The sequence below is a fragment of the Varroa destructor genome, unplaced genomic scaffold (genome assembly GCF_002443255.2).
Source record: "Varroa destructor unplaced genomic scaffold, Vdes_3.0 BEIS01000004.1, whole genome shotgun sequence".
NCBI lineage: Eukaryota > Metazoa > Arthropoda > Arachnida > Mesostigmata > Varroidae > Varroa > Varroa destructor.
The window spans coordinates 46,229,892-46,301,980 of NW_019211457.1; the positions used below are offsets into that span (position 1 = coordinate 46,229,892).

Genomic DNA, 72,089 nt, shown 5'->3' on the forward strand with positions numbered 1-72,089 from the left:
ACAGCGTTATTGACATCAAAATACAAACTAAAAAAGGCTGATACCCGCATAGCACTTGGTAAAGCCAAGCCCAAAATCAATTTTCTGTCTATTACGTAAGCGTTGCAAAATGAAAATAAGACAGGCGAGCGATAACTGAGAAGAGTACAGCCACTGGGAGCCAGATTCGGGATCGCGTTCTGTAGCTCACCCAACGACATTTTGCCACCGATCGTCTGTCATTTGCCAAAAAGGTACAATGGGCAGACGTTTGTTTTGCAGATTGTTAAACTGCGATGACCTCGGTACAGGCGCGATTAGAATAGGTGATCCCGATTTCTCGACCGTGTTGACCACTGTAGTAATGATGATGACTATTCTATCTCTTGTTATAGTAACTTGTTCTGTTCTTTCTGACTATTGCTGTTGTTACTATACCCGCTTCTATGATAAGAATTAACGAGTTGGTCGCATAGAACCCAAATTTTTACTTAAAAAACTAGAAAATTTTCCTTTTTCATAGTCGTATGCTCGGATACACGGTTCGTCATGCCAGCACACATAGTTTTTGACTCGTTCGACGGCACGAATCTATTATCAATAAAAATTTCATACTCAAATAGACGAGCTACAATGATGGCACACCGTAGCCGATGACTGTGGGGTTGTCAGGGGACGAATGCCTCCGCCTCTGAGCCAACGAATCAGAGCACCTAAACTCTTACAGCCTCATTTCTTTCCGTGTTTCAATTCAAAGGCGAGATAGACAAAACACGATCTGCTTTGTCCGGGCAGGACATCTAGGCGCTGTGCCTATATTTATCCTCGCTAGTTTGTCTTGGTGTCCATAGAGTAGATCTAGACTTTATTTCGGTCTCTGAGCACACATGTGTTTATAACACGCTCTTCGACCGCTACCTTTCAGATTATTGAATCCAAAAGGAACGCACGCTACGACAGTTAGGCGTTCTCAAGCACCGCATTAAGTTGCTCAACATAAACATCTGACGGTATTAGTTAATGTTCTGGGGGGCTACTGAATAGAAGCTGTCCGGTAGTTCGACATAGGTTTATATCGGTTCTGAAAAAATGAACTGAAGCCCGGTCTATCTTGCGATTCGCTCATTGAAAGTCGAACACTTATTGGTCCTTCGCCAAGATGAAGAAAGCAGCGCGTGTACCGATCGTCCAAAAGGCGACTGACATAGTGGCCTTCTGAACGAGAAAAAGCAAAATTATTTTATCTGCACCAAAATGAGAAATGATGCTGTTTATAAATGATGATCAGTTGCTATGTATATCGGCATAGAAAAAATTTAAGTGTCACTTTCAATGGTGATCTCAAGTGCAGAACTCAGAATAGAAGAGAAATGAATGTAAAAGCAGCAGTGTTAGATTCTGAGCTTTCTTCCTACAAAACCGTAAGCCTTGTTGAAGCCGTTATGATGCGTTAATTATTTTTTAATGTTTCTATTGTTCACAAGTATGGTGCTCATCCTATCATCAGGATAGATTACATAAGGATTATAATGGTAAGATTACTTACCATAAGGTACAGGGGCGTACCAGGGGTACTTACCATAAGAAAGGAGCAGTATACGAATATGGTGCGCACTCGTGAGTCGTCTATTAAGCTACAAAGCATTGTATTTTTCTATAGCTAACTGGCCTGCGAATATCCCGCAAACTGCATAAAAACGATTCTTTTAGCAGTTTCTTTGAAATTAAGAAATGTAGATAGATAAATAAAAGTATATCCATTAGTGCTTCAAAGGCAGATGCCCCTAACACTGTTAAAAATTTACTCCTATACCGGATAATGAAAACAGTCCACGAATTATATTATAGTCATTATATTGTAACAATTTCGCCAACTCGTTGAATAAACGAAGCTCTTCCCATCATACCTATATATATATATGTATAGCTGACTGGGTATCTTTTAAGACGGTCAGTGCATACAAGCAGCAACGCTATCCCACTTTAACTACCATGAATTATAAAAGCGCTGTCTCGCAAGGTCACTACGGTAAACGGCCGGCTAGATGTGACAAGATATTTAATCGCTGAAGACCCATGGTTAGGGTCTCGTAAAAAAACACTAGCCGCTGTATATAGGCTTTGCCAGATCATTTCGCGTTTCGCTATTTGCCTATTCTTCCAATATCGACGGTTAACGCGCGCTTTGGCCCCCTTTCAATTTAAATATCGCGTCGTTGTAGATTTACGCTACAAGTGCCTATTCGTTACTTTCAAGCAGCCCGGAACTAACCATTCCAGAATGGGTTCTCTTAGAGCCGTTTTCAACGCGATAACCAAATGGCCACGACTTCTTCTGTTGTTCTTTTCTTTCTTCTGTGTTTCTTCCTAGTTTAAATTTGTCTGATTGATGTGGTTTTTCGAACATATTTACAACCTTTTATTCAGTGACTGTACGGTGAGTGCACACGAAATTTATCTCACCGAATCGACCTAACTGAAACATGCATCTATCGAAAATATTAAGCTGAGAGACAGGCATCATGCTGTTCTTTCGGTGACTGTGCCATTACGTAGCATTATGCGCTGTCCTACATGTCGAATTATGTGCTTAAGCCGCCAGATGGCCCGTACATATAAATCGTTGGACGCTATGGAAATCCTTCCAATAACGTTCCCACTAGGATCTAAGGGCCATTTGTAGCCTTTATGGTAGGGCCAAGGGTTGCCGCTGACAATTGAACGATAAATGATAAACGTACCAGTCTAGTGAAAGTAAGTATAATTCGAGACTCTGTCCCTCAGCTATTCCATTTGCCAGTACGACAGTTCCGTTGGCCACGTGTGCTGGTGCCCAGTAATAACAAAACTGCGTAATAGAATATAACAAAAGAATAAACACACCCAATGTGGGAGCAAAGTTGCGTTCTTGAGAGATAATTAACGCTGATTGATTTTATAACTTGCAGTTGATTTGCAGTTGACCAACTCAGCGTGGAACCGGGAATCGTGAAGCTCTCTGTGTTATTAAGAGTTGACATAATGTAACAATGCAACACGCTATAATGGAGAGTGAAGATCGCATTTATAGTGAAAGCAGATTAAAATAAAGGATACCTAAGAGAGTTTTGGTAGCAAACTTTAGCTAAGGAGTTTGCTAATTTTTATCTAATTTTTTTTTACCTTTGTTCGATTTTCTTTAATATTAAACAGTATAAGAACTAACACTTTTTATCTTACTATCAAGTATTATATATTATGACACCTGTTGAATGTAGTATATCATACTCCATTTATACGATGACCGTAGTAATAAATATTCCTAATTCAATATGATGCTTGTAATAACTATATTTTGTCTTATGTATATATATATATATATATATATAAATATACATATTTTTTGTGTACTACGAACAATCTACTTAACGGGGGGAATGAAGAACTATATAATAATATATTTTGTTTATCATTAAATATGCATACATGGTTAATACATTTATTTTGAGACGTTTTTTTCTTAATTTTTATGTCTTGTACCAAGACATACACACACGCCTACGCAGTCAGATTGAATAAGGTACCTTCTAGCATGAGGAACGCGCTCACGTGACTCGGTGTTACGGCAAAATTGTTTTTTCGAGCTCTACACGTTGTTGAAACAAGCGGAACGGTACCACACTCGCCGTTCGCGTGTAACGGGCCCTGCTTATGAGCAGACCAAATTACGTGTTATTACCTTCGTTACAAAACACTGCATAGCTATTGAACGTGAAAGATTCCCTATTAACTAATTGAACGATATTATATTCCTGGTATAATCTATCGGAATATCTCATATATTTTTCTACACAATTTACATGGTAAGTGCAACTTCTGGAAAGTGTGAGATCTAATACACACTGTCTCCAAAGTGAGACACCTACTTCTTTGCTATCGATTTTGTTATGTGTGCCCGCTCTTTATCTTAAGTTTATAGTGTTCTGAACCTTCTCCATAGGACGGTTCGACCGGTTAGATCGTACGAGAACCGTTTATGCAAATCGTTCAGAATAGATGCTAGACATCTATGCCGTGGGAATGGACCGATAATGGCGGAGTCCACAGCAAGCCAGCAGGAGATGCATTGAGATAGATGTTTTTGAGATCTTTACCCTTTACCGCAGAGTACAAACTTGGACGACAGATCTTTCAAAACCCTTCGCCCTTAAGCAGCTAGCGGTACCTTGTCGATCAAGAAAGTCTGTTTGGCGTTAGCCTATGAACCAATATTAATCAACCCAGTGAATCACTTTCCCTGTCGACTTCTATATGAAGTGACTATTCTAAACGGTTAGCCTGCGCCCACCCAGCAGGCCTTCGTCTTGAGCTTGAGCAAATGCATGGCAAGACGTCTATGGGGCTAGCAGAACGATGGCTAGAAGAAGCAGCTGCAAAAAGATGGTGGTGACGACGACGACAAAGAAAAAGCCAGAACCTGACCCTGTCTGACTAACTGGCTGCTATATCATTTAGCTAAAGGCGGTTGCTGCTATTGCGTTTAAGCCTCAATGGCGGTCAAAGTATTTGTGCAGCACTGCACCCTCGGTATCTGGTGGTTTCAACGATTACCGCTTTCTCTTGACTCTACCGCCGGCAAAACTCGCTGTTCTCGACAGTTTGACTCGTACGTGTTCCCTAACTGATAAGTCAGTAGAACCACTTTGAGTGTGATATAGCGGAAGTAGTGACCATCGTAGATGTCACCGTCATCATAGCGATCGTGGCGTGCTGACTTTACCGTTTCGTGTCTACGGCTTCTAGTCATCGCGCCAATTCTGGTGCGGCCGCAGCCATGCTACTGGTGCCGCGTCTATTTCAAGCGTCTGTAGCCCAGCAATAGAAACGGACGTAGAGTGGCACAGACCGCTCAGCTTTCGGTTTCTTTGTTTTATGCGGACACAACCCTTATTGCACACCTAATGCAGATAGGCGAATTGCAAGGCCAAAAAGTCCGACAGGCCCGCCGTTCGCTCTTGTCAGCTTGTGACTCTAACCAGCCGAGACAAGCAGCAGCGCAGATCAGAGGAGTCCAACAAAACAAACTAGGGGTAGTAAACGTAGTGGCAAGAGAAGTGAAAGCAGTGCTTGCTGTATATAGGGATCGCGTCAAGCTAAACGACTAGAAGGGATACTGCCCGCAGGAAACAAAGGGCCTATGCCATTGTCAATGTCATAGGCATGCATGCATCGGTAGCTTCGTGGCGAAGCGCGAAGAAATCTGCAGACGCTAGTTTTGCAATAGGGGAGAGCAGCATCAAGCCACGTGTATGACTGATCTAATTGAATGACTCGTGGACGTTCGAGGTTAATGTTGCAATATCTTGGGTTCGTGGCTGACGGCTCTCGTAAAAACAGATACATACACCATAGACACCAAATGTGTCAACGACATTCCCAGAAATATATGACAGTAAAGGTCGAAAAACGTCTACAATTTTGTGCAGTGTTTAAGATTTCTCTAGATCATTTGAAAATGTCCAGTCTCTCATGTATTATATAATCAGGATACGGAAAACGCTCTGCGACACTGGGTGACTTTGTTGCAGGATCCATTACTTGAAGGACGTAATGAAAAAAATAGTACTTAGTGTGCTTTGGTTCATCTTAGCACGAGCTGTTTCCAGCAACGAACACGCCCGACCGAAATCGATCCCTTAAAGCTTACCTAGTGAAGCAAATACTTTCATTTCTTTCTTGAGCAGCTTATCAATGCACAACATCTCTGATAGCTTTTCGCTCGATGGTGAAGCCCATTGGTTGTAGTGGCCACTGAGCCAAATGCGGAATTTACATTAGCCCCATTACAGACCCAAGCGGGACTTTCTGTCCGCCTTATTTGCCCTCACCAAGCAGACGACGCCCAGATTATTACACCCAGCATTGACTAGGCTTTGCATTGGAGTGCGTCTGTATGTCGCTCGCTAAATCTCATCGGCTAACGTGTAGAAACAGACGGAACTGAGGAGGCTACGAGGAGCTACGACCTTGGCTGAAACATCAATGAGATCATCCTGAATCATACTGAGACACTCGCGTCACTTGAAGATCGGAATGGTATTGAGAAAATGAATGGAATAGACAACACTAGTCAACGGAGCAGTTCGCACAATCAGTTCCCGGCCTATTAAATTTAAGGACACAGAATGATTTTGGTCTAGGTTCAAAACTGGGTGTAAATGATTAAAAACTAATCATTGACTTAGTACTTACTGATTTCTTATACTTTCGTCCCATGTTAAGATAGGTCAGTCGTGTAAAGCATTGATTAACGGCGTAGGTATGAGGTGTAAAATATGCTTACAGAATAAAAATAGTAAGAACGAAAGTATAGGAAGGAAATTAGTGAGTACTAAATGGATGATTAGTCTCTGGCTACTACGTTAAATTGCAGTGTATATGGTTTCCATGCTGTTTAAGTATTTTTCAGGGTAAGAAAACTGCCAAGCAAAGTCCACCGCTACTTTTGATGCTTTAGACGAATTATAGGAGACGCATATGGGGGACATGCATAGGACTGAAGAATCACTGGCCTGGGTGGCATCTAACATGACACTTGAGTTTACACATGGAGATAAAAACGAATATGCGTGTGGGTTGAAGTAACGCTTGGAGCTTGGTTGGCGGGAACTTGAAGAAGAACTCGAGCTGAGTACGGACGGAGTATGATAAGAAGATATTGATGTATGACGTACACGCAAAAACTTCAAATATCTCTCCAGCTGAGCCCCTGGAGACCCCAGAACAGTTAATATCGGACTGGAGGCATTCCGCAAGGCCTTCAAAAGCCTCTGGCTCAAAAAACCAGAGGTCATTGTTTCGGGTCCCGCCGGTAACATAAACAACTACGAAAGCTGTAGGAATAACGTAGGCTTTCAAACTTTTCGCAAAGGCGAACAGGGAAGGAACCGAAGAAAATAAGTAGAAGTATCGTCTACGGGGCAGGACCAACCATAACGATCTTTCTTACGAAGTCTCGCTGCTGAGCGTAATGAGACTGGTAGGGACTGTGTAGCGATATGTGCCCGCGTTTCGTCTGTGCTATCTTTCACCCAGTAACCCATAAGCGTCTATCGATTAGGCTCTTTACCATTGCAGTAACGAGTCAAGAAGTATACGCTATTGCCAATGTTGGCACGTGCAATATTTTCAGGAGAGCCTTACGTTATTAAGGGTAAAAGAGGCAGTGAGGAATACGGAACGGCTTCTGTGTGTGATCACTCTTCCATACTGCTATAATTAGCATATTTATATTGGGCTGTATGGTTGGATACCGCGTCTGAAAACTAGGTAAGGCCACAACCTGCTTCTTCTGGTATCGCCGTTGTGGCAAATCGTATTATACGATTTTTGCCTATGCAGCAACCCTGAAATCTATTTTTCAAGAACGCTTTTATTAAATCCAATCCTGATTCGCTCTGCCTAGACTATCGCAGCATATTGGAACAGCCAATCTACAGATGGATGCTTTGTAAAGTATATAAGGATGTTCCTGCTCACTTAATTCGATTTAAGACTTCATTCAACATCGGACGATCTAGTTCCTATCCATTATATATATTTAATCATCTGTGGAGAAAGGACGTAATCTGGACATCACAAGAAGCACAAAGATACTTCCAGTTCAAGAGAGTCTGCAATGTTAGCTCTTTATTTTGTGTCTAACTAAACAGGAATGATGATAACGTTCAACTTTCTGCGGATTCAGTTGGTCGTTCAGGCCATGATGCGTCCGCTGCAAATGCCGTTGCTGAGATCACCCGCCGTTAGGCCTCTATCGATTTGGAGAACCAGATGTATGCGCCTCGAAGGCTTCGTTCGCTAAATATTTACGCCATCAGATGGGTTGTCTCAAGATGAAAAATCTAACTGCCCATCGAACCGTAGGCCACGGTTGTCATCATACTAATTGTCGTTCTTACAATCAGTAGATGTTTAAAACGAGTCGTCACTTTAAGAGTCAATTCGTACCCACTGAAATATATCGTACGTCTCCGGCAGACAGGTTTTTACTTTTAGACCAGTTAATCTGGTTTACCTTGCTTCAGGCTTAGCAGTATTCATATTTTCATGACAAAAATTAGGCAATTTTTAAACATTAATATTAGAAACGAAGTTGTCATGGCCACTTTGCTTCACGCCGCGGTTTCCCCAGCACAATTAACAAAATGGTAATAAAGACATTTAATTGACTGATAGCAATTTTTTTGAAGTCCATTGAGCTTTATAAGTACCATCGTAAATTTGAGTTATTAACAGATTTTTAATTTCTTCTAGTTAGATTTCAATAACTTTGTAGGAACTGATAGGCCATATCCCATAGTTTGAATTACCTGAAAATGATATTAGTTTTAGAGTTACTATGTGTTAGGCTAGTTTGTCGAGGCTTTATTATATCCGCTTTACTCTATGATATGGCATTACTATTATTATGACGTCAGACTATATCTATGGCTACCTGAAATGTTAAGGCCCCTCTTCGTTCCTCATTCTTATTATATGTATGGGTATTTGCTCATGATAGCAAAGTACCTAGTATAATTCTATATGCATGGACCATTTGTTGGTAACGTAAATGGAGCGCAATCGCAAGTCCTCAGACATCAGCTAATATTTGCAATCGTGTCACAGAATACTAATATTCAACGGTGTGTATGGAGCTGACAGAAGACGGAACTTTGGGTCATTATCTAGGGCATAATAGGTATTCGAATACGTTATAAAGCACAATTTTTTTCGACACGGTAACAAAAGTATGCCAAATTACTTAGAAAGGGACTACTTCTATACTCAGTCATAATAACTATCGTTTGCTCCTGTAGAATAGATCGGATAAAATCGATGCTACTTTCGATAAGCGGTTCGGTACCAACGAGAAACCCTTTGCCAGGCACCAGTAAACACTGAAGAAAACTAGCATGTTATAAGTACAGACCAATAGCGCCCCTTATTGACTGGCTTGCCCTGCCTCGGTGGTCGAAGCGGCGTAGTTCCTATTTAGTTGAAATGGTTCACGGAAAAGTACATCATTATCTCGACAATATAACTGCTGTGAACCTAAATGATACTGCCTTAAAACATCCTATTCTTATATACGTGGTTTTGGTCTGCAAACTGTTCTGGCAGAGGATCGTAAAGAGCAAACTCACATCTCAGCTACTTCGAAGAAAACGTTAAAACTCCGTAAGTAGCTCAAATATTTCAACGTCAATGGTCATTAACGACTTCCTTTTAATTTTTTTTTTCTACTTCGATTGTTGTACCTCGTATAGACTGTTGAAACGATATTTCAAATCGAAGGTTTCCATACAGGTGGTCCTCCTCCGTTGTTATAATTTATTAGAGCATTTCAATCCAGGAGACATTCATGGTTGATGTTATACGGAACCCATATAGTCTTCATTACTTTTCCACGGCGAATGAAACGGTATCTAGATTTTAATCTCCCTGTAACTGACATTACGGTTAGAGATAATAGGAATATCAAAATGTGGACTAATAGGATACATCGATGTCTCATGTACTAAATTTCTATCAGTATTTCCTAAGTTGCTCAAACATAGTAAAATAAGCACTGATTCCTAACGCACTTCAAGTGTAAACCTCTCGAGTCTCCTAGAAGAATGCATCCTATATCAGCTTCTGATCGATTCAGAAACACATATACAAATATAACTTCTATTAACCTAGGGGTTGAATATTCAGCGAAGGACATGAAGCTTTCAGCAGCACGCTATCGTCTAGGACTCTTTCAGGTAAATACTTCTATCGGGTATCTAGAAAATCGCAATCATCTAACGTGAAATTATGCCTGACAGCATCTGCAAAAGCCGCTCCCAGTTTTATCTTTAGAAAACGCTGTCAGACTTAAATCCAATGACACTCTAGTTGTTTTTGACTTCAGGCTTAATTTATTGACAAGGACCTGATAACAGATTGTTTGCCTTGTGGGACTTTTTATCCAGCATCTTAAGGAAAATCATCCTCAGAGGAGGTTTGAACTAGAAGCCACTGACTACCCCTTACGACTAATCAACTTTTGCATGCACTTTTCGGTATTGCTTTCATTCTGAACATCCAAACCTTCGATTCTGTCATCGTGACGTTGAAAAGGTAGCCTGTTTACTTAAAAAATAGGTCAAGTGTTTTAGGTTCGAAACGGGGCATAGCACAACTCGTTTTATGCTGGGACTAAAGTTTAGCGGAAATGAACTCCAAACCTGATCCCGTGAGTATGACCAGCCATGTAACTACGTCGACATTGACGCAGTAATGGTAACTGTACCGGGGGGTATAAAATAGTCCAGTAAAGACGACGGTTTTTAATTGATTGACCGAAATGCCATCATATATACATATAATACGCTTAGACCGCGTCGTTGCCTTATCCAGTTCAGATGTCTGCTTTTTTTTGTAAACAAAAGCCATAACCTGCATGACAAGGTATTGCGTTAATTGCAGATATATATTTTAGGGCTAATTAGAGGTCACTAAACGATACCAGTCGTGTCTGTAATTTCTGAAACAACTGAAAGTGAAGGAAAGCGATATACCAAGTGTTCTATTAACGTAAGATGTTCTTGGGTAGCATGTACTCAATGGGCGATTGGATAATAGTTTTCTCACTTCTATTCAACTTCTATTGCCTCTATTACTTTTTCTATGGTTCATCATTCATAGTTCCGTTCTTCTAGGACCTAAGTGCATGTACATCTTTGTGATGTGTACCATTTCTATGTTTACATATATGATATCCCCGGAGGTTTGAAATCGCCATCTTCCCCTCTGCTACCCTCGTTGACTATCAATAAATAAACTTCTCTACGAAATTCTCTCTCAGTCTAATAGAAAAATATTTGCAACTATGCCTTCTTCTGTGTTTTTTTTTTTTTTTTCTTAAATGCTGCTAGACTTATTCCATGCACAAAGAGTCTAGACAGGTTGTTTTCGTACGCAATCACGGTACATTTGATTGGTAATGTAACAAAAGAAGAAAAAAAAGGCAAGCTTGTACTTGAAAGTTCAGCTCCTTTGTTCAGTGTCAGTAGAGAATTGTCTTCTCAAATATACTTTTTCACAGGTAGGCAAAAACCTTGGATGTATGAGGAAAATTAAGGAGTTTGAGTTATCGGAGTACTCAAAGGCAGGAGCTGTTCTAATATTTTAATGCTTAACTCAAGTCTTTTGTATTGAACTTTGACTTGTAACATTTCCAGTCCCTTAGACCTGAACTTTGGAGCTACCGAGCAATCTTTGTTGTGCTGGAAATGTAAATTATCCTGTAGGTCACTGAATACACCATAAGAGCATGAGCGGACGGTTGGCTATTGAATGCTTATAGAAAGAATACAAAATGTCTCCGTTTACTTTTACGAACGTTTCATTTGATGACCGAACAACCGCGATAGAACTCGATGACTGAATGCAGCGTAAGGGCTATTCTCTATATTATTCGTGGAACCCCCACAAACGATACTCAGACGTGGGAATCTTCTAATCAGTCTGTAGCCAGGAGAGGTTCCGTTAACGAAGAACAAAATGGATAAATATTCAGAAATCAGGTAATAATACTAACGAACTGTGTTAGTCGAAACGATAACAGATTCCAATTCGATATATGTAGTAACATAAACGGAAGTCCAATGGATCAGTAAAGGGATATTTTTACCCCAAGGTTCGTTTACCCCCAAGGTTTGTCTACTGGATTGATAGCACCCCACCATACGAATACATTAACAACATAAACAGAATTTATAACTACAGTAGCCAAACCTGTATTCAGTTATGTTTCTAACTTTCCACTTATTCTTTGCAACCGTATATAATACCTATTGAACTAAAATCTGGCAGTGTACTTGCAACAAGTTAATAAATAGAAGCTTAAATAATAATTCGTTTATTCGACATAAACCAAGTAGACTTATTACCTTGTACTGTCGCAGGTGGCGCAATGTTCACGTTTTTTGTATTATTGTATATCACCCCCTCCCCCCCACTAAACAAATGGTATGAGTAATTTGTAGTAATTAATAACATTTTTTACCCTCCATATAACAAAACGCCTATACATCGAAATAAATGTTTCAGTTTAGCAATTAACTATAGCTACTTACATTAAATCATCTGAGCTAGATATCTATACTCACTTGCCTTCGCACGAGCTCCTCAAGTGCATCTGTACAGCTCCGTGTACTGCTCGCCTTAAACTAAACGTGATCTTTTTTTTGAGGATGGAAATTTTGTCTTTTTACGCTTTTCTCCTGCAGCTTCAAACAGTTATAATAACAACAGCAAGAACGCTGATTACGTTCAGCAGCTCTGTATGGAGTATAACCACCTGTTAAGATCCATTTTCCATGCGTCTTGAGGTACCGGGCTCGTGCTGTTCCATCCGTCGCTCGCCGCAATTGCTGTTACGGCAGTCATAATCACCATTTCCGTGCTCGCGTTTTTAGGTATTCCTTTTTTTTAATGGAAACTAGAACGCGAACATACGGGCAAGCATGGCCTCCCTGCGGCCGATGGCGGCGCTGCTACTACCGTTAATTAGTGTAATGATGAAGTTTTATTTTTGTTGTCGACGACGACGATGGTGATGATACTTTTGGTGCAATAGAAAAAGTACGCCAGTTTCCAGCTGTGTTTTAGTGTTCCTTTCACGTGTGGAAATATATAGGGTTTTTTTGGTTTGTGACGCGCGTACACACAAAAGACGATGCCGCCCGCTAACGTGGCGCGTATTAACTGGACGGAAGCTGGTCTATCGTTGCAAGTTATTTCGGGGTTCGCTGAATAGCGGTTGGAGCAAGCTAGGTCCAATTCTGTGAATATCGTTGCTGTCTCCTCCGGTCTGATCCTGTTGGCCGAGAATGTGGGCGCAGACTTGGGATTAATAGCTTCTACCAATAGGTGTTGCTCCCCCTGCTTGTTCTGAGGGTTGCTGCATATGGGCGCCTCTTGTGCGTCAGCCGCGCCTACAGCCAACGGACTGCACGACACATACACTGTAATACTTGCTGTAATCTTTGCGCCTTCCTACATGTACCAAGTGAACGTAGATACTGAAGACAGGGTCACAACAACAATAACCGAAAGAAGCGTGTCGCATTTGGGCGCAGCTGCGGACGGACGAGCAGCGCAAAGCATGAAAAAGAAAAGAAATATAAATTAGTAATGTATATTAAGTCATTGTTCGCTTCTTTACTGCATCAATAATGATCTTCTAAGAGGATAACATGTCCCATCAATTATGTACCACAATCTATTCGCAACTATCATACGTACGTTTAGGCGAAGCCGACTACAATGAGGCGGGTTCTTTCTTGGTACGTTAGGTAGCTTTTATACGTCATAGTGTCGGTATGTATGCAATGTGCACGTACAGAAGAAAAGGCTTTCCCACAGAAGCGCGGAAAGACTGCTGACAACAACGGCTAAAAAGCGTCACAGTTGCTGGTCGTGCCAAGCTTGATGCGGCGTTCAGTTATTCACGAATTGCTGACGAGCCCGTCACGCTCACGTGTCTGAGAAGCGTATTCGTGAAGCGTTCTTCACCTATAAACTCTGTCTTCACTGAAAACGATGCGCTCTTCTAAACAATGGACTCATTAGTGGGTCGGCGTCGAAGTTTCTAAATAGAATCAAAGAACCTTAGTATGGAATCGCCGACCCACGAGATTATTCTGCAACTACTGGGACGTTCACCACAGCGCACGCCGAGAACGTTGTCATGCGCTAGTTAATTTCCTGTTCCAGAACTCGTTGCAGTAAAATGGGAGAGACCAATAGGTTCCAGGCGCTCCCTACGAAGCGCACTCACCATGTCAAACAAATGGATATTCTATACAATCGCAGTGAGCGCAGGAAAATTTCATTATAGCTAAATGACTTTGCTCATAGAACCGCGTTTGTTTTGGCCCGGGGCGGCGCAATCATATGACCAGTAATAACGGCCGTACTTTTCATACATTATAAACGTATAGGTAAATAGATGGTAGTCGGTTGCGGTTCACAGCGGCTCTATCAGTACACCGACTTTCCTTTCAGGTTGACTTCTTTACATGATTAATGTACAGGTCAGGTTGAGCCGCCAGCTGTCAGGCTGTGACCTAAAGTGTTACCAAAAAACAGTAACCACCTCAATCGCCCAATGGAAATTGATAGTCGGTAGGTTAACTCAGTCAGCTAATAGCGGTGACCAGTCGAGCCAGATCTCATCACGTTACGCCTCCTTTGATATCCTTTTTCTTGCAAACACTGACCCTGCGACCACCGCGTTGAACTCATTCGCCTAACATTGGCCGAACTCGCCAGCTTCGTATTCTATAAACAACGATACAGAACCGGCCGACGTTTCTTCGTGGTTCCCAAGCGTGTAGTGTTAGGGTGTACGCATTCTCTAAGCGGCGTCTCGACAAAAGCTGTGCCCAGGCCATGTAACTCACGCTAACCTCGTGACCCCCCTGAAGACGGCACGGACGAATACGGCAGACCAAACAGACTAATCTGCCATCATTTCACCCACTTGCTGGCGTCCACGAGGCCGTAGCCCATAGGTCAACTGTGGCGTTAATTGTGGTCAGTGAACCTGCCTTAACTCGAAAGCGATTCTAATGGACATCACTATCAGGCTGGCTGGCTGGCTGGCTGGCTGGCTGGCCGAACCTAGGCGACCGAACACGTCAACCAGCACTGTAATAGACGGTTTTACTGTATAATTTTACTTTCTATATTGTGAATACGATGTTTGTGTCTTTATCGGTGGCGGCTATTATTGCGACTAATTCTAGGCCCCAGTATATACCTTGGGCGGGTCGTGCTGGCGGGACGTATCCGGTTGAAATATTCTTTTCACTTCGTTCCTTTGAAGTAGTTTTGCTTGGGCAGCAGGGTGAAAATTTAGTCGAAGAGACGGCCCAACTAGAATTGGCTCTAGGTGGCATAACGATAAGTGCAACACCCGAAGACAAGACTGTTATGATTAGTACTTCCAGGCACAGCAGTTATCATCACCGTTACACATTTAGCACTCTTTGTTAAGCATCGTGCGTTTGCGCTTCAATACAATGCCGTTACTGCCACGTTTTCGTACGATGCCCTACGGAGATACAACCTCAAATAGAAAGATCCGCACGATATGCGAGCACAGAAACCCTTTTAGATAGACGAAGCCAATATACCCTAGCAACTGGCTAGCTTGGAGAACTCTGCCCGCCTAACCCGATGAATACCTGATCAAAGGGATAGCGGTATGCTAGGTTTTCCCGTAGAACCAGTAGAGGTAGCAGCGAGGCTGAAAAACAGAATTGTCAGAACGCATTGTACGTGCCTTGCATCTCTTGGTTCTCGCTGATAGAAACTGGTTGCAAGACGATGCTCGGAGGCAGATCACTGTAACCGTGCCACAATATATTCAACGATAAGAAAAAGAAAGGCCAGCAAACCTTACTTCATTGGCCATTTAAATGACACTAGGCTTATAGGTGGACTATATTTTTCTATGCGTTCTCTATACATCGTTCCAAGGTAAGACGTTGTTCGTGTCGATAGGTAGCTGTGTATGACATTTTATAATCACTGTTGTATAATTTAATCTGGCCATATAACTTGCAGAACAGCCCACTAGTGGCACACAGACCCACGTATAAAGTTACGCTTTCATTTTAGACGGCATAGGCTTTTCCCTACATAATGTAAATAATCGTCGTTTAGATTAAAGCAACGTTTGCTTTGATAACACCATTTGTAATGGCCGTATGGTATATATGTACCATAGTTACTAAGTTCAAGCTTTTCCTACTTTGTGTAGTGTTTTAAATGGTTATATTAGCAGAAATACCCTTTGTTCGCTTGAACCATCTATCTGGATGAGTACTTTTACCTCAGCCTTTAAGCCTTTCAACGGGTGGTACAGCGTGCCTGATTTCGCAGGAAGCCTTCAAAGACGGATGGGAAATGTGCTAGGGCTACCTGCGTTAATATGCGCCTTCACAATTACTTATTCAGTGCTTAAGAACTATACAAAAGGGTAGAGTTCAAAAGCATTTGCCGTATTAACGTCAATATCTGCACGTGGGATTACAGATGAAATTGTGTGACAAGGAATACAATGCGATAACCTCAGAAAGTAAACAGTAGCTACTTTACAGTTTTACTCCGAAAGGAGCGATTTGTTGCATGACGTAAGCCATGATGAGATTTATAGACAGTGACGTTTACGCAACTCCTCAGCGACGTCACAATTGAAATGCGGATTCTGACGTTGCGATACAGATAGCAACGTAAATTCGAACGCATGCTTCTATTCCGTAGGAAGCCGGACATTGTTCTTACGTTCCCGGGCAAATGATCCTCAATATTGGCCTAGAATATAGGCGAATACAAGAGAAATTAAGGCTTCTTTCGAAGCCTAGGAATGAATTAATTTATCACCTATTTCCTCGCTGAGACCTCGCAAAGAGTTTTGTTCGAAATTTTTAGATCTTGTGTTTTTGGGTTATTTTGGCATAATTATCTCATTGATTTCTTAGTTCAGACATATCTCCTGGATCTACTCACTTTCGTCGCTCCTATTATGAACGCAAAGATAATAGCTATTATCACCGATGGCAATTTTGTGTAAAAATCTGCCACTGAAACTGCGTGTGAGAGGCTATGGGAGGCCGTGCTTCTTTGCCCTCTTCATTCAGTTTATGGGAAGGTTCATGATTTTTGAGTAAACCTGGTAAATTCGTGTTGTTCCCAGGAGGCCTTCCGTGAATGGTTCTCAGTCAGTTATGGGTCAGATGGCCCAACGGAATGGGATGCATTTTCCAGTTCCAAGTTGGGCTCTGCAAATCAGTTTCGAGCGGTCGTCTTAGGCATGAAGTTCTCGTCGTACGTGATGTGAATATCTCGTGCTGCTTGCGTGTTCTCTGCAATGTATTTTTCTTACATGTAAAACCTTCATCTTTGGCATGTGAATCTGACATGTAAGGCCATTTACTGCACAATGAGATTATATCGGATCATTATAAAGGAGAGAAAGTCTTCCCGAATGGTAAACAAATGATGAACGACGTAAAAGATCATAAAAGCCAACGGCTACTAGCCAGTATTATGAGGTTATATATTTGAATCGTTCAAATAACTCGCTGTCGCTGTCAAAGGTACTATGTTGCCCGTGTACGAGTGCTCAATAGCACTCTGTGCTTAAGGAGCCCATTTAAATAACACTGTCTGAGAGCGTTGAGACGAGTACTATACAGAAAGGCCCGAAATTGTTCCTCGTTGTTGTAGAGACATGAATGAAGCAATGTACACGTCATCCTTAGTACTATTATATAATTCGTAATACTGTTAATCTGTAGCACATATTCGCATATTGTTGTATATATATATATAGTTAATTTCTTCTAATAACCGCTTACAGAAAAACGCGTCAATTTTTGCGAATAGAGCGTAAAAATTTTGCAAAAAGAAAAACACTCGGGACTTCGCGACTGACATCACTGTAGGGCTGTGCTACCTCTGGCCGCGGAAACATGTGGTGATAATCGCGTCTTGTTTATTCCGCTGGCGCGACTGATTTCGTATGGCCAGTATATGGCCACACGGCTGAAACAAAGTAAGGACCCACTCTGAAGCCACGTGTAGCTCACGGCAAACTTCGTGCGGTTTGTTTTATCCATTATACTTATTTGTGGGAGCAGTCAGAATGGGGTGATAAAGTAGAATAGTCGCTGATGAAAGCGACTACGGCGGAACCCACTTGCCAAAGCAGGGGCTTGAATTTAAAAAAATCGTTCTGAGCTTTCACAACAGCGGTAAATCACACCGCATAACAGATGTTAACTCCAGTCGGTGCATGCAGTGACAGCAGCAGCAGTGATGACAGTAGCTGCGATCATGGATAACAGCAGAAATTTCAATCGGGGGTAATGTAGCGGCTCAACAACACGACTGGGTCATCCACGATGAACTGACACCTAGGTAGCCAGGCCATCGACAGCCTTAGGACATCGTCAATTAGTCACTGGCTTTGCTAGTCAGAGTAGTCGGAGATCAGACGGGAGTCACGATCGAAACGAGCAACGCTAAAAACATAATGAATCATTTGTGTATAAATTTACGGTGTTACTGAACAGTCGCCTTTTCTGTCGACTCTGCATAACGGCACGCCACGGGAAGCTGTGGCACAGCTTGTTCAATTAGAGCATAGCTTTGTACGGCGAGTTCGACGCGTAGCGTTGGTTCGTGAACGCGACAGGTTACGATGGCGATCTGTGTTGAAAAATGAGGAGCAACGACTGCAGCTGTGATATAACGATGAAGAATAGCACCGCATCCATAATGATGTCGAGCGTTGACAATTGCTGAGAGACAAAGACATCGGCGATGTTAGTTCCTATTCAGCAGGAACGTTTGTGCCCCGCACTGCCGTACGTGTCGCACGTCGGTATACGCTGGAACGGAACCGGGAACGGACTACAAGCATTAAATACCATGTTATTTAGGTGGGAGACAAAAAAACGGATGCTCCATCAAGGATAATGGCGTAATTTAGTTAGAAATAAGAATAACCTACTTCGATCCCATACCGGCTATTAACTCACTGCAACCGATCAATTGCTTCTAGAACGAAGCTGTCATGAAACGACAATGACAATATACAGGTTCACGCAAGCGTCTCTTCAGTTATGTCGCCTCTTTTAGCTGTCGGGCAAAACAGGTTACGGCAACAAACAGTATCTGAACCGGTTTTGCGTCAGTCGAAAGAAGAGGTCGTCACAATCCTTACATTCAGTTCCTCTTCCCTCAGCTTGTTCAGTATTTTTTTCGTCGCTTGTAGTCCAAAGCGGAGTCGCAGTTTCAAACAGGAACACGTGGCGGCGGTTCTGACCTGTATGACCTCGAGCATGGGTCGAATTTCGCTGGCGATTTTTCCCAGCTATTATAGTTGGTCCGCGTTTCTGGTCCCTCGGGCCAAAACGGAGAACCCGGTATACATTTATGGGATTGGCGGTTTCCTCTTCATATGGCTACACACAAATAAACGCTATGTAGCATGTGACTGTATTAACTTTCATTTGCTTTATTGGTGTCGAGTATTCGAGACGGGTATCGACCGATCGCCGTTGTATCAGTCTGGCGAACGGCTCAACTAGCAAGAAGCTTCGTTTTTGTTGACAATTGTACGCACGACAAGATTTCCATCGCTTGATCCGCTGCAGTTGCATTTTTCCCAATCTGACGAAGAGTCTTTCTGATTAGTCTCTGCGTATACAGTTCAGTCACGCGTTCACTTTAAATAATAGTAATGCACCTTTGGAAAGTAATTATAAATTTAGTACATATTATAGGCAGACGCGCGCCGATGTTTGTCTCTATTTTTAAAGTTTCCTGTAAAAGGAACATTTAGCAAAACACTTAACGAAACTGGTCCGATCAGGCTGTTAATAAAACGATCGACTAATAGAGAAGCGTATAAATAACAAAATTATATAGAATAATAAGAAAAACAGTAAAGCCATTTTTTAAAAACAATAAAGCTATTGAAAAAAAAGGAAGATCAAATAGATCCAGGCTGATAAGATGGAAAGAAACTGGGCTTGGTCATGAGGTCTAGTGATGCTTTCTCGACACCAACTTCTGTATTAATCGGTTTTGAAGAAACCCTTAAGAACCTATTTAGACATTAATCAACAAAAGTAAGCTCAGGTTATGTCCGCGTCGATTTGTCCAACAGTGTCTACAATGACTGGAACATATACGTGGTCTATAGTCAAAATAGAAAATTCGAACGCTAAAAATATTCCCGTTTCTAAGTTAGTACATAGTAATAATAGTCTAAGTTAATTACATATTTAGTTTTGTATCTTAACTATCTCAATATTCTTAATGAGCATGAAGAACGTACGTAGTCATCGCTCTCTCGCAGCGAAGTACAATACCGGCAATATGACAAGATACAGACGGTTCGAAATATTTGGATATGTTAAACAAATAGAAAAGAAGTTTTGGAAGTCTGCCATTGACAGCATAAGCTGTCACAATTACGTGCGAAGTATGAAAATCCCAACTGAAATATATACGGAGATGAAAGTTTGCTTCAAACTTTTGCCTCGGTGTAGAAGCCAATGACCAAAACAAACCTGATATAAAGTGGCCACGTTGGGTGATGCTCTACAGAAATGTGTACATAGTTCACTGCAATCAATAACCCGCTGTGACCTTTCACAGCTTTACCTATGTGTGCAATTAAGCGAAAAACATTTCAAATCTATACACAAACAATCTCTAGAACTGGGCGTATATAAGGCAAAAAAAAAAAAGCAATTTCCCCCTATTCAAAACGCTCATATAAATATTGTCCATCAAACGATCCATCGACGAGGCGGTGGGTACGTGCGACTTCGTGGACGCACAGCGTTTTCTTTCCTCAAGAACAGTCGTATCGATTAAACACTTTAGTTCGTGACATTCCCTATGTAACTAATCTGGTATAGGCAAATCGAGCCTCACTTAGATGGGTGTTTTCCATTCTGACTGGGAACGGTCTAGTGCACATCATACTGATCTCAGGAGAAGAGCGCGCAGCAGACTTCGTTCCCTCGTTCAGATAAATTATAGACATTAGTTTAGATCTGTGAAGCTTCGTGCGCAATAATCATCTATCCAAAACATTACTTCAGGTAGAAAATTGTTGGAAAGGAAACAAGTTACGAGCATATGCGAGCAAGTTCGAATGTAGAAAGTCTTAACGCTCCCGTAAATTCTATACAGGCGAGCATTGGCGCGACGTCCAAACTATTGTCTCATCAATAGAGATCTTACCTGTACCTAATCATTTTTCATAAGGAGACTGCTCGTATCAATATTCCAATAAAAGCAATTGTTGCAGGTTGCATCACAGATCATGAAGGCGTATTTTTCGCAGACATATGGTCGTATTCATTCGTAACGTATTTCATTCGTGCGCGACGTAGCGGAGCTCAATCGTACAACATGTGCTAGGGCGTATCCGATATTTTGAGCCTGTAAGTTGCTGGACCAACCTAATGTTCCTCTTTCCATTTCCTACACTGGTAGGTCGTGGAACGGCTAATGCAGCAGCCTTCGAAGTTGCCAGTATAGTCGCCAGCAGCGTCCATTACGAACACAGTGAGATATGGCAACGGAGACATGTTACCGTAAAACATCATAGCACCTGCTGGCATTTCCGAGGCCGGTGCCACTTGATAGGCCGCCTGGTTTCAGTTTTGCGTTTTGCCGATACTGTACAAATGATTAGCTGCCGGTGAGCGAGCGCATGGTGAAAATTTTGACACACAGATGAGCGGCCTTTCCGCGGTTGCTACTATGATTGCTAGAAGTGTCTTCAATTTTTTTTCTAGGACCATGAGGACTAGTATACCTTTATGATGAATAAAAAAAAATCCATCCGTCTCACTATCATTCATTCTCTGGCTGTTCAATCTGATTCATTGTGTCCGGCTACCGTCGTGTGATTCTCTAGCATCTCGAACAATCACCGTAAATACAACTGGGGATAAAATTTAGCCGATTTAGCCTTTTTTCATCGAAGTTTTATATGACTATACCGGGTTAAACTACTTGTCGGTTTCGTACCCATCGTTCTAGGCGGGACTTCCACGGTCTTTTCTCTGACGTAAAATAATGACGACAATTATGTTTTTTTCTAGTAGGATAGATATTCATGTTACAAAACATCTGATGCTTGTCAAGGCGTGTCTGCCTCAAGGCCTTATCGCAGAAGTTTAATTAACCTGGGTTTAAAGAAGATTATCATGTGAGAATCTGTCGCATCGCCAATAACATGGATGTAGTTGGTATTATTTCACGCTGTGTCTCGTGTGCACATTTTTTGAGGCCTTAACATTAAGATAATTCTTAGAAAAAAAAACGTAGACTGAACTATCTAGCTTTTTGAGGTTAAAGAACTTTAATTTTATCGCTAGATATTCCGTCTGACACCTAACAACCCAATAGCTGTCCGTGAGAAAAATATTAAGCTAGTAGTAAACACTCGAACGTTAAATTGGGTCGTCATCGGTAAATGCCGGTCGTGATCGGTAAATCTGAATACTGCCTATAAGTCTTCAGTAATTTTTATATATGGTGATAATTGTGATCAGGAATTGTTAGCTCCGTTGTCATACAGCAAAGCCCGGTCTTGAATTTTAAAAAGATCTTCTCATCTAAAACCAATATATAATTTTATGGAAAAACGAGTTCTCTATGTGTAGTTACAGAAATCAACAAACAGCCGTAATTGCTGAAGAAAAAAAAACAATATTGACAACGGTTTAGGGCTTGCAATGTATACAATGATCGCTGTTAACTTTGAGTGCATCATTGGCTTTTTCCTAAACATACTTTATGGAATAATAACAATCAGTCGGAATAATACATATTTATACCTTATCTATTATTTCAGCTGTAAAACCGTTTTCTGGATTTAGATATTTGCTTAAATATCTTATATATATATATATATATAAATAAAAACACTTTACAATCATCTTATGAACGTGGTCACCCCGTAGAATCGTTAATGCTGAACAACACAGAAGGCTTCAGGAAGCCCTAAAAAACTAGTCATTTGTTCGGTAACGATTTCTATAAACATTGGGCCGATAATTCACACAGGATTTCTGACCACCTATATTTAGAACTTGTTATTATATAAACGGTCTCCAACAATGTTTAATAAAGGAAGCGACTGCGGTACGGCTAATTTTGTTAAAACCACTAATTACATTTAGTTAAATAGGTAAATGTGTATTTTTTTTTTTCATTTTGTTACGTTATTGTCTCGAAAGCTAAGGATGCTGTTGTATTGGAGTCAGGCAAATGTAGCCCAAGGCCGGATTCATTCCCTTGTAACATTAGTAAATGGCTTTTCTCAATTGCTTCAAGTTCTTTAGACGCTATTTAGTTCGTGTATAGAGCCACTACTTTGTATCCGTTGATCAGAGGATTATCTTCAAACAAGATCTGAGAAAATACCGACTTTTTCACTAAACCATCATAATTAAGGTGGATATTTTCTAGAGACCATCTGCAAAGAGCTGTTGAAATCTATATAGGTGATAGATAGTTGAGAAAATCTGAGGACAACTGCTTTCGGTCACATTGCATTTTATCAGTAATAAAGTTCACAGTTCTCGTGCGGTAGCTTGGAAAACTAAAGTTCTAGTTGAGTTATTAAGGACGCGCCAGTGATGTACATTACATAACTGATGAACGTGACATATATGTCTAAATAATATATTTTCGATTTAGGCCAAAACATAATTCTACCGCTATAAGCTGGCGTCCTAATTGGTCAATGGATTAGTAAAATTTAGCTCATTAAAAAACGAGGCTACTTAGGCTACACTCGTTCGTCATTATATATCAGGCCATCCATCGTGCCGTAATCTAGACTGCAAACTGGACGAAACTGCTCCCGTCACATCATGCCATTCATTCTTGGCTGTCAGTCAAACATTTCACGATACACGCACCTCTCAGACACTAACGCTTCGGATAATATTTGAACTTACTTAAGATAATATTGACACGGATTTAAGTAGAACGGCAGGTAAAAATTTAGTCGCTGACTGAAGTTCCAAAACAATAAAGGGGCAAACACCTATGAGATACAAAAAAAAAACGTGAAACCACAGCTTCAGCCAGTTCTTGGGTTGCGTGTCGTCTCTATTCGTTCAAGGGTCCACATACAATCAATGCGCACTAATTGCTCGCTCTTCGTATAGGATCTTGTTCCCAGTTTTCGTCAGCTGACGAGTACGTGCACCTGGGTAGTCGAATAAGCAAACGTACGACATTACACACACAAAGTGCGCTGTTCCTTTAATTCTTCATGTATAGAGACGGACAGCGTGCAGGCCAATACATGATCTAAACGTACGTTTCAACGTGTGAAGCACGGCCAACAACGGGGACACAGATTCTGGTGGTATGGTAATAACAAATGTAACGTAAGCATTAGCTTTCCAATCGTTCAGTAGAAGGCCAACGAAGGCTTTGCTAGTAGATCATGTCGTTCAATACTGATGCCAAATTGCACGTGGACTTGCCGCTGTGCGCAAGCAGCTAACGTTCGGGGGTGTTGCGTAGCGTTCGCTAGCGGTATGTTGGCAGGCGATAAATGAAACGGAGAGATGTAGCCAACAAAATGAAATCAGCAGAAAGCGAAACAAGTAGCAGTAAGCTATGTTTGTTTATTGGCAAGACATCAAGATGATGGCATGGTTGATCCTGGAATTGTTCAAAAGAAGTAGGCCATGACAAAGCAAAAAGTAACGAACAAACACTTTTTTCTCTATTGTCTAACTGTTGAGGCGTATATGGTGCTAGAGCCGGGGTAGCACGCAGGCCTGAGTATCATGAGCGTTTAAGGCTCACAGTTGGAGTTGTAGGAACTGATCTATATAGTTTGCTAATGCTAAAAGAGCGCCAAAACTAACTCGTTATTGGTTTTGTGCATAGACGAATTGATAAACATTGGTTTATTAAGCGTTAGACGATCTGTATATAGCTGTAGTAATTTAGTACGAAGAAGCACCAACTGTACTATACTACAAGTGGCCATTTGATAAATACTTGGACTAAATAGAACTAAAGTAAATTTTGGCACACTTCCTTCATTCCTCTGGAAGGTTTTATTTTTGGGTACCAGCAGTTAGGACGAATAGTGGTACGAGACTGTTACGTCTTTTTTTATAGGTTGCTACAAATGTAAGCCTGCATTGCAACCTTTGCTCAGCAGGATGTTCAACATCCGACTAGAAATTTGTGATCGGAAATACAAAGCTTATTTAGATGAAAACCAGGACCACTTAGATCTGGAGTAGCCTTCTCTATCGTTAGTAACAATGCATAACTATTTCGACACTTTTTAAAGGCATTATTATTAGGCGTGAAAGCGAACCACCGCAAAGGGCGTCCAAAAACAAATGTCGCACTAGGAAATTGCCCAGATATTTACGAAATGTTCTGGCAGTCAGCCCTGCGTACGGCCGTGAAAGTTTCTACTTGCCCTAGACATTTGTATAATAAATGTACCAAATTTTTTGGCTCAGTGAGCAGCACTTAGATTCAAACGCAGTTGTGTTCACAGTACAAAGGAAATTACAGGAAAAACAAGGGTCACTTTTTTTTCTCTACGTATATTGTACACACACTCAACTGGAATTATGTTTAATATTTCCTCTATATAAATATATGACCGATGTGTGCATGCAGTGAAAGCCTGAGGGAATTATTCAATAAAGAGGTAAAGAGACACGGTAAAATCAAATGAAAGGAACGCCACTGAGGTTGCCATTCATTTCTAGGACGTGAGGCTGACAAACAAATTGCATGCGACCTCAATTGAATCAGATCCTCGTGTTATTTAAACAGTTTCTACCACTAACACATCGGCCGTCGCTTGAGACCCGTGGATACTCAATGCCAAAAAAGAAGCTTATCACGCCTTATGTAACAATTAATATAACACAATCTGGATATGAACAAGCTAAGTGGATGCCCGAGTTTTCTGCTCGGGCTTGGTGCTTAATTCTGACCTTGAGCGCAGATTGAGATTTCGGTTATAGCACTCGGGAAACGCGCCAGCCAGATTCGACGCATACCCGTTGTCTTTAACGCAACCCGGATGCAAAAATCAGATTAGCAGGACTATAAGCGACGAGTGCTGACAGGCTGCAATGAGAAAAAAGAAACTTAATATTGTCCCTTTTTTGGCGTACGTGATGTAAACCAAGTATATCTTTATTGTTGGTAGAAAAATATCAAACAATTCTAAAGTTAACTAAATCAAAAAACCTGTTCCAACATGGCAGCCCAGGACGCTTCCATATGCTTGGGAGCATAGGGCTGAGAAAACGGTTGTTGAAGAAGCTTAAATAAATACTCTGGTGCCAAAACGACTTCTCAGTAGCTATATTGTGTTCATAGACCTCGCGCACTATCTCATTTTAAATGGGATCCAACGACAACGACGGAGCCGTGTCCCGTGTAAACATTTGTTTTTGGCCGCAGGACGCCAGGTGTTTTTCAACAGAAGTTTGAATAATACTATTAACATGGACATCACCCAGGGAAAAGCCCATTTGATGGAAGCCGAGTGTGGATTCAGCTTTGACTCGGTCGGACTTATTTCCGCCCAGGTTACCACCCATACCCAGTCCCCCTCTTGAACATCATTCTTCAGCCAATTCAGCTCTTCACTCAATAACATTAGGGGATTACGAAGCGTTCCCATTGCTTAAAGGGTGCGTGTTAATGTATTAATTTTTTAGGGGGGCAAGTTAAAGGCCACCGATATTTCTGTCGAGAATTATTTATATTCTGTTTTAACTTGAACACTTATTGAGTGGGTTGTTATATTGTAAGTTAGCATAAGATTCGTGTCATGTGATGGTTTTGTTGTTCACGTCATATTTGTTCTTTGCTCTATTGAGCCTCGCCTGGTAGCGAGTAAAACGGCATTTCTTGTTTAGCAATTTCTGGTTGGCATTCATCAGTAGTCGGTAGTCAATTTGTTACCCTATCAGTCAGCTGGGTAGCCCATTTGCCGTGTTAGCCAGATAGACCCACATTGTTAGGGCTGATATGGTCACAGCCAACGATGGCGTCGTCGCAACTCCCTGTAGAGATAACAGTAATAAGTACGAATGCATATATTCATGTGTGTTCAATTCCTGACAGTCCATGCTTTTCACGAATTGGATCTGCATGTATCCTGCTACCGGATACATACAGCGCACCGACTAAGATGCCAACACTTTTCTGGGTTTAGCTTTATCGTGCTAAGTCGTCTATTATGTCGTTTAACCCTAACTATCATATGTAAAATTAATCGTAGAACTAATAAGGGTAATCCCTAAGTCTAGAAGAGAAGAGATGGCTTTTTGGCAAAAATAGAATAAAAATGGTGATCACAGGGGTAAAACTACAATGATGATACTGACATGGTATGACAGTGACAACTCTATCAGCGTTGACGCAGATTCACCCCCAGATCGAGTCCACCTACAATTTTTAATGATGTACGGTAATAAATTAATTGTGATGGTACAGCTGTTTCACTGCTATGCCGTTCGCGTTGTTCTTTGTCAAGCATTGTCATCGTAAATGAAGTAACCATACTTGTGAGCCTTGGGGCGCACCACTCGCGAAGGAGGTCTAGCTATGTGGGTTGCTACTGAAACAATAATGTCGACTTCTGCCCCATACACTAAGAACAGCAGCAGAAATACGAGTGATGGTTCGAATGAGGGATGACATTGATGGTATCCAAACACAGGAATCAGCCACGTTTACGAGGGGACCAGCCATGGCGCCAACGGTAACGAAAACTGGTCAACTGGGCCAGTGACGGCCCACAGGCGATGGCAGTTCTGTGCATGTGTGTCTCGGTGTACTTATATATTTTGAGCATTATTATGGCCCATTTGCTTACGGCAAGATCGTCTCGAAGCTTTACTGCGTCTGTGTACACAGTCCGAGTTAGGCTTTCTCACGATGTGCAGTACGTAACTGAATTTTTTCTACTCTAGTTGGTCTAGTTCCTGACATATCATTCGGTAGATGTGTGATTGTCCTTTTTATCGTCGTTAATTTTGACCTGATTTATATTGAACTATTCAGGCTTCTTTTAACATGCAAGAAGATGTGTCTGTGTACGTTTGGTTTGTACCACAGACATTCGTTGGAGGCAGTTCTGTAGACTATGGGTTTCAGCGTTGATTTGTTAAAACAAAATATTTGAAAAGTAGCACCAGATTTAGTGCCGGAAGTGGTTTAATGGCTAAAAATAGGTGTTCGTATTAGCTTTAAACTATTGGCGCATTCTGCATAACCGTAGGTGTGAATACTTCTGCTAGATAGGAAGCCTTGTTTGATTACGTAGAACTCGTAAAATTCTATGTTTGATCGTTTGCAAAGTTTCAAAGCTAAACATTCTATAGGCCACACAAAACGAGGCTCACAACGGGGACAATCTAGAAAATCTTGGAAAGTTAGTAATGAGTATGCTATTATTGGATTTATTCGACAAATTCGAATGTATACTCATACTTTATATTGTCCTAAAATATAACTTAACGTAAATGCTAAGTATATGGTTTAAAGGGGAGACCCGACAATATTGACAGTAAATTTATTATCGATTATTATGATAACTTCAATTTGTGGCAAGCCGTGCACGATTTGTCTAACATATATATAATCAGCGCTTAGATTTCCTTTTTACGATTAAGAAAAGGCCCAGGCTGGCCCTTGTAGGTTATGCAATTTTTCTATAATTACATACATTTCGCAATATTAATACTAACAGTAATAAAAAAAAAAAAAAAATCTTCAGACCAGCTAAGCTAAAAAGGAAAGCCAGTAATAGTACTATTTGCTTGTGAATGCTTCAAGATAAACCTTGACAAATGCAATGATAACCACGGCCAAAATAGTGAAGCTGGACATTCCGACACCGCAATTTATCGACCTTTCAAAATGGAGTACACTTTCTGGGTTTACTTTTGTCTCTTATTAATGGAGCGTCTTGAAAGCCGCCGTAAAAACTAAGAAACTACCAATAAAGTATATATTTTTTATGGCAAAAATGTCCACTTTGTTCATTGTCTAGTTCTTGGGCTAATCCCTAGCACTTTACAAATTTCTGCGTATTAAATATTTTAAAGCATATACTCAATCATGATTTGCATCAGCAGGATTCGTGATGAACACGTACTCTGAGGGCTACACAATAGAAGTCTGCTAGTTTTTCTCAATTTGATCTAAAGCGAGTTACGACCTATTCGGGTAGAACAACGATTCCAAACCCATGCAGTTATTTATAGTTTGCCATTGTAATTTTTTCAGCGGCAGTTCATCCATCGCTTGCAGGAAGCCAGCCCTCTGCGTTTTGCCCTTCCGTTGTTTCGTTGTGTGACCAATTTGATAATATAGCTTTAGTTATCTCTCTTGAACTGTTTAATTATTACTCAGCATTTCATCACTATATTCTAGTCATCTTATGAACCATTGCACGCGTCCCATTTCTCTGTGCTTATTACCCCATGAAGTGACTTAAGCGCCTTTGCAGCTATACCTTTATCTCAAGGTGAAGCTAATTTTAACCTGAAGTATTTGATATAAATATTTATTATTGCGAGTCAAAAATTAATAAAACGCAAAAATGCGCGACCGTTCTCGACAAAAAAAAAAAAAAAGAACATTATCGATTAATTTTTCTTAGGATCCAACTTTGTGCCCGTTGTAACGTAGGACTCGAACGAAAACGAAATAACTTCGACATATTCTCAACTGGGGCTGATGTCGTATTGTTTTTGCAATTGTCCACTTTATACTTTTCCCAATACATATATAGGGCCAACAAGGGGCAGAAATCTGTTGACAGCTTAATAGTCATCTAATTTTGGCCCCATTTTGTGTAAACTTAACTTGGATGTTTCCCTATATATATATATGTTGAAGTTAAAACTGTACCATTCGTAACGGTCACAGGTTCAGTTTGGAAGTTAACCTTTCACTAGTCATCTTTAGAATATTCCTTCTTTAATCCATAGATAACTGTTTAATAGTAACCGTGTGCTACGCCATATTGGCAGGTTTAATCTCGCTAACGTGTCGTTCAAATATGCTAAATATAAATTATTTATACAGTTGAACTTTAGGCTGAAATCGTACCTAAATTCCCAAAATTTGAAGGCTAAAAATGGCCAAAAAGCTTAAAGGACGCACTGTTTATAACGTATCCAAATGACTCAACTGGTGACAGATATTCCCTATGTCAAAATGGTCATACGGCAATATTTCCGTATTAAGAATCCGAAATTTAAAATGAATTTTGCTAGATTTTTTTTTTGAGCGCTGGAAACCTAAACTCTACTGAAGATTTGACATAAGAATTTTCCTTGTATTACTTCACGGAGACCGCATATAAATTGGTATCGCAATAATCGGTATCGGGCAAAAAGGATCCTTCTTTCTTTGGGTTCATTCCGATATTACATAGTAGCTGACCTCTGCCCGTATCCTATTAACAGTTAGAGGACCTTGTAGAATCCAACCAACAGTACAGTTCCGTATATTCGAGCCGAGGAGAAAGTCTCGCTCGAACTTTTAATATGTGAACTTAAAAGCCTTTGGAATTGGATACATACACATGTCCTATGTGCATTGAAATATGAATAGATTGAAGCCGTCATTGAATTAGTTGATGGTAAATGATAGCCATGCGTACGATAGATCGAAAGCTATCAGATCAGATCAGATCAGATCGAGTAAATAATGTTTACATTACACAACGGAATATTCTAAATAATTAGTCAGACCCGTTCAGTTTTTTCGGATGGCTGGTGACTCTTCAACGCCTCTCTGACTCGATAACGTCTTCAACATACGAAGCTGTTTGTCCGTAAGCGGTCATCAAGCAGAAATGCGTTATTGAAATAGGTCTGTCCCTTTCTAGAAATACGGACAAGAAGGTACTGTTGTAACATTAGTTTCTAAGACTATTTTTATTTGTTTATCAATGGAAGCGCAGATGTTAGGTTTTGCTGTCCTTAGCGTCAAGCGTTTTCTTGTACCTCTCAGCGTCTGTGGCGAGTAAGCGTCGTAATACGTAAGGTACGTAGGCACAATGAGCTAACGCAGCTTCCAAGACAATCGGGAACCTTTTCTGGACGTAAGTAGTAGGCAGTAAGTTGAATCTGTTAAAATCTAGTAATTGACACCTTGCTCGTTGCGGCTATATGGAAAAAATGTGGTGTGAACCTTAACAACTCGGTAAATTAAAAAGGACATGAAAGTTATTTAGCCTAGCTTGGGTCGCACACGTACAAAGGACGTCGTTTATTAGGATCAGATGAGGATTCGAGTCAGCGTAGGTTTCCTCTATCGTTTGCTTCTTATTATATCATTATCGTATGATCATTATTACCAAGCCGAACGTACGTTGGATGCGCTAAAAGTTCGAAGTTTGAGTATGTTAAAAGGACCAGCTCGAATAGGACCATTATCATTTGTATCGATTCCAGATACGTTCGAGCACTGGCGATACTTGTTTCTACAGTAGCGCGGCAGTCAACGATTGTTGAGGCCCCTTCCTGCATCTACGTCATTTGCAAGCTACTTGTTACTTTTCATTGATATAATAACTACCTTCTAATTATCTCGTCCAGGTAATAAATCTTTGTGCACTATCCAGATTCTACTGTTCATTACCCTATGAACTGTGTGAATCAGATGTCGGCTCATCTTCCCGCATAATAAATCATCAGCATAATAATGATAACAGCTGTTATGGACGAACAAATAAAAACAATTATAACAACACCAACAAATTTATCAGGCGACCAATAACAACGCCATCAGCTGTTTGATAACGCGACTAGATAAGTGACGTGTTATCTAAAGAGACGACGCTTTCCGTATCTTGTGCTTTTTCGTTATGGGCTCAATAAATACAGCGATAATATTTAGCGGTAACAGAAAGGAAACGAGCTGAGCGTTATAAAAAATCAATCGCCGCGATCACAGGAACGACATTACGTCGAGAGTGAATCGGAGAACCGATACGCTGCCGTGCTGATGGCGGGAACGACGACGGTTTTTGGCGAAGGCGCAAGTTGATTGGCGGGCAATCTATCTCTTTTATGGCGCTATACAGCGTATGGTGCAGTGGCATAGTGGAGGCCTCTCAAGCTGTCAGAAAATTGTAGGAGACCTTTTTGTGTGGTTTTGGTTCCAAATCAGCCAACAGCAGCAGTAACAGCATCACGAACGGCGGCGACACCAAGTCATTGACTGTTACAAACTCACTTTCCAGTTTGTTTCGTGGACTCTGTGGGCTTTCTAAGCTTTCTCGGTCCTATTGTAGTTATTCTATAGCGACTAACATTCGACGATGGCTACAGAAGTGGGGCCCTTGCGTTGTAAGAAATGCCCCAAGGACCGAGATGTCGTCCACGTAAAAGCTGCACCGAGAGCCGTTACACAAAGGAAATACCCGTATATTTTAGTCATTGGATCCGACGCGTCTTGGTTGGCTTGATTCCTGCCAATCGGAACCTACGCGATGTAATATTCGCTAGTGGGTAGCTATTAATTCACCCGTACCGTGTACATTTCATGGACTCTATGTCTCTATTTTCTCTTGGTCTAAAACACGATAACAATTATATTGTTGGATAATTGCAAATCTTAATAAAGAGAAAAAATTAGATCTTAGGGCAAAAATTAAATTTGACAAAGTGAAAAGTTTAGTCAAGGAATCGAAATAGAGACATCACGCGTGTCAAAGGTACGTTCTACATAGTTGGCCTTTATCTGAACCAGCTAAATCTATTAACCGTATGTAGAATCTAAACTGTGAAATATCCACGTGATAAATGTATGCAAACCACGGCAACTACAGCACAACTACAAAGTGCAAAAATTGAAACGTAACAAAAAGGACACGTCAGCAGGAGATCACGTGTCCAGTTTGTCTCTGCCCTTTATGCCTATATCTAATCATGCATAACGACCCAACTGGGCTCTAGTCTCGCACGTGACGACCTTTTGGTATAGATTATAGTTGCTTGAACAGTATTCGGACGTATGGAAACAGCTACATCGGTTGTGTAATTCAGATACCGCGTCAGATACCGCAAGCAGCGACTCGCCAGCTATGATTCATACCATACGACGACATACATTTGGGAAAAGGTTTAACTTTCGTCCTATTCAAAATATGTTTGGGTGATGCGACGTACACTGTCTTCTTGAAAACGTCAAGGTCCTCTAGCGAATGCCTATCTTAAGATAGTGATTCGTAGATTTTTAATTACACACAATCTTCAATGGGGACATGCGGTGCGAGACAGTTGATGCTCGTGTGGATTGGTATATTATTTCTCATCTGACATGCAACTCCTGTAACTGAAAGTTCGGCAAGATTGACAAAAAGCCAAGTAGGTAAAGAACGATGGTCCAGGCCTGATGTCAGCCGTTAATTAACATCTATAATTAATTATATTAATATCTATAATCTTATATGTATATGGAGACACCATAGTCCATATCTAATTTACTTGTTTTCAAATTTGCGAGTGCAGAGTAAAGCTGTAGTCTGTATGTGTATGTATGTATGTATGTATAAATTATAAGCCAATCTATGGTTATATGTAGGTGCCATTAACGCTGATTCGTAGCGTGGCCAAACGATTCTCTACAAAACATGCATGCTAGTATTACCTTGAAACGCCATGAGTAATAGGGCGTATGAGGTACGGCCTGACAGCGGAATCATGATCGTATTGTAACTAGATTTCTTGTGAAATTTTCGTTGACAGAAGCCTTATGGATTAGAGTTTCCAGGTACATAATACAACAGTAGCGTCGAGATCTTGCCTTAGAATTTTTTTAGATACAAGCTAGCGTGTTTACGGCGTAAACTTGCGACCTTGTAGTCCGTAAGTTCTACAGTATTGCAAGTGTCTATTTATTGTGTGCATTCATATATGGCAAGCTAAGATTTAGCAAGCCTGAGCGCTGGCGAGTTCGCTCGACAGCATAACTGGTCGATCAGTGGAAACGCTATATCAGTGGAAAAATTACTACGAGTTATAATTTATGATATGGATATGTTATTGTATAGGGTTTATATGACTTATATTTTGGTTTGGACTTTTCTTTAGAAGGTGCCTTGTTGATTTGGTGCTGATCAGCATTGTATTCGAACCTATTGGCTTTCACCAATATTTTTTCTTTACTTTGGCATTTCTCCAAGGCTGCGTAAATGAAATTCTTAGCCAGGTCTTATTAGCAAACATAGTTACGCGAACATACTCAATATCAAGTTTGTTTTATATTAGGTAACTTCGTCTTTAGGGGATTTGTACGGGTACCCTTGTCCAACGATGTCCTGGCTGTATGCTCGAATATTTACGCCGAAGTGTCTGAAACGCTTGAGCAACTTACGATCATCGTATTTCCTAGGACAATTCAAGGATGGCAACCGGCTCGTTTGCTACTTCCTCGGTAGTAGCGCTCGCTGCTATAGTAAGCAGATCCGGCCTGTGCCTAATAAACTGTTCATTGACCCTCAGAACACCAGATCGGTTGAAAACCTCGTCGGCATCGGCTGAGATTAAATGTGTATGCTGTGCCATTGCATGCATTGTTTTCGTGAAGATTAGTTTGTGCGGCGTGGGGCCACCGTCAGTGCTATACGGCTCATAAAGCTGACTGGGCTGGGTCCTATAGGCAACACTCTCGTAGCCGAAAGATGGACGCGGGAGTAACAATTCCCGATGTTGAATATTGGAGTAGTTAAAGACTTTGATAGTAATATTGATCACAACTTGCTTTGGATTCGGAAGCAGACGTTATTTCAATATAAGGAAACGTTTTGTGGGGTTATTACGTCGTGTGCGAGTGAGCACTTTGGCTAGAGCGTTTCTCTGGTGTACTCCTGTCCATACTAATGGCACGCCTAGATAAAGTAGATGTGTACACACAGAAACAGTTTGGCGACAAGGCAGTAGCTATATAATTTAACCTCAATTTTTTCAGACATTTACGAATTATACCACGTCATGAGCCCAGGCCTGACTAGACGATTGCCAGCTTCATAACGGGTGGCCTTGCTTAAAAAGCCATTTTATTCTTACATCGTTCAAGTCATCATAAAACACATTGTGTATTTGAATTTCCTGTGTAGTTTAGTAGGACATAAGCAACGTCTAGCCACACTTAGTACCATCTTTCTACTTGAGATTTTTAGAAATCTGTTCACCGAAGAGAAATGGCAGTGTACCATCTAAATGCTACTCTGTGGCATTACAGGAAAAAAAAAGAAACAGCGAAACTGCCCATTTCAGCATAGCAAAGAACTGCTCTTGTATAGATGTCATTTTCTTTTCGCCGGAGTATTACTCACAAAGAATATTACTATGATGAAATTCTATGTTGCTGGTACAGCCATTTATTTGCAATAGGCACCCCTTCCTGCTGGCCTACGTGTGAGTCCCACATCAAGCAACACCGCTACTATCGTCTGTGCGAGCGTTATTCGACAAGCTCTATCCATCGACAACAACTCCGTCTGGCCAATGATGTGCGCCCTCTGTCGTTTCTTTGGCAAAGCAGGACTTGGAACGGCCGGGAAGCAGCGGTAACTGCAGAGAGCCAGAGAGGGCTTGGACCCCACCCGAGGCGGAACTGCCTACGTGTATGCAACAGAATGTGGCCGCTCGATGAGCCGCTCTTGGTCTATATGGGTCAGGATCGAGGAAGCTCACGACAGATCAGCTGTTCGCCAGGCAGCTTCAGCGCCCAGTCTTCATAGGCTGCTTTAATTGTAGGTCGCACGAACGAGCTGCTGAGAGTCTTGTCCCGTTCTTATCCTCTCTCACAACGATTGCGCAGTGGATCCTGCGCCGTGCCAAACTGGGTCACCGCTAGGAAAGAGTGCCCGGGCCATGGGGACCTATCGCACGAGGCAAGCACCCGCAGCCCGGTAGGCAGCCATACGCCGAAAGTTGCCGGTTCTAGCCTCCTGGTCGCGTCGGTTATGATTTCGACCTTGAGGGAAGAACTCGGCGACCGCAAACAAGGACTCAACCTTGGTGACATGCAATACAATCTGCATGGAGATTCATTGTCTGACTTAGAGAAGTATTAATTTACGCTTCTTGTCTTAATAATGTTAGCAGATCATATTAAGATCACTGAGAGAAAACTAGTAGAAAAAGAAAAAAACAAATGGTTTCTGCTCAGCCGTCTGAATTCACAAGCGAACTGTATTAGGGCGGGATACACCCATTATGGTAGTTCTATGCACAGATATTCTTAGAAAATTCTACGCTCTCAAAACGTGTCTGAGCAAAAGCTCATGAACGTATGAGCAGGCCTCAAGCATTGTTCTTGCCTGCGGTAGTTTCAAAAGATCACATACGAATCAGCTGAAAGCTACTTGTTTTGAGTCATAGAACGGCACATCTAAGAAATGAGCATTGCGTCATTTGGGCCTGAAAAGCCTTTGAGTCAATCAACCTATCCCTTATTCTTAGAAGCAGATGCCACATTTGAATGTCAACTAGTGATAAGAGTTCTTCTTCCGTGTTAATCTCTAGTTAATGCATTGTGGAATTACTATATTATTTTAATTTATCAAAGCAGCGGATTAATTGGGGATCAGTATAAGTGAAGATTTTTATCGAGCGAGCTTGGATGCACATATTCAAACGTTTTTTTTTTTTTTTTTTTTTTTTTTCGAATAATTTCTGTACGATTTAGTTTCAATTGTTTCTGATCGTCGAGGGTAATATGACGGGTCTGGATTTTGCGTCAATGGCATAAGTGTAGCTTTTCCGAGTATTCAAGAACTCTGGTGTTTGATGTTTACCAAACTATCATATATATATATAGCCCAGATGTTGCTATATTATCTGTTCGGTTGTTTAAGTTTTTTTATATTATTATTATGTTCTTTAATTAAACCAATTTCAATAGCGTAATAATAACGACTTGTTATGTGGCAATATCTATTGTGCCTTTAGATATCACGAAATCTTAAACTTTACAACAGATTGAAAGGTGCAGAATCTACCCGGCCGTACAGGATCTGTGGGCAGCTAGCTAGCAGTGATACTGTTAACTGCTCGATAGAAATATTCCAAACGAGCGTCCTATTATGAGCACTATTATTATGGGCATTCCGTAAACTCAGACTGGAATTGAATCGTGGACTGCTTCCTTTACATGTCGACTATGAGAACGACCCTTCGCGTCACTCTTCGGTGGTTTCTAGCGTTCAATTGCTACATTTCTATATAGTGTATTAGAAAGGAATTGACCCATATTTTTCTCTATTCTTTACATAAATTGCGGGCGCATGCGCATAGCGAAGTACATCGCACGTAAATTTAACTGTTATCGTTGCGTGAGAGGTTTGCTTGAACATTACTCCCGTCGAATCGTAAGCTTCGCAAATAAATTCTCCTATTTTTCGTTCAGGTTTAAAGGACAAGCTGCTAAGACCAATGTATAGGCTAGGACACAGTGCCTATATAGTGTTGACACGCTGCTACCTGTGCAACGTTATGATGAAACAACATGAAAATTATAGGTTCATCATCTAGTCGAACCTTCCGAATTTGATCAATGTATAATAGCGTAGTAAATTAATTATGATAAATAGTAATATTGTGCTCAAGTATTTGCGTCCATAGATGCCATATAGCATACGTATGGTCGAACTCTTTTCACTTCTATTTTAGCTAGCGGGACGATACACCAATGACGTGAACATCGGTCACGATAGAATATGACGCTTTGCTCCGAGCTTCTTTGAAGTTTAAACACGAGGTACACAAATGCCATATATTCTAATCCTTGCAAATGGAAAAATACGTGTGCGTAGCGACACTGTATGTGTAAACCTACCCGCGACACACGTCACTGGGATAAATAAACAAGAAACTGGATCAAAAGCTGCTTTTCTCTATGGCACCCTTCCTTTTTTTGCTGTCAGCCGAAGTCCACAAGCGATACGATTCAAGGCATGCACAGGGCTGCCTGTAACTTGTCAAAATCTCAGAAGGGAAAAATATAGAAAAAACATTTTTTTAACGTGTTGCGACCCTACAGAGCTACATCAATGAACCGTCGTGGCCCATCATCATAGTTTAGATGTCATCATAGATCTATCGATGTACAGCTAGCTATGCTGCGATTTCTAGAGCATAGATCAAATTCACGTTTATTCGGACGAAGTTGTGCCGCTCATACCTTTCTACGGAACTGCTAACAACTTATACAGACAACGAATCCTTTTATGGGGATAACTAACGAAGTTACCCAGTTATATGCTCACGATAAGGTAATCGCTCAAATAATAAATAAGTAAAAACTAAACTCTTGCAAAAAATGAATGTTGTGAAATAGATTTGCTGGAAAATTCGTCTGTCAGAAAAATACGCTGGCACATGTTGTCCGCATCACGATTGTACGCGTACGCGAGCTTAACGTTCGACCTGGTAGCGTCATCTTAGGAAGTCATCTCAAAAATGTATTCCTCGGTGATTGCAGTGTCATTTTGAGGTGGACTTTTTGGAGCCGCATTTCGTGACCGAATTTCTTTGGGACACCATAAAGATGACGACTATCCCTCATATATCGATCAGGTGTATTGTTTCCCTGTTGCTTAAGAAAAAGGTGTGTAAATATGAAGAACATATAACACTTGTTAACGATCTATGTACTTCAGTGACAACAGTATCGTTTAAGCTCCATAGTCTAACGAAGGTGGTATTGTCGATTTTGCGTTGTTTTTTTTTGTAACAGCGCGTTTATGTCCTTTCTCGTCGTATTGCCATCTTTGAAAGTAGCTTCGAACGCCAGCGTAACTTTTTCGTGCAGCTCAGCGCCTTTCAAGTAGTACCTTTTGCTGCGACGCAACCGGAATCCTTCGACCAAATCAACTGTTCAACTTGCCAAACAGAAGCTTTGTTCAAAAACCGAACTTAAATGTGAATTCTTTAAGTAAGTATGCGGACTGTCTTCGTTCTAAAAAGCTAATCTGTCGTACTCTGTATTACGGAGTATTATAGTACAAAGATACATACGAGCATAAGTGGAGGTGGGATGGGCTGAGGGCCCGGTGTTAGAAAATGGAGCAGCAAAGCGTCTTGAAGCTAGTACGGCGGTCATTGATTCTCCTTTCCCTTTCTCACTGCGTTAGAAACCAGCGTGGCCATTCCGTGGAGAGATACGCTGAGAGGGAAAGGGAAACAATCTAACCGGCAATAATCGTCGTCATCCGCTTAGCCTCCCATAACTAGAGACGTTCATCAATGTAACTTAGACGTATCAACTTAATGCTAGCTAGGTTGAAGCGACTTTTACGAGTAGCTTTCATCGCAAGGAGCTACCGTCTATTTCAGACGTGTTGGCAACAAGACAGTCCTTCTGTTCAGAGCGCTCTGATTTACCTTAACATAATAATACTGTAGTTTCTATTGGGGTGTCCCAGTTAGCCGTGCAGATTAAACGGTCAACGTAAGATCTGCATTTGTTGTTGCCCGATCTAACTAGAGGCAGTGTTATACAACAGCTAAAAGCGAGATGGCTTTTGTCTGCGCTTCCTTGAGGATGCTTACTACCTCGTATCTCGCCGTTATTAAAATACAATTAGAACAAACCAGATACAATGACAAATCCATAACGACAACTCTTTTTTCTCACAGAGAATCTATCTATCTCGAAGCACAGTATTCGTAGTTCTAGCAGTAATGGTAAGTCACGTTAATGTCTTAGTTATCGTTCTGGAGATTCCCCGGCAAACAGGAAGTAGTCTACCGAACAGACGACGGAAGAATTTCTATTAGCAAAAGTCTTTGAGTGGTAAGGCTTTCGTTCGCGACAAACCTGCGTCGTACACCCACACAGAAAGCTGTACATCGGTTTGAAGCCGAAGTGCGGTGCAATATCAAAAAAAGGTCGACGTGAAACCATAGCCAGCAAGAATCGAAAAACTAGGTCACGGTTACATTTAAGGGTGGACGGAACATAGGTCAACTACAGTCACTTTGACAGAGCACTCCGATACTTGCGGCCAAATATCCCACAGCGTTCTACCGAATTCCACCATCGGACCACACAGTGTAACACCCAGGTAATCCATCATCCAGTTCACTCCTTTGGGTTTTCTGCGGTGAGGAAATGCAGAAAAACCTCAGAGAGTTTTAGAAGAAAAAGAGCCAGATAACGAATTAAACTAATTTAGTTAAATCAGTGCCTAGAAAACGGATAGGCGACACTTGGAAAATCTTTGTAGGAACAAACTGCTAGGATTATTAGTGTGATTGCTATTACCATCTGCTAGTGGCCACGATGCTCTGAGCCGTCAGGGGGTGATAGGTAGCTTCCGCTCTACGAAGCAGTTATAAATATAGCTTCGAACCACGAAGTCAACGAAGGTTTAAAAAACGCAAGGGAACTGAGCTGGCTTAGACGCCTTCAGCACAGCGGAGTAACACGATGTACACGAAAAGATGAACTAGAATTGAGGGTAGATTTTCGCCTGTTCGGAATGGTCATATGTCAAAAAATGATTGAAAATATTATTTGTCTACCGACTGGATAGCTGATGGTAAATGGCATCCGCGTGCGCTGTTAAAGATAGCTAACCGATCAAATGAAATAGACAATGTTCCATTGTTAACTATGCGCCGTGACGGGTACTGTCCATTGGCGAAGGGTTCTTTTTTTAATTAAGAGGCTGAATTAATTGTTTATCTAACTAAATCACTGTGAAATTAGGCCACTAGGTTTTACAGGTTAACTTTATTTGATTTTTCTTCCTAAAAAAGTATCACGAAATTAGAACTTCATTCCGCAGTCGTTTTGTCTATACATATATACGACGATATTTTATACTGTCATGAAATAGCTCAAGTTAATACTGGAAATTTGAACAGATAGAAACGTATTCGAGTCCTTCATTACAGAAATAACCTCAGCATCGTTAGCGGCGTCCTTTTTTCATTGTTAAAGAAACCATTTGCATTTGTCGTTGTCCACATTAAGCCTTGAGGATTATTGTTTTCACACATAAATACAGGCAATAGCACCTCCTCACAACATAAACTACACGTCTGTATTTTACGTAAGCTTTTCACACGTACTGACCGCTTCTTCTAGTCGGTCATATACCGTGTGTAATTATGCGGCGTCGGTATATCACCTTCATTAAGAAATTTATGGTACGTCACCGGCATTGTAAAATCTTGAGGCTAAGAAGCGTTCGATATTGCAAAGATAACGCGCGTCAAAGAGTGGAGGGTAAACGCCAAAGATGTAGAGGGATTTGCAAATCGCTAAAACTTTGAAGAGCTGGTCAGTATTGTTACGGTTTTACCCAATATGAAGCTACGCCAACAGTGCAGAGACGAGGTATTCGAAAACTATTTTACATGAGTCTTCGACAGCAAATGGTGCTCGTGGCCTTAAACTGATGACAACTGCCCTCATGCCAACCATGTTGAAGATATTAAAGCAGACAAACGTAACATATGTTTAAGTCTTTTTTATTTAATTAGCACGCAATGCTTCGAAAACGTTGTGTACTCAAAAAAAAAATATATATATATATATATATATATATACATACATAGACTGCACGATCTGTACAGACGAAGTAAACTCAGAGGATCTTCACCCCAAAAGGAAATTTGACAGTAACGCAAATAACACCAGTTATATAGACTATCAAATATGACTGTTCCCAACATGGTATTACATACTAGAACAACCGCACGAACTAAATGTCCTTTAGCATCGATCGTATGCATGTTAGGAACCGTAATTATGCACGAGCTTCGCAATCCCAACACGGATGTTTTACGCTTCATTCAATTAGACCAAATTTCTGCAGAAAAATTTGTGTAAATATGTAATTAGGTGAAGTATTTGCTACCTTTACGTCGATGCCTAGGTCTGCTGACGCCTCACTAGGAAGTGGAACGATACTGCTCGGATATTTGCACACGACGCTTGTCCTACTATAGAACAGTAAAAATAATTTTTATTATTTTTATAGAACTAGAAGTTTGCAGAACTGATAGACATTTTTTAACTATTTTTTGTACAAGCCTAACTAATTTTGGTTATATCCTGCTTTGAAGTAGGTCGATTTGGGCAGTAGAGGTAACATCAGGTAACGCCTACATACCAGGTGTTCCTATAAGTAACGAACGAATTTAAAACAGACCGTGACTTTGAAATTTCCAATAGAAAATAGACTTTTAATAAGCTGCGCGTTGTGCATGCTGAGGCGATCTCTTGTACAGTTAAAGCATTACATAATTTGAAAGACCTACTCGGCAGAAATGGACTTCAGATTTAAGAAGTTAATCGTGCTAAAAGCCAGCCATCGGAAACAATACATAAAGGCTTATGTGCCGGGCAAAAAAACTGACAAAAATGGTTGATGGGATCGGTCTTCTCACAAGGACACTTTTAGCTAGTCCATAAACCATTCACTTTTAGAATGAGTAAAACTTCTAAGTTCAATATTCCAGTTCGGTCTAATCAAGGTTTGCAAACGATGCCCAACAATACGACGATTAGCAAATCATTTAGATGCAGCAGAGCATTATCTCCATCGATGCCTTAAACTTTCTACGAAGCACGCGCTAGCCTCCGAGATACCTGGGCGGGAACGGTTCTGTGCCACAAGTGATCGCCACAACAAGTGCCAGACTTCTTTTGAATGAAGGTGTACTTATTTGGTGAAAACGTACCTAACGCTTGAGAAAAATATGCCTGAGTATAACGATGACCGTAAAAATGTCTGGATACATTTTGGTAGAAACAGAAATCTGACATCGCCAGTCATAACTTCAAAACTACTCGAGATAGAAGAAAAAGAAAACGAAGTACATTATTACCTCACATTTCAGCTGCATCTCAGAGGCTCACTGTAAATCTCATGTCCTATGTTTTTAACTTCTCTGACTATTTCTGTATGAACAAGTCGTTAAAATGTCTGCTCGGTACAGCATTAAGAATTTAGGTCCCGCTAGAAGGCCTAACCGGGGCGGGTTTTAAAGGGCTTATTCGAGGCTTCTCCAGCAGGTGTATGAAACGTCATGCCGTAACGATATATTATAATAAATATTTACCAAGGCTTAAATGTAGACCATTATTGGCTTCGTGTAGATGGTTACAATAACAATGCATTCGAAGGGATGCACGTTAGCAACCCAGACTACGCCTAAAAAGAAAAAAGTTTATGCTAACGGTTGAAAAATGAGGGTAAAACAGTTTTTTTTTTGTGGTAAAGATGTACAGTTATTGTCATTACGTTATTTAAAACTTGTTGAAGATTTAAGCATAGGTAGAGTGTAGAGGACACGAGATGGTGGGTGCATCGAAAACTGGAACACAATGACGGCACCAATGATGGGTCGAGATTGCGCATCACACACCCAGACCTGACCGCCGCCTCTACCAGAGAAAATCAAATGAGTACCCAACATAAATCAGAACGAACTAGATATGACACAATAATGTCACAGACTATAATGCGCTGCCATGACGTTTTCCTCCATCCTTCCATCCAGAACTAAGTTGAGCTTTAGTTGAGTCACTATTATACCCGTAGACATCATCATCTCCGGGGCCATCGTAGATATTAACACAAGCCATCAAAGCTAGCGGGATCTATCGACTATATAGCAACATTTAATATTCGCTGAGTGCATGTGGAGATTATGGATCCACGATCGGAATATCAGGTGATTGCTGCTACTGCCGTCGTCAATTTGAAAGCAACAAACAGCTACCGGATGTATCTGGGGGCATCTGTCGGACATCTAGCGACAATCCGAACGACGGTAACCACAGCGGCAGCAGTGAACCAAAACAGACACTGTCGTAACTATAATGCCTTATAGGGATTCTACTGTATTCGCGTTCTGTTTGCCTGTCTGTCCGTATGTTTGCCTACCGGTACAAAATGCCAGCCGGACGTCCAGACGCAGCTGATCGTACGACGCCGGTGGTAATCCGGCGCTGAGATGTCGTATGCCATTACAGCCGCTACTGCTCTTCCAACCGCACTCGCTCTCCGTGCGTTATACTCAATGTGCCAATAGAACGCTTCACAGACGGTGTCCCAGTTTACTGATCCTTTTGGATCTACGACGCACGCCTGTACAACTGAATCAGTGGCGACTGCTGGTGCCAGTTGTCGATAGCTTTACGCGTGTATGGACCAACATACGATAGCGTACAACGACAACATCGAAGCTAGCTGAGTGCTCGAGCAACGTATTACAATCCCAAATCGATGAAGAGGGCATCCAGTTTCATCAAAGAAAATGCCACCAGATATGTAACGACAAATAAATAAGATACAGCGGTTTATATATATATATATATATATATTTGAATGCAATATTGAAACGTGTTTGTTCGCTATTAGGCAAAGTAAGTCATGCGTACTGCGTGTATTCTGTTTCGAATGGTGTTCCCGCAACGAAACAAAAGAAAACGAGGAAGTCAATACAAATAGGCCGTCCTTGGTCTTGCCATTTCTAATGTTAGCGGGTGATGTGTGTTGGGGGCTACGGGCACGTGTTCGTCCGCTAAGTGTTTGACTCTGCGTTTTGTCTTTAACGAAGTTATTGTAAATATATACTGCCTTTGAAGGGGCATCATCTGCCACATAGAGCGGATTCCATGAATATGCGTTCGCCCTATTTAACTTAATAGAAACGATATTTACCAAAAATGGTTTGATGCTGCTAAGACTGAGAATACTTTTTTCTCAATTATGTACTTGAAAATTAAATAGATAAGATTAAAGCTACAGTGCGGAAAAAAAAAGCGTGGTACGTTTTTTTCGCTTAAAATCAAGTGACAAATCATTTGTTAGGACCTGTTAGGGCAAAAATGTGTCTAACAAAGTTTACTTCAAGAATAGGCCGCGATGAAAATGCCCATCATTCAAGCGCGTCCTCCGGAAAAGTACATACAGCAGTTGAACAGTTGTACAATCAGCTGTCCTTATTTTTACATTTTAAATATTAATCATACTTAAACTAGGACTTTTGTATAAAATCACAGTGCGAGAATCCTACGTGATCAGTCGCTCCTTTAAAAATAGCCTATTTTTACCGCGTTTTTACAAGGGCGGGCGAGTATGGATCGAACTCTACGGAAAGTGGCGACATAACTAATACGAAATTAACATTGCAGAACGCGTCTTGCGACTAAAAGTAGACTTAAAGTCGTATTAGCGGATCAGAAGCGAAAATATCACTCAACGGCATGGCACGCTTAGAAGCGTCTCTTTACCTTCTAGTGAACGCTGTTTCTGCTGAAGCAGCTACGATACTCGTCGCCCATATACAAATCCACATGGGCCTATAAGGATGTCGTTGCTTCCTCGCGAACGCGTAACAGAAATCCCTCGAACGATCAGCGCAGACTGATACGAGGATACGATAGGCAGGCGATGAAAGAAACAATTTAGTCGGCCCGTTTTGAGTCAGGTGGGCAGCCATTCATTTTTTTATGAGGATATTATTTGACCGGGTGAATTTGTATCGTTCTAGTTCACAGCTACGGACAGACCATATGATTGAATAGTTCGTGTCCAATTAATGTTTTTTCTTTATTTTCGTCAGTTACGTGAAAGGAGTTGTCGATAGAACTTGGTATATTATAACTGCTTAACATTAATATAAAAATAAAGTACTTACTTTACTTTATTTACTTACTTTACTTAGTTTTCGGTGGACGATATATATAGACACAACAACCGAATAAGGCGAGCACTAATTTGATGTATCGGACCATTCTATACAAATTTAGGGGTTTCATTAAATGAAAAATCAAAAAAAATACAACTCAAATAATGGCATTTGTTAATTTGCTATAGAAGAAGTTCAGTCATGAAAAATTCTGGATGTTCTAACGATTTAGTCATCCTAGCCTTCACAAATTCAACGCACAGATAAACTAACAATTTCAGCGAACATGTATTAATTTTAATAACAAGGAGCTCCACCCCAATATTATGATATATTTCAGCCCTTATATATGAGGGTAATGTTTAAAATACGTTTTTTTACCTGTATATTATGACATGCAGGGCTCATTTCTTCAGATAAGAATACACCCCTTAGCTTCACGACGGCTTGAGTCATACCTGAACATGAAAAATATGGGCTTAATTCTGGCGAAAACGACAACCCAGATGAAATTTCGGCATTTCCAAATACGATTAACACAACAGAACCGTTGAACATTTGATGGGACGATCAGAACGGAAAATGTGGGTCTTGCTGAACATGCTTTCCTTACGACTTGAGCCAACATAATAAATAATTAAGTAAATAAAACGCCGAATTTTATTTAAGCCAGATAACAATAGCTCTTGCCTTCTGTCCTGGAAGGCCATCTTTTTTGCGAGGAAGAACATAGGACACATTGTGAAACGTCCATAAGCCTTTCACGTAGCGATTTATTCGTATTCTTTAGCGGGCTATTTTTTTTTTTATCAAATACAAGACTAAAGTAACATTGAATTAAACATTTGAAGGATAATTTAAGAAGACCTCGGCCGCGATTTTATGGTTCTTATAATAAAATAACGTACTTATTGCAGCTGGTGCTGCTCGTGAATGGGTTAGTGCGCACTGATAAAAACAACACGGGTCTATTTTACAGATGCAATATTTTTTTTTCTAGAAAATGTAGCATTAAGTGTTTTTTTTACTATTGGCATTGTTGGACTATTGACAAAACATAAACTAGACGTTTTAGGTATGAATTCTAGATATGTTTCGGCGGTTAAGACCCTGACGGTTCGGTTTACTTCACGGGTGGACTGTCAAATATATCGATAATAATAGTAAAATAATGTATTATCTTTGCAAAGTCCGCCAGTTGATATTAAACTGTTTCAATATGTAATTTGATTTGGCTTCACGATACAATTTAACGAACAAACACGAAGTCAATACCACGGAGAGCGAGCCTCAACAGATGAACGTGAGATGAAGTAGGTGGCCGTCGTACAAACTGCAACTCATTGTCTCTCTAGATAATCGCCATGGAACGCGATAAATATAAAATAATGTATGTTTTGCCATGAATAACCATACTATATATATGTACAAAGTTGTCAAAGAAGCAGCTAGATGGTTTTCAAGTCACCTATCGCATGTAATATAACTGGCATCGGACCGGCGTTCATGTTATTTTAAACACCGTGGCAGTAGATATGCTAGAATGATTGGAACGTCTTTACTCAAACTTAGAGGAGTACCTTTAAGACGAGTGAAATTTTTGCAAAAATTAGTTATATTTAATAATTCTATTCCGATAAAGGCACAAATGCTGCCCAGACCCATAGGGAAAATATGTGTTGTTTCTAGTCAAGGTGGGTGATGATCGGTTTCTGTCGCTTTCTGGAAATTTTGATGTTTGAAAGATGCGTTCGGCCTGTTACGGAAAATAGGTTGACGAAATTATTGCAAAAGTTTAGTAAGACCCGCGCGGCCAGTTTTAAACTAGCCAAAGAAATCTAGCTACACAGAAAAGCTCGATATTTGGGTGCAACACGAACGGACGTAAAACAGAAACGCAAATTAACGTACTTTATAATCTGTAGCAAAGCCCAGCTGAAGCCAATGGAAATGAAGCTATGTATTCGATAGGACTGACAGAGAATCGTGCAGGTTTTTGCCGTTTAATAAAACGATCGATCTAGACCTATACTATCAAAAATTATGATGCCAATAGAAGGATCAATCGAACCTAGTAAATAAATTATATACATTTTCAGCCACTCGCTTAAAATGGAGGGAACCTGAATGAGAAATTTTAATACATTCGCTATGAAACCCGAATTCATGTACCGTCTAACTAACGTCTCTGTCAATCTTCGCAAAACTTCTCTATTGATGTTAATTCAGTTTCAATAAATGAATGCAAAAATTACTGGTAGCAATTTTTCGCCGAGAAATCTCAGCTTTTATCATGATCAAATTTAGGTACAGCCATAAAAATTATAGAAGTTAGAGGTTAAAAAGGAGCAAAGGACATATTTAATTTAATAGCATCATTCTAAACTATAGAAATATTTAGCTGATTTTAGCGGTCAGTACTTTTGTCGACAATCCGTTCCGAGATTGTTTTTCCATCTACGATTCTATATTATAAAAAATGATTTCGGTTATTGACAGGGCCGGTTTCGATAATACTCCTAATAATTTAATTATGACTAAATACAAATGGACCGGCTTGATAAATAGAGGAATGATTAATCAAACTAATCATTATAGGCTCAACTATTAAAAGCTATTTGAAAAAGTGATCCTTTTTTGTTACGTATGCTTTAACATAAATATCTTTCAATTAGAACAAGAAATACTGCCTATGGCCAGCAAGGGAAGCAGGCCAAACGTTTCCATTAACGTCTCCATTAGCGCTCCTTTATTACCTACAGAAGGTATGCATTTGACGCTGATACAAATGCCCACCCTAAAGCCCACAGGCTTTGACCAATACTTAGTAGGGTAATAGAGCTTTTTTCACTTACGTTTTTCTTGCGTTGTTGCGCTATCTTTTGAATATCCTATGGAATACATATAAATCAAAATTATGGCCAGCCATTTGACAAAATAAACCCGATTCTATAAACTTTTAATGAGACTAAGTTTTAGATTGCAGTATCAAAGCATCATAGAAAAAAGAAATCAAACCGGAGTTCGTATAGACCAACATAGCCTTACCTACCGAAATCTCCTTCGATGGTTGAGAACGGTTTGGCAAGAAGGCCTAAGCCGAATGCAAGCCTTGAATTAAAAATTGTACCTCTCTCTGTTCGGTGGAACAGCGTAGGCCAAAACAAGCTTACGTCCTACCAAGCCAGCTGGCTGGTACAGCTAGATAATGCCCACACCTGCCCATTTTAGCGGGCTTGCGCCACGCTTTTCACTAGACAGCTGCCTCGGAGACGTTTTAGACATGTACGAGATCTTAATAGAAAAAGGCGCACTTTAAACTACCGTACGAAGTTAACTACTAAGCTAAGTGTAATTTCTAATAATTATTATTATTATCATCATCATCATCATTTATAGAAAATTGTTGACAAAAGAAATTGAAAAAAAAACTGACAAAAGAAAATATTTTCTTTCGTATCAAAATTTCCATTTAGGGTGAAAAGTTTCCGCTTCCAGTTCTGCAAAACATTTGCATACTAATACAAGTTGCAATGATATTGAAAATTTATTAACAAATAGACAAACAAAAAAGATCGAGATCATTGTAAATAATAAGACGCGTTTTTGTGGGGTCAATAAAAAGTAACATCTTTGACCCAATATCAGCAAAGCTTGTTTTTTTCTGCTGTGGGTTAGGTATGGTAAAACTTTTTGCAAATAGTTTGTAAAGTCAATATTTACAGAACACGGAAAAAATGCATCGTTATCTTGTTAACTGCGATATCAATCACATTTTTTTTTTCCTATATAGTGGCAAACGCAGTTAAATGGGGCTCGGGTGAAATTATTGTTGACCGTTATGATTCCTCGAGTGATTACTGGATCCTATATACGGAACAGGCAGGGTAGTTCCATATTTATGAAGCGTGCTATCTTGAATCATAGACATTACAGCTGTTCCCCTTTCTAACGTCCCTACGATGCTAATTCAGTTTGCTTGAAAGAAGCCATGGCGTTCATTTAAGCCGCAATTCTCACATCGACCGTATAATGTGAGTGAAGTGATACGCTCGAAAAAATTAAGGACAGCTAGTGTTAGGATTTCTCTATAGTATGGTACTTATTCCAGCGAGAAATGCCGTTTTCCCAGGCAGTCTGGTATGAACAAAGCTGTTAATCCAAGAGTGCCACAGGCGCTGTGTATTTACCGGACTCGTTGGTGGGGATAGGTTTCCTGTTGGTTCCTGCTGTCCTCAGCCGTGAGTCTGTACTCGAGCAAAGGAAGCCACTTGCAGCTGGCAAACGGCCAAGTGATTCCCAAAAACGGATGGGTACATTCTAACTGTGCACGACCCGTTCTTTTCGGAGCTCGCGTGCCAGCGGAGCTCCACGAACATCACAAATATGTTATCTTTCTTTCTGTCACTTTTGAGATCCTGTGTGCTTAAGGTCCTGGTGCAGTCGATATGACTCGTTAATGTTTGCAGCCCAATACATTCGTCGGCCACGATCCGGCAGGTTGGAGCAGACTGATCGTCTCGGATAGCGATTGGATACCACCCAGCATACGTAGTTATGTGCTATTCTCAATTTTTTTGTGACTTTGCGACGGCGGCTACCAGGGTAGTTATTGCTGGCGTCAACGGAAGGCGACGAATGAAAAGCAGTATCGCTTTATCAGCACAGAGGAGATACCGTAAGATAAATTGGTATATTCGTTGTTTCTGAGGTGATTTGGAAAAAATGCTCAAATCATACTTGAATAGAATAAAAAACAGAAAAAATGTTAAAAACGTATTTCGTTTAAGCGATGCAAAGGTAGATATAACATGAAACTCTCGTTTTATTAAGTTTAGGCATAAAAGTGCTTATTTGAGGTTGCATCTTCTTCAAAAGGCTTCAGAGTGCTTACTTGTGGACCGAACCCACAAATCAGAAGTCGAAGTCTACTAGTAGCGAAATTAACCGAACGGCTTCAAAAAGACATTTGAGTACGTTATCCGTTGTCGAATATATTTCGGAAATCGACGCTATTTAAATAAAGCAAACAATAAAGGGAAATAAAGCTATTTATAATAATAGCACCTATAAGGCACGCGCACTTGGCCAGGGAAACCCTGTCATTGTTAAGTTAAAATCGTGGATGCCTATTTGCCGTAACAATATTAGCTTAATCATTGTCTTACTAACACGTTTCCATCTATTAAAGACAACAAAACATTTTTTGTTCATGGCAAGAGTCGTAAATGACAAGAAAACTTTTTTTTTAGTTGCCCCTTGTTTGCTTTGAAAGATCAATGCCAAGCAGGATGGCCTCCCGTTTCAGTTCTGAACACTGCATTAGCTTAATGCTGTTGAACTCTATGATTAACTAATGAGCTGAATTTGCGCTGAGGGCTAAAAAAAATTCTCCAGTTTTTTTTTATATTCCTAGTGGCAGCGGCTGTACCCATGCGCGATAGGCCTCCGCGCGTCTGTCACGCGTGAAAGAACGTTTGCATTGCAGTAGCAACGGCTGTAGCCACTGCAGCAAACAATACGTCTACCACGTCTGTTTGCCTATTAAGGGCACACACGTTGTGGGCCTATATCTCAGTGATGCAACATACTGCATATTAAACAACTGGAAAAAAACATCGCATATGGACTTCAAATCGGGACTAGCGTTCCGCAATGTAAGCCTACTCTTCGTGAGTACTCGTGGGAAACTGAAGTGGGCTTAATTGTGCCGTGGGTTTCTTCGAGGGTAGCCTCCGTAGAAATATCTAAGATTCAGACCCGCGCTGGTTAAAGCCGGCCCGGGGTTGAGAACTTTATTTACCTCAAAAAAGGATGAAGCTTCGACTTTACAGTACGTTTAACAGGTGCCTTTATATTCTATGAATAAACAAGTGTGGAACTATATTGCTGTTAATATTCCTTTGTACCTGTGAGAAACATCTAACTTTTGCTTTAGATCTGAGTTCTACTCTCGAAATTACCACGATGTCGAAATTGTAGTACGAAAGGGTTCTTTAAGTACCTTTTTGTGACCGGACAACTATTAATCGAACTTTATGTTTCAAATATTCAGTTTTAGCAGTGATACAAAATTAGTATCGAAAAAAAAAAAGTTATCCATTGTAATTTTTTCATCCTGCACCCCTTAATGGGACTATATACACCCCTTAATGCTCATCATGGCTTCGACTTCCAATTCGGTTCTGTGGCCATCGACGGAATAAAAGCGAAGTTTCTAAATAAATAGTTAAAAACATTAGGTTAAGCAGTAAAATGCTTCCGAATGAATAAGAAAGCTACAATCTACACATATACGCGAGCAAAACAAGCTTTCGTATTTTAACTAATACTAAGCACTTAAGAAATTTCGTCGTTTTATTTAAGGGGGTCGAAGTACGATAATCAGAATGGAAAGACTAAGGTGTCATTGATTCTGATTTTCTACGAGCAGAAAAGGAAGTGCTGCGATGATACACTAGGCTGTTACACTAGGTTTTCACTACAGCATCAGCTCATCGGGACCGTCGTAATAGAGAACAGCAGGCCGGTTGACGCATGAGGATTCAGCTCTTCGAAAACAACCTAATAAGACGTACTAACTTCAAGGAATAAATTGCGTGACAAAAAAAACTAAGATGAGAATTTATGAAGTTTAAAAAAAAACTTTCGCATCACCTTGGCAAGGCTGTGCCGATCCTTAATCTAGAAGAATCATTTAGGTGATATTCGATATTTGACATAAATCATCAGACATGTCGTTGCGACGGATAACTTGCGACAGATGAACTTCATTCAGACTACGTCGAGCTTTAATAATATTGAAGTGAGCCTTCTGAGTAGAATCTTCTGTAAGAGAACGATTGGCTTAGCAAGTATCAGACGAGCAGCTGCGGCTGACGAGTGTGAAGATAATGAGAGAGTTTGTAAGTTTTTAAATGTTTATTTTTAAGTGTGAAGATATTTAAGATCGTAGATAAAGAGTCAGCTTTGTAGTCCCGAAAGTTTGTTGATGAATATTTATCTGGAATTCAGTACTGGATATTGATGGAAATAGCTGCGATCGAATGCATCAGGCCAGGCCGGAGGCCTCGTACAAATGGGTGATAGATGCGTTGGCATTGTAGATGGTTCCCCTTCCAGCTATTACGAGGTCTACAAGGATCTACCAGTCTTTAGAGTCAGCCTTTTATAATAAATACCATACCTAACGCTTACCTTTAGCAAAAAGACCGACAGATTTAAAGGTGCTTCTGCCGCTATACGTCGCAATACAGTTTGGCGTATGGTAGGTAGACAAGCAAACCTTGAAATGTCAAGACTGTGGGCGCTGAATGACATTCAAATATATACACCCTTTGCGCCTTTTACATTACCAATATACGTGCTTCCCGAACCGGTATAAATGTCGGGGTCCTCCAGTTACCTAAGTCGTCGCACTTACTGCGGCACTGTTAGCAAAACATAGATATATTTATAGAAGCTATTCAGCTACTTTCGGCTGATACGAAAAGAACATCCCTTTTTCGTATCTGTCACCCACAAATCTATTTTTTTTTTTAATAAATGTTATCAGTCAATAATATGTTAAACTAAAATAATATGTTAACTAAAGTTACCTAAACTAACTGGATGTCTTTTTCTTATATGGCGCGTCTTTTGTCATGAAATGATCACATCTGTCTCGGATGTTTTGTATGCGCTCATACGTGTCTGACAAGGCCAGTGTTATAAAACACAATATGAAGTCCCTTGCCAGAGCCAATAGACATTACCTCGTAGTCATTAGCCAATGCTCATTGCTCAACAACGAGGCTCTATGTTAGCAAAGAAGATCACGAGCAGCTCGTTGCGCGAGTAATCGGGTACGCGAGCTCTTACGAGGGCTAGCTTGTTTTCAACCGGTGCGGATTGTGCGAAATAGACATACTGATACTGGTTCTAGCCACATTACAACTAGAAAAAAGGGAATAACGTCGACATCAAGCCATCCTGAGGTAAAGTAAAGCGAAGGCGAGATCAATAATAACCTCATGCGTAGGCCGAAAGCTAGCCAGCTTAATGAGCACTAAACAATATCAGTAGTGGACCAACAACAACAAGATCACCATTAACAGCAACGCCGGAGTTCGTGCCGAAGATGGCCATGTCGTAATTGGGGCGGACCAACACTGGTCGTTTGGTAATTAACTTTCGTTTAATTTTACCTAAGCTGTGTGTTACAGACTTATAGTTTGTTTAGTTAGAGTTTTTATCCTATGCCATCATATGACACGGAGAGCCATCGAAGCAGAGATGGCTAGGTAAAGACAAGAGCCTTGACCATAATGTTAAAGTTTCGACCACAATAATAAAGCAAACGGGTCGCTGCGGTAAGTAATTGGCCGATTATACGAAAAGAATGGATTTAGCTCAAAATTCGGGCGAACAGACCTTGACAGACAGAAATAAGTTGGTTCGCCAACTAATATGTGGATATCACACGAACGTAGCTCTAGCAGGTGCTTGTGTAGGGCTAGTTAAGTTCAAAGTATGTTTCGTTCCAGACTTAGCACACGGTGTCAATGCTAATGTTGGCTCGTTGACCTCGGGAAGCGCGACTAAACAGGAGATTCATTCATGAAAAACAACGCTTGGATTCAATGACGCTTGGTTAAACGGAGACAGGATGGACTGCTGTTAAGGATAACGGTCTTGTGCAGGCAGCATATCGTACGTCCTTGGTAAAAAATGGATTTTGCAAAAACTTGCTTTGAAGTTATGTGCACGCAGAAAGTAAGTGTCTATCTTCTGCACGTGACGTCTCCGTCTCTGCCGTAGTTCTGTACGGCCAAAAACAGGAACAAATACGGACAAAAATGATGTCCTATTGAAGCGCTGCTAAATTTCGTTAATCAGTTAAGTCAGATCCAATGCGACAGACGACATTACGGTCACATTGTTAAGTACATATACATATAAATAATAAAAAAATGTAAGCTATATAATAGACAGAGCTTCGCGCTGCGCGCCAAATTAATTTAATAGGAATCGGAAACGAGTAACTGGTTATATTGTAAGTTGGCCCTATAGTGCTAAAATTGTATTTTTTTTCAAATGCAGACGCTACTGTCAGCCACCTTAAACATCGGCATTTTACCTTGCTATTGTTGCTTTTAACAAATCTGTTGGACGAACAAGTTATGTCTGGGATAACATCCGCCAGCTTGAATTGATAGGCATTATGCTAGCACAACACATGCCATGTAAGTTGATGCACGGTATCTTAGCCAGACCCTGCCATTTTAACATTGCGGTCTGCACGCTAAATTAGATTGTTCAAAATGTGACTGAGTTAATTCGGTGCACGTATCTGAAGGCAGAGCATGTAAGTTTGTTAGATAGTGCTCAGATTCTTTTGAAAAGTGTCAACAACAAATGGCGGGCGTATATAACCAGAATAACTTGAAAAAGCAGCTACGGTGTTGCAAGTCTCAAAAGAATAGCTATGATTCATGACGAGTCAATCATATCATTTGTGAATGTAGAAATGTGTTTTGAGGTCAGGGCTCGGTGGGATTCCTTCAGTCCAAAGCAGATATTAAATACTTCCTATCGTCAGCTTTTACAGTCTGCCTTACCTGAATCCTTTCGATGACCTTTCGCTAATTCGTTTTCGGCTTATGTGCACGGGTTATTACGGACTAATAACACCAGCCCTGAACAACTGCCTCGCGACCTCTCATGTCACTGCCGTTATTATCGCCTCCTCAGCAGAGTACAGAAACGCAGACCCCTACGATGACAACCCGCAAGCTGGAAAAGTCCTGCTGAGGGACAGACCACATTAGCATGGTAATTAAGCACATCAGGCTGCTTGCCACAGAAAGTATCCAGACACGGCGTTCGGACGGCAGATTTAGCGCCACTTGTTTTCATTGGGTAGTCTTCAGCACTAAACTGTGCTAAGTCGACGACTTTTACCTCTATCCTGGTCGACCAGTGGCCTTCTTGAAGGCAACACCTCGTGCATCGAAAATTAGGGTCTCATTGCTAAAAAAGGGAAAAAATATCAGGGGAGCGCGAGAAGGGAAACCAATGTATTCGAATATATCGAATGACATAGAAGGGCAGACATTCTTCAAGGTTGTCACATTTCTAGATAAACACACGCAGGAACTATTCTGGAACCGACTAGGTCGGTTTCCGTTGCCGGGTGAACCTTTTCATGTTGTCGGAGCAGGCTTGCGAAGGGAATTATAATTATAAAAAAAATGTTATACAAGCTAGAGCGCTTTATCCCAACGATATAGTCTCTTAGCGAGTATGTCTACTCATAAGGAGAAAGATTTCTTTAATCATTTACAATTCTTTCGCCCTAGACAAACATTTTGACTAAAATAAATAATAATAATCCCCATTGTATTCTTTTACAAGGAAATTCGGAAGAACAACCGGTGTTGTGGCCAAGATGCATGCGGTCGCAGCTGACCTGCGAGAAGTTGATGACAGTCTCTGTAGTTTCATGGACTCAGATTAATATGGTGTAGTTTTTTTTCAAATATATATAGTATAGTGTTTATAAAGCAAGCGATTAAAGACTAGCACTCCATATATCTTTATTGTTGTACATTGTTTTACTTTTTATAGAGGGGAAATTATAAACATTGGTGTGGTCGAACCATCTATAATAACTTTAAATACGTAAGAATTGAATTGTAACAGCATCTCAGCCATTTCATTTCGTTCGTACTTTCGAAAACAAGATTGATGTCTGCTTTATTCGTAGCGCTTTTCCGAGGAGTTGCGTCTCTGGAGCCATCAACCATTTTTCATCTTTGCTTCCAAACGTCCGCTATAATAGGTGACCGAATCTCCCTTATCTGGGTTATGTGGGTAAGTCAGTCAATAGATTTAACACGCGGGATGAATTTATTCTTTTCACCGGGAAAAAAATTAGCGGTAACAACGAAATTGCCGCGAGCTCGTCGGTTACCAGAAGAAAACAGCCGGAAAGGGCAAGTGATAATCAGAGCGTATGAAAGCCTACGCCACACAACGCGTACGGAATCTCAGTTTCTCCCTCAGCTAGCTATAGCGTACGGTCAATATGTGTACTACTGGTTTACTTCCAGAAGCCATATATTATTACAGAACCACTGTCGTATTTAGTGGAAGTATCTATCCAACTTCCCATCTGGTCAAACGAGCTATATATGAACGGCAAGCGTACTTGCATGCATATATATATATGGTAAAACACCCCAAACGTATCTGTCTATAGAAATTCGCTAGCCAGCGATCTGGAACGGAAGCGATTCAGTGTTCTTTGGATTTCCTTCTGTGCTAGAAAGTCGGCAGTGTCGCGATTTTTTGGAGCGGATAAGTATAGAGTGGAGTGAGTTGACACAAAGCATAGAGCCATACGGGAAATCCGGAAAGCCGAAAGACATTGGATTACCCCACGTAATCGTTTACAATTTGCATGAAGTCTTCATTACGGCCAGTGGTAGACGCGGCAAGCGACGCCGTTGTGCGGTCGAAACACAGCCAGCCCAAGCAGATTTGTATTGTAATGGTCGCCAGGCCGGTGGTGAGCTGGTCAGACTCACAACGCTTATCACTGACTGTGGCATCCTTTCAGCCCATCATATTAAGGGGCTGTTTCACTCAAACACCATTTTTTTGGCTCACTGATCCTGATGACTCTGCGGATAGACGTTGTTCTTGTTGCTGTTTTGCCGCTGCTGTTGTACGCGAAGCTAGAGGGATTTCGCGAGCACAAAAAAAGATTAGCAGCAGGAATTATGCTGTGTCTTGTAGCCAATCTGTGTTCTATGTCGTTTCGTTCGATACATAGTAGAAATAATCGTTAAATTTCTGTGGGGAAATAGACCTAGATTGGTAATAGATACGTATAGTCTTCATCATTTAACCACTAGCTTGTTGTCTTTCAGTAGCATCCGTTTTTGTTAGTGAGGTTCTGCTAGCCCTACGCTTTCCCATTATGAGGAAGATAACGGTGTATGGTAAACTGAGGGGTAGTTGCAAGATGAATTGGCAGTGGGAACTAAGGCAGGGAAAATTCTCCTTCTTTCAAATAGGTAACTTAAAAGTGAACGTTCACCAATAAAAATAAATAGTGCGGACTCGAAAACTTACCATAGTTTTCGTCATAATAATATAGTAACAATGCTTCGTTGCGAAAGTCATTAAATCAAGTGCAGATTGCATCGTTGACTAGAAATTGGTTTTTTTTTGCCTTAGAGTGCGTCGTTTGCTGAAGTCAGTCGGTATTTTTTTGTCATGAGGCAGGCAATCACGGTAAAGAAGATCATGTCGCTGGGTTAAACATGGTTAGCTAGAGCGCTTACTTAACTACTACCGGGTTTCTCAATTATATATATATATAGGTCAGTAGTTACCATAGGATAATAAACGTGATATCTATTTTTAATATCCAAGTGTGTTTCAGTTGATTTAAGCAACCATAAATTTCAACGCTATTTGACAGAATAACTGGAGATTTATTATGTAAACGTAATGATGACAATAATGTTTGCACGTCCTCACGTATGCCCTGTCAATAAATTTTATCTTGATTTTTCATAGCAATTGATAAAATTTCATCTATCGTTTGCCTGGGTCGGTATCATTGAGTTTATAGAATGAACTATAAAACAGGTAGATGCTATGCGCGACTTGTGGCGACCCTCGTAAATTTCGTCTTTGGATTTACAAGTTACAGAAAATAAGTATAAACAAAAATATTCAGTAATAAAAAAGAACGGTAAAACTAAGTATAGTGTTGAACAGAAAATATTATCCAATATATAGTATTTTTTACTTCAAGGCACTTACGTATGATTCGCACAAACGTATTTTTTCAGTTGTTATTTTCTTTTTTTTTTGCGGAATATACACGCTAGAATAGGTTCACATAAGCTTAAAAAAGTAGAATGTGTTTTTAACAAGTGCACACTGTGTTATGCTTGAAGTACACTTTACCCACTGCAAATTCTACAAATAATATTTCTCCTACTATTTCTATTCTATACAGGTAACTTGTCTCCTTAATTTATTCCCTGTTTCGTCCCAATTTCCAGTTGAATGAACTTTATCATGCATGAACGATGACGATCTCCGTTAGCGCTTTCGTCCATCATTCACTATAACAAGCTAATTTCGAGTAAAGGCTACCACGCCTTTCGTAAAGGACCCCTCTTTTCGAAATAATGCCGATCCATTTTTTGTATGAAATTAATGTATTCGTAAGATCCGTGTCAGCAATATTTTGATTTATGCCGACCTGGCTCCTAGTTGAAATGGTATCCCCCTAACCTCATTCGGAAAAGTTGATCGTGGTTACTACTCAGGACTCCGTCTTCAGGCTCTATTAACAAAAAGGTTTAGATGATTGGGTGCTTTACCCGTATTCATATCATCTGGATTTCTTATTACATATGATTCTGCAACTTCACCGACTGATATCCGCTTAGAGTTGCTTAGAGTTTCAAGAGATTTACTCCTAGGAAAGGATTTGCATAGGTTAAACCCTAAGCCATTATCGTTTTGTCTTGCATTTGTAGAACATGAGCCGTCTATATATCTTTTAGCCTCCGAAAGTGATTAGTCGCTATGCGCCATTGCAGAAAGCGCTCCGTCAGACTAAACGGTTACCTTGTAGTGCGACGAAGGTTGTCGGAAATCAGTCGGACGCCAACGCAGCCGTTCCCTTATCAGTTCTACATTCTGCCATGTAGGAATACATGGGATTTGGATCTGTAGTATACATTGTTGAAAAAGTAAATGCGGTTTGGCTCCTGTTTGTTTTTGTTGAATAGTGGTAACGGTCAATGTACAGAATAAAGACGCATGTTTATCGCGCGAGCATCTTATCTAAGCAGATTTAAGGAAACTGATTTGAGAAATAGAACTGGTATAGAGGAACGTGGGTCACAAGGCGATGAAGCAAACTGACGACGAAATTGACGGACGATAGTAGTCCTTTGAGTCTTCATTTAAGCAACAAACATGTGCAAACTATCTTCTAATGTAAACACCATTTATATTGCCAAATTTTTGATAAAACTGTATCAAAGAAATATCTTCCCAAGTCATATCGCCCTAAAGCTCGAGAGCAGCATAGCTGCTTACCCGCTTCGATCCCATAGCCTCAAGATTGTAGCGGCTATTAAAACACCGCTTAGAGCTTAGTCATTCTTGAACAGTATCGTTTCGATAATATCTTCAACTGCAAAGATATACGTGTTTATTTAGTTATTTACAGGCTGTTTAGGCTATCTCAAACTGGAACACTATTGCAGGTTGCTATTGAAGGACGACCACACTGAAGTATGCTAACACGCTAAAGATGAAATCCTAACCTCCGGTCTGATTGCTATGCCTCGAGTCATTCTGGTACAAATGAAAAGCAGCTGAATACATTAACGTTGTTGCTATGTCGAAAACGTATGCTGCCTGCAGTGTACACAAAGCCTGTCGTACACAGCCGACGTGCTTCTAAGATCGAGTGGTTCCCTCAGAGAGGAATAGAACAATTTGGGGGGGGGGGGGGCGGGGCGTCGATCGGTGGCTATACAGCTTAAGGCAATGGCCGGAGCCAATTCCTTAGCGTGTTGGTCCTAAGTGTTACATAGTGGACCGGTTCACGTATTTCAATAATACATGTGACTGATTAGTAATAGAACTGATAGATAATGCACTACAACAATTTTATCATGAACAGGATACAGTAAGGACATCGTGCCTAATTTCGGCTCCACAAAGAGAAGCAAAGTAGTCAGGTAGTAATTCATGCAACAGTAAGCTATAAATGACAGTGGACAATTGCCGTTAGAATTGCCCTACATAGCACAAAATCTATACTACATAGATCCTTAGTTTTGGGCAGCTTTTGAAAGGCAGTGTTTTCAAACAACCATCATTTGTGATACGGAGCGAGGCTTGCGATTCAAATCGGACTATTAATTTCTAAGCGGTAAAATCAGTTTCGGCAGACGCAGTTAAATAGTATTCAGTTTTTTTTTGCAATCTTACGCACAGTCCTTGTTGCCTTACCTGAGTTTTTCTCAGCTGTGAAAACTCAATCTGGAAATCAGAATCGAATAGGAAATTCTGAACCCTTCTGCCCAGCGTGATGTCAATAAAAGGTGAGCAGCAGTGCTTCGAAATCCTGAACAAGTCGAAAAATGAATGCTACTGCGCCCTATAATATACTGATCACTTGTTCAGACTTAAGCTTGGAAAAGCTTATCGTTACGCACACGTAGAGGATCTCATGTAATACGACTACATTCATCCGACTGATCGCAGTAGACGGTATTCACTTCTAGAAAGTCAGATTCGTAATTTAACCAAATCAAGCGTTCATCTTAGCGGCGGTTGTCTTTTGCTGCACTGCAACAACTTCTACTTCTGTTGTATGGTCAGCTCCACAACCGTTCCGTTGTCGTCATCCTTAAGGAAGTCTGCATCTTCTACAGATCCGATTAGAAGAAAAACAAACGGTACGAATCACTAGAAAGAAATACGCAAGCATCCGCTAGTACCAAGCCCATGAAGACACACATAGAGATGTCCAGGTAGAGCAACTTGAATGGCAAGAACAGACGGAAATAATCGGGGGTTAGTTGCCCTTGTCGTTTCCTGTCGCCTCTTTCTGTATTGTTCCGCCATCGTCATCAGCAGCACCAGCATTAAGCTTATGATGGTCGCTAGCTGGGCGTTTGTGACCACGGTGAAATCCAGCTCAAGCGCCAAGTTGGTTAACAGGAACTCTTTAAACGACTGTGGGCAGTTGTACTATTGCATCGCTTTTGTTGAGGTCCTGCCGCAGCAGTCATCGGCCTCAGCGCCATCCTAGTTGTCATTGTCACAAAAGCTCAGGCGGGTCAGTTGTAGCGCATGTCCATGGTTAAGAAGAACACTAAACGTCATATCTTGTCCAGTGAGCCAAAAAGGAGGTAGTGAGGGGGTGAGTCGGAGTAAATTGTTCCGAAATGTCTGACAGGGCGCAAGTAGACGAAAAGAAAACAAGATCATTAGCATGACCATAATTTCTGCTAACCATCGCTCGTTGCAGCGTAGCGGAAGGCCGATGAAAAGCACAGGGAGCAGCAGGGGCTGTGCTGACAAAAACAATTCTGAACTCGATCCCCACAGACACGCAGGAGGCGGAGAGGCAGTGTCGTACTCATCAGCGGGAGCTACAAACGACAATGTGAACTCAGCGTTATTCGTACATAGTGTAATACTGAGAGTGAACTCAAGTTGCATGTTCGAAACGTTGCTTAACACATCGATCTACAAAATGGAGCATCTATGTGGCGTTAAATAAGGGTGAGGAAATGCCATTACGATCAACTGGTAGAAACATTTTATGAGATATTGAAGGACGCATAAAACGCATCGAAAGCTAGATAGCGACAGAAAGTAATTCGAAAGTAATAATGTGCCACAAGAGCATCGCGGTAGGTCGCCTGTGTACGTAGGATATGAGCACAGCGCGCACAGAGTTTAGACAACATCAGCATCTTTTGTCCTTTGCCTTTCAGCGGTTGTAGCGGTTGTGGGTAGGGTTATTGTTGCAGTTAAAGGGGTGACGGGGCAAATGTGATTCGTTGTCTGCGAAGTGATAGCAGTATGATATGGTCCTTATTATCTCATTGGCCTATACAGCGCGTGCGTCCGGCGGAACTGTAAAAGAATCATTGGCGCAACTATTCCATTCCGATCCCTTTTTTTTTGGTAGTAAGTACTTAGTGCTTCACAGGTATTCTGAGTCTGTTTGTCTATTATTTCAAATCATAGTTTTTTCTCCGAACGTCGTGCTAATCAGCGTGTCGATGATAGAATGCAGCACGTGCAACGCATGATACATGTGAAAAGTGAATGATATCTGAAAACCCGTTGTTGTCGGAAGGCAATTGGGAAGAAGTCGTCAATCAGCTCTCAAAGGCTGAAACTTTGAGCCACACGATAACCTTATCGCTACCGCTCGACCTCGTGACGCCATTTGATAATATTCTCCATGATGCAATAGTAGATTTGACACTGGACAGCGGGTAGCAAGTACATATAGTAATATTGAGCAACGGAGCGTCAACCGAAAGCTGGCCAAAGGTAGTAACGATGCGTCTATTGCTTGGATGAAACTGATTTTGTAAAAAATTGTTAGGTTTTTTAGTTTCACACATTCCGCTACCTGTACACTCTAATGGTAGTATGTCAATGGTACTTGAGAGAGAATGATCATTAGTACATTTCCTTCGTGCTTTATCAATCGTGGTACTGCTGATAAGCAAACTATATATCGTAAGTTTGAAGGCGTTTCACATTCTCTTGATATCAGAGTCAAAAAGTATATAAATACTAAATAATTAAATTTGATAATGAATTTTTTTGGATTTTTTTTTTATTTGAGCGCGAACGTCTCAGTTCGAATTTTGCTGACCTCTAGCGCCAATTAATACCTTTGTCTTGTTTTACTTTTGAAGACGTAGCGTAAATAACGGCTGCTTAAGTTGATATCGAAATATTATCTTGTACCAACCCAAAAACGTATTGAGCCATCGTTTCTGTAGCCTCACAAGTTCCTAGAATTTAATACCTCGGTCATCGTGTCCGATAAATTTCTGGATTACAGTTCATCATTGGAACACTTCAATGGCGGCAATGGGAAATCAACAGAAATTCTTACATGAATATGGAATTACGAGTGCGTTATTTAACCCAATTCCTTCTGGTCGTCCCTCATCTGTAGCCCAAGCTGTAAAGCCGTTTTCTTTACATATATGGAATGCTTATACTGATTTTGATATTGATTTGTGTAACATTTTCTGTAGTAACAGACGAAATATTCGAGAAAACTAGGACTTCGATCAAGTTTTGTAAAATTAATATCTTTAAGACAGTTATCCATAACAAAATAATACTGACCTTGAAAATCAACGCCTGAATCAGTGGGTCCTTTGTCCGTACGAAAGGGGCTACGCCGACATCTCGGTCAATATCGTTAGTACATTCGATTAACGTTTCCTATAACTAGGATTTGTAATTTACTGTTAGGCAGCAGTATTTAAAAAATAAATAATAATCCGTATAAATAAAGGATTCTTTTATGATCTTATTATTTATGATTATTTTATGATCTTTTTATTATAGCTATTTTATTATATGAAATATCTACATGGTATTTGGATTTTTCGCAGGCTTGATATTCATGCATATATATCTTCAGGAGTTGTTCAAGCTCTAGCAATCACAAAGAGCGGTACGTGTTATTATACATTAAAAATATAGACGGTTTATTATCCTCGGAGAATAGATCGCTGAGATGTCTGCACTTTTATGGGGATCCCGTACAACATCAGGTATAGCCTGCAATGTTTCTGTCCCAGCTGCCGTCCACGATCACTGTCTAATGCAAAGTACACGATGTCCTTATTTTTCGCCAGGAAGCCTCCTGCATATTCAGTGAAAAGTATTGCACGTATTGACCTAATCCTAGAGGCAAATTGTACTGTTCGACTTTATACTTTTTAGACTGAAGTTTCGTACAATCAAATCCAGATTAAAACTGCGAATAGCACTCATAACGTCCTAGCACTTTGAATATGGCGAAGGTCCTCAAGGATTTTTCTATCATACATTTTTACTATTAGCCTTCGGGTGCCTGCTTCGAACTATACGAGTTTCGTATCGTCTACATATTTATGGAAGGCGAAGCTTTATAAACTATCGTGATAACACGACAACTGGCCTCGTCGAGCTCGTCACTGAATATAAATACTATTCGTTTATGTGTCGGATCAAACGACCGACGTAAATTTTCCCTGAATATTTTATTTTACTATTTAAGTAGCGATGCCCTGTTGCGTGCGATACGTAGCACTAGCAGGGCGAGCCTGATCAGATCAGAAACAGTCCTGCTTTTCGGAACGATAGAGTATATAGTCGTTTGCATTGCTCTGCAACTTTTTTTTGGCGTAATTTCTTAAGTTACCATGGAACGTCTATTTACAAAAGTTAAGTCGGTTTGAATTTTCCCTTGAAGTGACTCACACTAGTAACGGATTTCACTCTAATAAACTGTCAACGTGTCGAGTATAGTAAAAATTGTGCAAAATGCATTCATGTCTAGCTATTTGCTCCCTCGCAAAACGTAGCTGATGGCGTTCAGATAAGGAACGAGTCCATTGCTATCTGCGGGAGTAAATATGTTTTAAGCCAAACGTCGCTTCGTGCCATTTTCGTGCATGTATCATACTAATCAAGTTCATAAACAAATTCATCCCATCACGAAGAGTGAACGAGCTTTATTACTATTATATAGTGTAGAAACATTGTTACCTGCAATAAATAATTGATTCTTCATCTCTATTCACAGAGATCTTAGCGAATTCAGGTAATGATTTTTTTTTTACAGATTAATGGGATAATTTTTAATTTCGGTGTGCCAGCCATTACCAGTGCAATGCCACTGAAAACCTATCGCGTAAACTTCATCCGCTGTAGCTCGTTGCTGAAGCCTGAAATGATTTTGGAAGACATGGCTTTTGTGGCGATTTATTATAGAGTGTAAGAGAGCACATTATGGTACCGTCTAGTCAATGAGAACACAGATGTACAAATCGGGTTGGAAACTTCATTTTTCGGTGCTGCTATACCTCGTCGCATAGCTTTGATTGACTGCAGTGTACGATCACAAGCTAGCGCCGTTTGATTAACAGTTCTAATAAAAATGGAAATATTTTGTTGGGACCATTTTAGTATATTCCTTCGCTCCGGCGATTTTCTAATTCTTGTTAGAAATAAAAGCTAAAATTTATACAATTATCTATATAATTGTATATATATATAGCTTACAAACACGTAACAACTTGCCTTCTTGCTGCAACCTATGGGTCGTGTTTACGAGTTCTGGGCAGATATTTTGTATTCTTTGTTGGACCAATGTGCTTCGTTGTCCCTACACCCAAGCGTGTAATGAATATATTACGATACGTTCGTCACCACGGACCCTAACTGTATTACTACTATGCGCGACGGTAAATAAATTACAAAAATGCTTACTTTTACAGTCACCTAGAAGTTATTACATTGTGCAATTTTCTGTAGCGGCTTTGGCAAGATGTGTTATAAAACCTCGCCGATGTCATGCGGTGTTTAGGGGAAGCTGCGTGGCATACGTGATTCAACACCTTTATTGGTCTGAACTAGCTCCTGCAAACTCGGTTGAGCGCGGCCTTTCAGAGACGAAAAAAACAGTACTTCTTAGTTCCTTGCCGCTATAGCCACTAGAGTTCGCAGCTTTTCCAGGACGTCCGTGCCGTACTTCATCAAATCAACGCAAAAGGTGTCTCCACTGCCGCCAACGCCCCCGAATACGCAACAGCGCGTTTCCTAGATCATCTTCACTTGTTTTCGGCTAACGCGTAAACTATTGAAAAATGCGACTTGTCACAAAGAAACCGTGGACGCCTGTCATTTTGATGAAATAGGGACTCTCGGGTCCATCACATGCCTGCTTATTTTGTTCGCTCGGAATCATTTTTCCGTGCATCATCCGTCTCGTGCGTCCACCGCCCGTTCCATACTAATTCATGGATACCGATTACATTTCCCTCGGCCGGCGACTAAACATTGATTTTATTGATAAACATCGCGCTTGCGCAACGATTTTCGTCTCAATCATTTTTAGTCCTTCTCTTCGTAGTTCTTCTCTCCTATAAAGCATTTTCGGTAGACGGGAGTTGCTACCTGGCTTATCGCGTAACAGTAAGTCATATCGATGCAGACCCAAATGTAAAAGTCTTATCCAACGCAAGGCCCTGCGTTGCACGGAATAAATCCAGTCTCCTATTTTCCGCCACAGGTAGCCTCTTTCAGCTATCCCGTAAGAGTTCTCTTTATCTTCCTTCCTTTCTCGATATACTGCCTCTTTCGATTGGGAAACGAGACATGTTAACAACTCGATGATTCGTAACATGTAAGCTGTGTAGCAGGATCTAGCAGTACGTCCTGGATGGGCATCGGCTTTGTTTGCGACTAGCAGTTTTCTATGGTTCTCAGCGAAAATGATGTATAAGAGTTGCCAGTAGGGGATATGAGGATTTTTGAGGGCATGAGGACGCGCAACGCTTCTTCTCTACCAAGCTAAAAAAAAAAACGCAGAAGAACAAAATGGACCTAATTTAACAAAGTGGAACTGACAAACGAAAAGATATTTGTTAAAGAAGCATCTAGCGAGATCGTAAGTGATTTAGTTGGCTAGACGCTACGTAGCCATTAGTAACTACGATCGTAACTCGACAATGGACGTCGCAACATACTCAGTGCAAGGATAAGGGGGACAATTAGGGGAACAAAGGGCTGGAGCATTAGAACTTCAGCGAATGGCAAGTCTTGGTGCGTCGCTCTGTTGAGCAGGGCTCTTAAGAAAGTGTGCGCCGCACCGGGCTGTGAAGCTGATTACCCCGAAACGGAATTACTTACACTCTTCGTTCACAGAGGTCTATGATTTCTACATGGATTGACGTGGGCCGACCTTGCTAGACCTCATGAAACAGGAGTCGTTGCACCTCACTACCTCGCACCGCACGTGATATGATACGTAAAAACGAGAAAAAGTGAAGGCTGATGAGCGCAAACGACGGCAGGCGCTTGACTCTTTTAGAGTTCCACGAACCTGGCTGTGGCTTCTTGTGTTGCGTTGTAGAATCTACTGAATAATTTGCAATATATTCAAGAGGTCCTTATAACAAGAGGGAAAGAGAACAAGGGCGTAGCCCTCTCAGGGCAATCGTCGTTGAATCGTGGCTACGCTTCTGCTTCTTGACTACGTGTTTATTAAGCACGGCATCCTCATGCGGAGTCCTCAAGCAAAAGAGCGTCGATGAAGGAACCACCACTTTTGGCGTTTACGGCCATCTTTGACAGTGTTGAGGACTATCTAAGATTGTAGAATGAGCGATTGAAAAAAGATTTGAGATGCAACTTTTGAGAGTGGGTCAAAACGATATGAACAAATACTCTTATGAGCATATCTGATATCAATCTAATCTTATATTATTAGCTATGTCAAGTAAGTAAAGCCCTAGCAAACTACGTAGTCCGTGCAGGCTTCGTCGTGTTATATAAACCAACTATACGATATTTTCGTGGGCATAGTAAACTATTTTCTATAACTTAATTGTAATTTAATCAGATATTATAACCGATTATAACGATATATAAATTCGAAGTCCGAACCAAGTATGATTTCTCTCGCTAATCACGAGGGGCTAATCGGCCGTACGTCATATGTCTAGCGAGAACTGTACAAAACGAAATTTCCTCACTATAAATTTCAAGCATCTTTACACATAACGGTTAAATTAACTCAATTTTATCATTAATTGATTGATCAACTGAGCTTGAATCTACGCTGTGACACACTCGATTACGCGCGTTTGTATTTCAGTTACACGTATTGCAAAAAGTAAATAGTTTCACTGGATTCTCTGCCAATTTCATCTGAACCGTTCAAAACAAGCCTTGCCCGTCAATAATTCAGTCAAAATTGAGAGCGGCCTTTGGGAAGGTGAGCGAGTACTCATGCCGTACTTGTTCGGTACACAATAGAACAAAAATTTTAGCGGTTTGGCTGGAAAACTGTGTTGGTTCAGTGAGAAACGATGATGAATATTAGCGCGCAATAATGGCCCAGTCATAGGATGCCATGGTGATATGAGGTAGAAGAATAACCTTCACCCGTATCTGCTGATAGGTGACGTAACAGCTAATTGGAACCAACACAAAAAAGTCTTTACGTAAAATAATGAGAATTTCTAGATTGTTGTGTCCCTGTTACCATTTCAACAGTCATATAGGATAGGGGTATTTCAGAGGTAACTAGATGCGCGCTTGTTCATTCGCCAGGTTTCATCATAAACATTTTACAAGTCCGTCATAAGATTTAAATAAGCACTGTTTTTCTTAACACAAAGAACCTTACAGTTGTATATAAACTGCTAAGGCCAGTTCAAACAATAAAAGCTAGAGAAAACTGTGTTCAAGTCAAATTACACTTACGACGACTTAATTGAACTTTCTTTGAAATATTAAATTGAAATTCTCGTTGCAATTCTAAATTGAAAAATGAAATGCAAGTGGAAGAAAAAACTAGACATTAGGACGGACTCAGCTTCAGTGAAGCCTCTGGCGGTTCTGCGTGCTAAGCTGAGTGAATATTAGGAAATATTTTGCAATAAAAATGTTGTTCCAGATATTCACCCGATGGATGGGTTTTCGCTAGGCATGAAAACTTTGTTTCCAATCGGATATAGCAAATGCTTCTACGATCATGAGACGGGTTGTTTGAATGAGGCGCCGACCAGTAAATTTGGCCATAACGATAATAATTTTTGCCTTTTCCTGATTTCTTCTATCCGCTTGTTCGTGCCAATTCGCAAGGGTGTGGCACGTCTGCCACAAACTTGTACTTGGCCAAATAGAACATGTATAAGCACACGCGTACCTGTAAACGCACAAAAACAACCCTTTCTATCTGTTTCATCTGCGTCTGTGCGGCGCATGTGCTGTTATCTTTCCAAAACGTGCCTTCTCAAGGGCAAACTTTCCTATAATCCGCTATTATCGCCTACGAAGCAGCAGCGTGTTCTCAGCCAGCACTTCCAGCTGACGATGCATGTGTGCGAGGTCTGACCACATCATCAGACTTCTTCTTATCCGCCGCAGTCGCCGCCACTATTACGACATCCGAGCTAAGCGTCCATGCTTCAGAGGTGAGGAGGAATGAATAGGGGAAGCTAGGCGTTGTCCTTGGCAAACTGAAAGCGAAAAGCTCTTCTCTTCTTCTGTAAGCGGTCCCGAGTTCTGAATATCGAGAAGATGAGGGAAGGTTTCTACGGCTGCCCTTTCCACAGTCGGATCGAGTTAAGTCTTAGCGGAAGCTCGAAAGTACATTATCTTGTCTTGCCCATCCTGCTCCTTCCAAAAACCTGTAAGTTGCCCTGGGTCTGGAAGTAGCTAAGCCATGCTTGCTCTGCGTTAGCTAGAGCGGTGAACCCGTAATATATTAATATTTCACTCCTAAAGGAATGTTGTGATTCTTCTGTCCAGTGGCATTAGCCATCGCTTTAGATAACACGCAGCCTTCCATACCACTAAATAGAGCGTGTTCATACCCAGTGCCTAATCTAAACCATCTCACTTATTTCTAGCTTTAGTCAAATTGTAACTGTTCACCATCGCTAGCCGCAATTAAAGCCTCATACAAAATCTCAAGCTAACAGCACGGTTTTTCAATATCAAAGAAGGAATATAGCACAATTTAAAAACAATTTGTGTCATATAAGTTTTTTTTTTTAATTTTTACACCTAGTTTGAGAGGTTTGCCAGATGTTCAAGAGATCGTACCAGTGAGTACTGATATCAGAGAAATTCCCCCGCGTCGTATCGTCGATCTTGTAGAAACCTAGTTTCCTGCAGAGTCTATGAGGGTCCGTAAGGACACGGTTATTCAACTGTGTCCCTTTCCACTCGTTATTCGTCATTACGCCAAAGTAAAGAAATCCTATAAATCTATGCGAATCTTCGTGCCCAGTTCCTGAGTTAGTCGTGAAGGCTTCGATTGCTGAGAGCTCAAAGCGACGACGTAATTTCTGAAATAGTAGTCGCGAGTTAGGTAGGAGATACCCGAGGCTATTTTGGCTAATTATGTGTAATCCCAATGTTCTTTTGAGGAAGGAGGGCTTTGACTTAATTTCTGATTTAGTTTATTGAAGTTCACCACTTTAAGACTTTTCCAAATTAAGCAGATTCCATATGTTGTGACTGAGGTTATTTTGTCATTGAGCAAGTGGAAGAAGCGATTGCTAGAGGCGAGCGATGGGTCGATTTGGTTGCCCATGCGGTCAACACTGCCTTCCAGTATCTTTCAGAGGCGTTTTGAGTGAGACTTTTCTTGTTCACGAATAAAAGCAATCCTAAGTACGAAAACCGGTTTGCATGAGAAGGAGGAGATCAAACTAGATACAAGGTACCAGTGGCCACTTTCCTTGCTAAACTTGATCGCCTCCGTCTTGATCAGGTTTACGGTCAGTACTAAGCCTGTGACCGTTGTGTGAAGTTAGGCTAAAGCCTTTCACTTGGAACCTGTTTGACCCGTATATCATAAAGCTGACTGCATACAAGATGACCCCGACTGATTTTCTTGGCTCCTTTATTTGATTAGGGAGTTTCTTCAGAGAGATGGAGTGTAAGAGTGGGTTTGGGTTGTCTGCCTAAGCCAGGTCGTTTGTTTGTGTGAAGGGTGGGAGTTCGCCTGTTCCAAGTCAGTTCTTCAGTAGAGTTACAGCGAGAAGATTGGCCACCTCGACCAGTGCCAGCATCTACTTGTCGCCGGGAGCCGATTAGAAGGTTGCCGTAAAATGACGAACATCGCATATAGCAAATTATGCGACGTGGCCAGTGCCCTTTTGAAGTTGACCATCAGGATCCTGCTAGCCGTTTATGCGTAGCGTTCTAACTGGGACCGTCGCCTCATGGAATGGCGCGATGCTTTCCAAGTAGTTGCTCAATCTTTCAAACAGCCGCCGGAGAAGAAGTTTTCTTGGCTCTTCATGGCCATAACAACAGCGCGGTAAAGTCGCCCTTCCCTTTTGGAATCGCTAATAAGCCTCTTCACTGGGCTGGGAGCGTACCAGTATGTAAACATTCGGGAACCGATCAACAGTGCATATGAGATTCCAGCACTTAAGGCTCTACCTAGGCTGGCGGCTTTTTAAGTACGCGGGACCCCAAGGTCTTGCATTGGTTTCCGTGTAGTTGAAGTCCGTAAAGTCTTGTTGGGGGATATCACATTGTATTGAGATTCCCTCTTCCCACTCTGCGGCGAAGAAAAAACCGCGCGTAGTATCGTATCTCTTGAGGCAAACATGTCCGAAAAGTGATTTATAAGGTATGAAAAGCTAACCGGGCAAGCTGCCACATTTCCGTAGTGTCTGAGCCACTCTTATAGATGATATTCTGCATCACAAACCAAACGGGTCTCCAGCCATCAAGGTACTACTGCCTCTATGACGCATGCGTTTTCGACAGAACGCCTTAAAAACAAAGGCTGTAAGGTAGGACTCAGGCTGTACCTCAGCCATAAGCCTAGAAACTATTTGGACCTTTCGGGCAAGGTTGCAGATATAGTTGAAATACGGCTTACGTGCCGGAAGGGGACGAAAAGGCTGTACTGCATACTGGAGAATTTTAACATGTGTCCGCAGGTTTAGCAATAGGCAAACACGTTGCGCCTGCAATATCAAGAAGACTTAGGAGCGTTCGTCGACCCATCGGCGAGTCTTTGCTGTCATGAATCAAACAATGCAAGCGATTGTCGATGAGAATACCTATTCAATATTAATTTATTACTGTAATATCTGCATCGCATCTAACTTTTGGTCGAGCAATACAACTTTCAAGCGGGAAGACACGTCAGTCATATTTGAAGCTATCGCACCCTAGCAGACGCATGACGATTCAGTTTTGTATTAGATATACGGGGTCTACGTCTGTGTCATCGCCGCAGCACTCTCGGCGAATTTGTTGTTGGAACTAACATATCGTAGGTATTGCACCAGACGCGCTCGAGATTGAAATCTCTCGCGAATGTTAATCTTCCTATCTGCAAATGGTCTCCTTGGTCGGATATGAGCTCAATAGGGCAAATGAAAAACTTGACAATAGGACGTAGCATGCAAACCCGACGCTATTCATCGCTATTCTACCATTTTCTCGATCTCAGTTGAGACAAGCAATAAATTTTCACTAAAATTT

General features: G+C 40.9%; 2 long non-coding RNA genes across 5 annotated transcripts; both read right to left on the reverse strand.

Annotated features, from left to right (window-relative positions):
• Window positions 1-3,428: 3,428 nt before the first annotated feature.
• LOC111250035 (uncharacterized) lies at window positions 3,429-23,958 on the reverse strand. Of its 4 annotated transcripts, none has more exons than XR_015326448.1 (4): window positions 23,547-23,958; window positions 12,144-13,115; window positions 9,261-9,450; window positions 3,429-3,663 (listed from the first exon to the last, which is right to left on the reverse strand). It is a non-coding gene; the product is annotated as an uncharacterized LOC111250035 (long non-coding RNA). The 4 variants fall into 4 exon arrangements; XR_015326447.1 differs by lacking the exon at window positions 3,429-3,663 and adding an exon at window positions 7,615-8,330 and having other exon boundaries at window positions 9,261-9,444; XR_015326449.1 differs by lacking the exon at window positions 3,429-3,663 and adding an exon at window positions 7,615-7,971.
• Window positions 23,959-64,891: 40,933 nt separating this feature from the next.
• Window positions 64,892-67,062, reverse strand: LOC147756279 (uncharacterized). The gene is made up of 2 exons (XR_015327147.1): window positions 66,756-67,062; window positions 64,892-66,416 (listed from the first exon to the last, which is right to left on the reverse strand). It is a non-coding gene; the product is annotated as an uncharacterized LOC147756279 (long non-coding RNA).
• Window positions 67,063-72,089: the final 5,027 nt, after the last annotated feature.